General features: G+C 48.0%; 2 protein-coding genes and 1 pseudogene across 2 annotated transcripts; all 3 read right to left on the reverse strand.

Annotated features, from left to right (window-relative positions):
• Positions 1-741: 741 nt before the first annotated feature.
• On the reverse strand, positions 742-923 carry LOC148122138 (Nuclear RNase P; annotated as a pseudogene).
• Positions 924-7,301: 6,378 nt separating this feature from the next.
• Positions 7,302-42,214, reverse strand: Lemd1 (LEM domain containing 1). The gene is made up of 7 exons (XM_048431105.3): positions 40,213-42,214; positions 38,592-38,710; positions 37,864-37,986; positions 33,978-34,042; positions 25,622-25,708; positions 9,055-9,131; positions 7,302-7,740 (listed from the first exon to the last, which is right to left on the reverse strand). The coding sequence occupies exons 2-7, from the start codon at positions 38,671-38,673 to the stop codon at positions 7,533-7,535; spliced, it is 642 nt and encodes a 213-aa protein (XP_048287062.3). The 5' UTR covers positions 38,674-38,710; positions 40,213-42,214; the 3' UTR covers positions 7,302-7,532.
• Positions 42,215-56,328: 14,114 nt separating this feature from the next.
• Positions 56,329-61,434, reverse strand: Blacat1 (BLACAT1 overlapping LEMD1 locus). The gene has a single exon (XM_085688272.2). It carries the CDS (start codon positions 61,402-61,404, stop codon positions 61,303-61,305), a length of 102 nt encoding a protein of 33 aa, XP_085544398.1. The 5' UTR covers positions 61,405-61,434; the 3' UTR covers positions 56,329-61,302.
• Positions 61,435-71,131: the final 9,697 nt, after the last annotated feature.

The following is a 71,131-nucleotide window of genomic DNA, read 5'->3' on the forward strand; positions in this document are numbered from 1 at the left end:
GCATCCAGATGTATGTCAGCATTCCTAGAAAAACATAAACAAAACTCTCCTCCCAAATTAACATTTAAGAGTATTAAAAACTCTCAGTGTAAAAATTCAGCACAATCAGTACTGGAAGTAGGCTGGTTTTGAACTTAGAGATCTGCAGGTCTCTGTATCACAAAGCAAATCTTGTTTGCCTGTACCAGCAAAATTTTGAATTAAAAATTAAGTGTAAAGAATGCAAGAGAAATCCTTTCTCTGGGGGAAGCTGTCACTGGTAGTGTAGTCCCCCTCTATTGTTTAAAAACCAAAGCAGTTGTCACTGGGAATTGAACTCAGGACCTTTGGAAGAGCAGGCAGTGCTCTTAACCTCTGAGCCATCTCTCCAGCTCCCCTATTCAGATGGAAAAAAACCTCTAGGTAACATTGTTTATTTCACCCGTTGCCAGGGGCAATAGGTAATGATAACCAGGTTGACGCGCCTTTATTATGATAATTAGGACCAGTTCTTTGAGGGAGAATGGACGGCGATCATCTGGCTACTTCCTGCTGACAAAGGGGCGATGTTTGGGGGATAAATGTTTTTATCTCACTGAATTTTTGGCGACAAATGTTCCTATCTGACTAAATTCTTGGCGACCTTGGCTGAGGGCGGCAGCAGCGGACGGCGCGGCGGTTGCCCCGCCTCTGAGGCCCATTGTGGTGCGCTCCGCATGGTCCAAAGGCATGGCTCCGCCCCGGGCCGTGCGCGGGCTCGCCGTTTCACCTCAGGCAATGAACTCGCACCGCCGGCTGTGAGTCTTTTTCAAGCTCCAGCGAGGGGGGGGCATCCGCCCACCCGTGGAGGGCCCGGTCTGCCCGCGCGCAGAGCCCCGTTCTCTGGGAACTCACCTCCCCGCTCGCCCATGTTGCTATGGAAACACAGTTTTTTCCGCAGAGCCGATTCAGCTCCTCTTTGCCTTCTATGGCGCCGCTGCTCACCACGCAGCTTCCGCCTCAGTCAGGCGAGTCCGCTCAGGTGCTGAAAAAGTCCTCCAAAAACCATAGCCCCGCCAGAAGGCCTCTGATGTCACACGGACTTTAGCCCGCCCGCGACCTGGCTATTCGCAGGCCTCTGCGGACTCCAGCAAATTTCCCGCCAGCAACTGGTTAGCATGGCCACGCCTCCCGAACGAGCTAGCACTGGAGAGTGCAATTTTGCTTCTCCCTCCTGAGTAGCTGGGATTACAGGTGTGCACCACCGTGCCTGGCCCACTTCCGTGTTTCTAATCAGGCATTACCGCTCAAAGGCGGGCCGGCTGCCGCCAGCACTCTCAGCACGATCAAGCAGCTTGTCTTTCTCAGTCAAAAATTAAAGTTTTTTGTACGTGAGAGCCAGAGACTGAGCTCTCTTAACAAAATTAGGCGAAAATCACCTCCAAAAGCTCTGTGGCTCTTTAAGAATAGGGAAGGCAGTGATCAAGTTTGCCTCCCTACGAGACTGTTGCCTCCAGTCTCTAACAGCGAGTACGCAGGTGGACGGAGAGGGAGCGGAAGCCGCGGTCTCCCGTACCCCATCGTCCTCAAAGTCCCGCCTTAGTTACCTCGCCTTTTTTGCTGCTGTTTACATTCCTCCTGCACTGAACTTAAGGGATTTTTCTTCCCCGTTGCTTTCTGTACCTTCTTTCAGATACCTTAACTTTGATTTTTTTTTTTTTTTCTTTTCTTTTTTTTTTTTTTTTTTCTTTTTTTTTTTTATAATTTTTTTAATTTTTTTTAAAAAGAGCAAGGCAACGCGGGTCTCGAACTGGGGTCCTCGTAATCAGAAAGTGAGGCAACCTATCCACCGAGCCACCGGGCCCGCTCCACGTGTTCAGAGTTCTGAAATTCAAGGCTCTCTGTGCTGGTGTCTGATCTTGGCTTTTTCTCCCGGGCTTTCTCAGGGTCCCCCGGCGTAGTTGTCAGGGTCCCTCAGCGTCCGGAGTTTCGAGCACCAGTTGCGGGGCGCCATCCTGTCCAGCAGGAATGAACCCCACCAAAAACGAGAATTCCTTCTCTGGTCACATCTTTATTTGGAGCATTCCCTTGAGGAAAATTGGGGGAAGGGACGATAGAACAGGGACGAGAGAAAGCTTAGAGAGAGGAAGTAGGGTCCCGAGGCATCTGCTTTTAAACGGTGGAGCAGCTTGAACGCTGTCCTGATTGGTTAATGCCATTCTGCTGGTCTGAGCATGTGCAGGCAAGGGTGCAGGCAGGGTTGCTCAGCCCCACGTGGCTACCTCCAAACTGCAGGACCACCTGTGCCTCCAGGTGGCTCCCAACAGGGAAGGAGGGAGGGAGGGAGGGAGGGAGGGAGGAAGATGAAGAATAGGAGGAGAAAGAGGAAGAGGAAGAAGAAGAAGAAGAAGAAGAGGAGGAGGAGGAGGAGGAGGAGGAGGAGGAGGAGAAGAAGAAGAAGAAGAAGAAGAAGAAGAAGAAGAAGAAGAAGAAGAAGAAGAAGAAGAAGAAGAAGAAGAAGAAGAAGAAGAAGAAGAAGCAAACCACAGGTAGCTGGGCTGTCCTCAGAGCGCTCAGGGTTGCAGCTTTCCTGAGTTGTCTCTCGTGATGGAGTGGACTTTCCAATGGGGCAGCTGCCTTTGTTCCTGTAAATGACCCCAATAAGTCTATTGGCTCACCAAGATGGAGTCTGGTGTGATTGTTACTTTGGTCTGTCATCAGTCCCTACCTAAGTCTCCCACAACACCTGGTACTGTGCATAGATGAAACAGAGACTAATCCCAAGTGGCCTTTCCTTGCCTGCTTTCAGAAGTGCAAGCCACCCTGGACATGAGGAAGCAGCACAGGGGCCGTGAAGATGGCAGCAGTGTGACAATGGTGGCGGCGGTATGACTTTAAGGAGCACCAGATACACTCACCCTTAGACAGGGGCTTGATCCCAGAGGCTTCGCACCAGCCTGATCTTTTGGGTCATAAGCACCACCCATGGCTTAAAGCTGAAGATCCACACCTTACCTGGGCAGCACGGTGGAGCAGACCCTGCTGACAGGGGCAAGGGAGAGCCCATCCTGTCCTGAGAACTTGCACACGGGAGATCTGGCCCTGCCCCTTGTCTACCCTCCCGCATCCCCTGCCCTTCACTGCCTGAGGAAAGTGGGAGAGCTGACCCTGACAGGTCATATAAGAGCAGGAGCGCCTTCCCTGCTCATCACCAGCTGCAACACTGGGGACAGCGGGCCCTGCACCCCATCTGGGCAACACCATAGAGTTGGCCCTGAAAGTGTAGATGGGAGAGACAACCCTGAGGGTGTGAAAGCAAGCAGGAGAACCTGCCCCACCCCTTGCTCATCCGCTGCTGCAGGGGTGAACTAGCTGGGGCAATGCAGGAGAACTCACCCTGGTCACGAGGACAGAAGAAAACTGGTAGGCAACAACCCAGGCCCAGAACTAGGGCTGTGTATTGACTCATCCCAACATCCACCCCATCTATGATCTGCTGGAGCACGTGAAGGGACCGGACCTGCAGACCCAAAGTTGCAGGATCTCTATGACACAGGACAACAACATGACATCCAGGAGGAGTCCCAGTGAGGGCCTAATATTGGGAATGTAACAGAAACCAGAGCCCTCGAACCAGGCCATTGACTCTGCAATGAACTCTGCAAGTAAAGATGTGTGGTCTAAAGGGGTTTACTGTGTGGCTCACTGTGTCACACTGCAGCTTCCGCCAGGAGAATGTTCTCTTTCTTTTTTTCTTTTCTTTTAAATTTTATTTTATCCTGTACAGGGAAGTTGCAAGGGCAGAGGGCAGATACAAAGGGATGGAGAGATGAGGAATGGGATGGAGATGCCTGACATGAAATCCACAAAGAGTCAAAAGCTAAATCAGGAAAAACAGCAGTGTCCACCAGGGGACGCGGACACCGTCATCTGGCACTGCCCCTGAGTCCTAGGCTTCCAGTTACAGCTGCTGAAGAGCTTGACCACATCGCGTGGCCTCAGAGGCAGCCTTAGCGGCTAGCAGCTGTTTCTGATACTGGCCACAAGGCTTGGCAACAACCAGCTTACTTACCACGAGAACCTGGTTCTGGAGCTCCGTGCCCTGGCTTCACAGCCCAAAATGCCCACTTGATTGAGAAAGAGGGGTTGGGGGAGGCCTTGATGGGACTGCTTGACCGCTGAAGCAGTGTTTGTCTGCAGAAGCCTAGGACCCATCAGGTGGTTCTGGTATGGCAATGTGGCAGGTCCACCCACAGAGCCTATCTGCTCAAAGGCATCCCACCTCTGGGGTGTCCAGGTCTTAGTGACCCTAGCTACACTGAGGCCCAGTTGCTGTATGACCCCTGAGGTGTCTGGCTTCCAAATGCTGTCCTAAGGAAGGTGTGTACTGAGTTATCCTTCCCGCTGGCAGCCATGGACAACTGAAGGAGCGGCTGAAAGTCCAGCAGTGACCAAGAAAAGAAAAGGGGACAGAAGATGACAAGAAAGCAGGGAGCTGGGCTGGAGAGATGGCTCAGAGGTTAAGAGCACTCACTGGCTGCTCTTCCAGAGGTCCTGAGTTCAATTCCCAGCAACCACATGGTGGCTCACAACCATCTGTAATGAGATATGGTGCCCTCTTCTGACTTATAGGGATATATGCAGGCAGAATACTGTATACATAATAAATAAATATTAAAAAAAAAAGAAAGCAGGGAGCTGATCAAAGCTATAAGGAGCCCGAGAGAAGAGCCTGCAGGCTCCGGCCACAAGAGTCCCAGAGAGCTGTGAAGTCTTGGGAGCTGAGGGTCTTAGACTGAGCTGTAACACTGGTTGCTGCCCAGGGCCGAGGAGACACAGCTCCTAGAGACTGACCTCGGAAGAGCTTTCCTCCCGTCTACCCGGGGTTTCTCTCCAGGCAGCGCAGAACTCGCTAGCTCACGGATGACAACAGTATTTTCTGCAGCTGATCCGTCTGAGGAAGATCCTACTTACTTGTTTTCAGTACTATTTCATATTTTAAGTTCTAGACTTTTTATGATCTATGTTTTAAGTCTAATAAGACTTAGTAGAGTTTTGTGTTCCTTGCAGTATACACAGTATATACAGTATGTCATTTTTTAAAATTTTGTCACAAACTAGAATCACCTGTGAGGCAGGAACCTTGATTGAAGAACCGCCTCCATCAGATTGGCCCATGGCCTTATCTTTGGGACGTTTCCTTGGTTAACGGTTGATGCATCAGGGCTCAGCACAGTGTGGGCAGTACCACCCCATTCAGAAGGCCCTGGGTTAAATAAGAAAGCAGGCTGAGCAAATGAGTGAGGGGCACTCCTCGGTGGGCTCTGCCTCAGTTCCTGCCTCCAGGTTCCTGCTTGAGTTCCTGCCCTGACTTCCTTCAATAATGGGTTGTGATGGGGAAAGTTAAGCCAGACTGTTTCCTCCCCAGGTTGGCTTTGGTCAGTGTTTTATTTATTTATTTATTTATTTAGTTAGTTAGTTAGTTAGTTATGTATACAACATTCTGCCTCCATGTATGTCGGCATGCCAGAGGAGGGCGCCAGATCTCATTACAGATGGTTGTAAACCACCATGTGGTTGCTGGGAATTGAACTCAGGTCCTCTGGAAGAGCAGCCAGTGCTCTTAACTACTGAGCCATCTCTCCAGCCCTGGTCAGTGTTTTATCATAGCAAGAGAAAGCAAACTAAGACAGGGGACAGCATCTCACTATTTGGCCCAGGCTGTCCTAGACTCCTGGGCTCCTGAGATCGCCTGCCTCAGCTTCCCATGTAGCTGAGACCGTATGCACACTGCACACACCTGGTTAGTATAGCTTTTAAAAATTATGTTTTTCTCATCAGCAAATTAATGCATAGTTTGTAGAAATCTTTAAATTTTGAAAAACGTAAAAATCAGAAAAATTTGGAGTCCCAGTCACCAATGAAGTAGTACATGCTGGTGTGTTTCCCTCTCATGAAGGTAGGAAAATACAGGGACAGAAAATCTGTTCTTTTTGATTACCATGAAAAACAATAAACGTCGCGGGGCTGGAGCCATGGCTTAGGGGTTAAGAGCACTTGTTGCTCTTGCAAAGGGCCCCAGGCTTGGTTCCCAGCAGTCACACAGTGACTCACAGCCATCTGCAACACCAGTTCTAGAGGATCTGACACCCTCACTGGCACTGAGCATCACGTGATACACATACACGCATCGAGCAAACACTGATACATATAAAATAAGTAAGTTTAAAGGAAACTTCAATTAAGTGTCTTCTATGATAATCTGGGTGTTAATGTTTTAGATTATCCCTTCATCTCTAAGAGGCAATATTTCTGTTTATTAAGCTAGTCCCCATCATTGCTCATTTGTAGAGGATTTGGCTTAGCAGCCATAAAAATTGCCACAGTGCCTCTTCCCGTGCTGGCTGGAGTCCAGACCTCACACCTGCCTGGCTTGCTCTGTCTCTCACCTCCAGCCCAGCCATCCTCACCTCTTAATGGCTGGGGTGACCTTTCCATGGCCACTCTACTCCAATGGTGACTAATATGTGACCTGTGGCTTCTGCTCCTTCTCCAGCACCACGTGATGGCTTACCTCTGCAGCTGCCCTGGCCTCATAGATTTTATCATAGGTCAATAAACGGCTGTGTCGCTTCTGCCTCCAGCCTGAAACAGTCCCTCCTGGAGGGATGGGAGGAAAGGCCCATAAAACTACAAGACAATTTTAATAACTCACAGGAAGGCTGGTGAGGCTCCTCTCTGAGCTCAAAGCAAGCAGTAAGCAGTTTGGGAAGAGAGGAGCCTCCTAGGCACAGCTTTCCCGAGCCCTCACCCCTGCTCCGGAAAGGAACCTTCACTCATTCACCTGCAATGACCACAATAAACTCGTAGGGTCATCAAGCTAGACTGGATTCCTACACTCATTTATTTTTCTTCAGTCTGTCCCCTGTGCCCTATCTGGGGCAAGCAGACACTTATTTACATCTTCCCGGGAAAAATCACAGAGCACCAACAGAAACCGGAAACATCCTCCTCTTCCCCAAATGGTTCTGATGAAAGGCAGAGACAAAGTCAGGGGAGAAGAGCCCGTCTGAGGCTGAGGTTGCAGCGGAGGAGGAGCAGACTTGTTCTCTGTCAAGGTCACTGCCTTCGCCATGCCAAACTGGAAATGTCACCACTGTCTGGATAGCTGCACACATTTTAGTAAGAATATAATTTTCTCTTTGTTTCACATTCTGCACTAGCAAGTGGACTGGTATAAGAATGTGAAGCCTCCTTGTTTGGGGGGGAAAGAGGGCAGGAACGAAACAGAGGGAGGAGGGAGGGAGCATGCCCCGGGCAGTTACCTTTACAGAAGAGCGCTCTGATGTGTTAGCACCTTTAATGATGGCTTACTTGACTTACAGACCATCGCACCTAGCATGCCGCCTGGTTCTGCCCTTGCTCCTCCACCTAGATGAACCCAGACACAGCCCGGGGGAGCCAGTATAGGGCATGGCAGGGGGCATGCGAGGCGGGGAGGGGGAGACATTTGGGGCAGTGGGAGGGGGCTGCCTGGCTGTAGCCAAGGCCCTTCTGCTTTGCTTCTAAAGGGTTTAACGTAAGAGCGACTTCTTTTCCACAGTTATGTAGACAAACAACACGATGATGAAAATGCCAAAGATGGCCAGCTTCAAACTCCATGGGAAGCTGTTCTCGGGGTTCTGGCACAGGAAGCTGCTCTCCAGGCTTGGGTCCCCCTGGCAGCAGCCCTCTTCGGTGACACACGCATCCTCCATCCTTGGATTTGGTCTTGCAGCATGCCTGCGGAAACATTTCAGGGGCTCCTAGGATTGAAATCAGCTGCTTCCTGATCTCTTAGGGTAAATGTGTGGGGTCCGGTGACCTATTGGAGCAGCCCTAGACACACTGAAAACCTGCGCTAATGTAAGGTCCCTATCCCGGGTCAGCCTCCTGGAGGGCTCTCAGTGGTGTAAGGCATCCCCTTCTGCTTTTACTGGCCTTTGAAATACTCAGTGTTGGCAAAGCTTGGCTCCAGGAACTTAGGGTCTCTGGGTCCCTCGATGAGAAGTTGCAAACGTGATGGGGAGACATAACAGGTCCTGTTCTGTCTCACACAAACCCAGCACCCCCATCCTGGGTGGACATGGAAGTGCTTTTCCATCTTCCTTAAAATCCACATTTAAAATAACAGGAGGGTTCAGCCCTGGGCACCTGCTGTGCCACCTGTGTGCCTTTTGACACACAGGTGAAGTTCCGGCTACTCTAATCCTGCAAGACCGGCTAATGTTTCCTCAGAAGTTAGAGACTGCTAGTCAGGGAAGGCAGATGGGTCAGAAGTTCAAAGTCATCCTTAGCTAAAGGGTAAATTCAGCGCAGCCTGCTATACATGTGACCATGTCCTAAACACCCCCCAGAAAATAGTTATGAAATATTCTAGAACATTAGGGGGATTATTGTGTGGCTGAGTCATTGATTGGTATTTAGAGACTGAACTCAGGGTGCCATGCTCTCTCACTGAACCACACCTTAGACCCCACTTCAGGGTAATTACCGTTTTTTTGTCTTTGGTTTTGCTTTTTGGAGACAGGGTTTCTCTGTAGCTTTGGAGCCTGTCCTGGAACTAGCTCAGTAGATCTCGGGGCTGGCCTCAAACTCACAGAGATCCGCCTATCTCTGCCTCCCAAGTGCCACCACCCACCCGGCTTATAGTATACCTTTTCTGAGTCATGTCCCTTTTAAAATACTAGCTCTTATCCAGTTTCCAAAACATCTCCCTGGATGACTCCAAATGAGGGCTTGGGTTCTGGTCTGGGTTCCTTGAGGCTTTTGGCATCCTGTCAACCCCCTCCCCAGCACCTGTTTTCCTATCTCCAAATATGGATGAGGAGATACAGATTTTGGCTTTGAAATTATGCGGTATCAAGTCTGTCTTTTCAGCAGGTCCTCTTCAGGTTCAAACCCTTCACAGACATCTGAATGATGAATCCCACCCCCAATAATATCTAGGTCTTTTTATGCTACCAAAGGTCTTACCTGCCGCTGGAAATACAGGTCAGGGTGGAGTTCTTGGCTAGCATGCCCGAGGCCCAAGGACCCGGGACTATCAGGCCTTACCTGACTACCTTTGTGGGCTTCTGGCTCAGGTAGAAGATGTCTAGGATTCTTCTTTTATTACTAGAAGCGTCGCGTCTCTGATACAAAAAGAAAATGCCCACAACAGATTATTTGCAATGTCTTGTAACTTAACTTTTATCCTGGGGGAAAGAATTAATCTGAAAACTGGCCTAAGTTTTAGGCACACCAGGGAGTTTAGTACTTAAAGTCTGTCTTTTCTCTCTGGCCAGCCAAAGCACCCAGTGCCATGAAGAGATATTTTACGTTAGTGACTCACCGGAGGACAAGCAACACCTGAATGGCTCGAGATATGTATTAAAAACGAATTCTGTTACTAAAGCATTAATTCACTTTCTGTTTTTTTTTAATATTAATTTGTGGCTTGGAAATTGTTTTCTTTTTCTTTCTTCCACTTTAAAACAAAACAAAACAAGCGGCTGGGTGGTGGTGGCGCACACCTTTAATCCCAACACTTGGGAGGCAAAGGCAGGCGGATCTCTGTGAGTTTGAGGCCAGCCTGGTCTACAAAGTGAGTTCCAGGACAAGATCCAAAGTTACAGAGAAATTCTGTCTAAAAAAAAAAAGAAAGAAAGAAAGAAAAAGAAAAACAAAAAAAAAACAAAAACAAACAAAAAAAACCACAAAAGCACTTGTCATTTCCATGTAAATCATATAGTTATTGAAATAAATGTCTGTGAACAACTACTAGAAAACAATGTAAGAAATAAACCATTTCTCTTTAAAGAAACGTATTTTCTTTTTTTCAAAGACTTATTTAGGGGGCTGGAGAGATGGCTCAGTGGTTAAGAGTATTGCCTGCTCTTCCAAAGGCCCTGAGTTCAATTCCCAGCAACCACATGGTGGCTCACAACCATCTGTAATGAGGTTTGGCGCCCTCTTCTGGCCTGCAGACATACACACAGGCAGAATATTGTATACATAATAAATATTTTTTTAAAAAAGACTTATTTATTTCTCTTTGGATGTGTGTGTATGCATGTGCCTACATGTCTGTATGTCTGGCATGTGTGTACAGGTTCCCAGGGAGGTCTGAGGAAGGTGATAGATCCTCTGGAGCTGAAGTTATAGGTGGTTGTGAGCTATAGACATAGGGTTCTGGGTATTGAACTCAGGTCCTCTGCAAGAGCAAGATACATTTTTAAATGTTAAGTCATCTTTCCAGCCCCTGTCTTTTCTTTTCTTTTTCTTAATTAGAAAAAATAAAAACAAAAAAATTGGGGGGACTGGAGAGCTGGCTCAGCAGTTAGGAGCATGTACCGCTCCTACAGAGGACCTGGGTTATGATTCTAGCACCTACATGAGGTGCACGTAAACTCACACAAGCATGTGTGTATGCACACACACACACACATAAATAAAAATAAGTAAAAAGTAAATCTTTTTAAAAGTTAAAAATACATCTTTTATAACATTATATATGGGGTGTTTGTGTGGTATAAATTCATGTATTTCTATGTTTGGACACGTGTAGACTTGCACATGCAAACATGTGCCAGAGGTTGATGCTGCAGGGGGCTGTCTTCAGCTGCCTTCCTCAGTAGCCCTCCACCTTGTATATTGAGACGCAGTCTCTCACTTGAACCCACAGCTCACTGATTCAGCTAGTCGGCTAGCCAGCTTACTCCAGGGATCATGGGTCTCTGCTTCTCAAGAGCTGAGGTTTCAGGTCTACACCACCACACCCTCCCAGTGTTTACTATTTACGTGGGTACTGGAGATCTGATGTTTGGGCCTCACTCTTGTGTTGCAAGTGCATTACCCTCCACGTCATCTTTCCAGCCCATATTGTTCAATAAAATGAAAAGCTACAGCTTTGGTTTCTCGTTTGTGAGGCAGAGCTGTCAGGAATGAGGTGCTAACATGCACAGATGACTGAAACACCTCCTGGCATGGGGTAAACATGCAATAAGGATTCATAGTAACACCTGAGGTAATTGTTATTAGTTCTGAAACAAACACACAGAGGTCCTTGAGAGCAACAAACGCAGTCTCATCTCAGGAGTGCATAACTCAGGGACTGAAGTTTCTGGATGTTCGCTAAAGCCTCCACTGAGGCAGGCTCCAGGTCCTTCTAGAAAACTCGAAGAGCGAAATTCAGTGCCACAAAGGGTGAATTTCTAAAACCTTTCATTACAGAGAAAGCTTAAAGACCAGCATGATCCCTTCCTACATCCTAAATCTTATCCTTGTATCTGTAGGCAAGCGTAGCTACCTCCTTTCATCAAAGCTTCTCTCCCAGCAAATGGAGACATCACAGAAAACCACAGCCGGACAGAAGGCAGAGATCACCAGATAGACTGTGGGTGGCCCAGCCTCGACAGATACATCTATACCACAGTTCCTGCATCGCAGCTGAAGGACCATCTCAGAAGAGGGGGTGGGAAGCTAGTGAGAGCTACAGCACCAGGAAGTCTGCTGTGAAACGCTTTCTCATAGAGATGGCTGCGTAGACAAGATCTGAGCATAGCAGCATCAACAGACACGCTAGCACTGAAAGGGAAAATCCCGCAGGGCACACCCCGGACAAGGAGCTACAGACAATAGCTGACTGCCGAGAAAGGAAGACTTAGCCTAGCTCCCGGGTGAGTACCCCAGATGGTTATCCAATACAAATCGAGCCCCCAAACCATATACACACAAACAACAAAAATGGACTTAGCAGGTTGTATTTATATATTTTTGCATACATATATGTATATTTGTAACAATAATAATTAGGGAAAAAGAGGCTATTGATTTGAAAATGGGGGGGGGAGACATGGAAGGGTTGGAAGGAGGACTTGGGAGGGACTAGAAGAAGGGAAGGGAAGGAGAAAAGTGACATAATTATATTTTAATTAAAAAGTAAAAAAAAAATTACTGCAGAAAGAGGAGCTCAAGAAAGGGTGCCAGGAAAGTCAGATTAGCGTCCTATGGGAGGGGCCCCCCAACAGGGCTGCCACTGAGCTGGGTAGGGACTTTCCCTCTGTGCACAGCTTCCTCACCCAACCAGCAAGGGCTCACACAAGCGGCTCACACACTGCTCACGGTCGGAGAGAGGCCGCACTCGGAAGTCCCTGCTCAGTAGGCATTGACCTTGGCTGGCCTGCTAACTGCTAGGCTTGGCCAGCATTGCTGGTCGCTGCCCCTGCAGGTGTTGCTGGTCCCTGCCTTTGCCAGGGTCTGTCAGCCATCAGCTCACCGAGGCGCAGCTGCAGCTCTTCACATCTGGCTCCTTGTCTAAGGGTCTGGGGCAGCCTCTTTCACAAGCTGTTTCACCTATGATTGAGACTCTGTGAGAAGGCAGCAGATCCCTGCGTGTGTTTCTTGTGGGACATCGTGCGTGCTGGTGGCCTATAGACGCGCTCTGGCCTTCCTCCTGCTGGTCACCTAAGTCACCTCACACTCAGCTGCAAGCCCTCTTATCTATCATCCCTAGAGCCCCCAGACTGAGTCTTTAAACCGTGACACCTGTTTTTACAGTGACCATTTCATGGTACTGGTTTTCTTTTTTATTTCCCCCTCCCCGTTGTGGTGCTGGGGATCAAACTCCAGTTTTTCCTCAATTGTCCATTCATATCATCCAACCCTCAAAGGAAGTCCAGGTCTGCTGTTAGCTGCCATCCGATAGGGATGACGATTCCTACAGAAATTAGCTGGAGAAAGCGAGAGGCCAACAGAAGGCTGCTTCAGCGTGTGAGCTCAGGGTGCCCCATTGGTAAGACTGTGTGACTCCAGCCAAGGTTCTTAACCTTTCTGTGTCTCAATCTCCAAAAAAAAAAACGGACCAACAGCCTTACCAGGAGGAAGGGGCGTGGTCAGCCTACTAGATCTCTGTGGGTCAGAGGTGCGTGGGCCTAGAGCTTGTCTCTAGTTCCAGAGGCTCCAACACCACCTTCTGGCCTCCTTGGGCAAGGCACAAACATGGTGTGTATCCACACACTCGGGAGTGTGTATGCACACCTTAAATGAATAAGAAAATAAAGAAATCTTTTTCAAAATACAGCAGATGTTTTCTGAGTAGACAAATAAGAGTTCTGGTTACATACACTATAACATAGGTAAGCCAGGGCCCCGGAACACTGACGGTTATACACCATGTGGTTGCTTGAAACTGAACCCAGGTCCCCTGGAAGGGAAGCAAGTGCTCTTAACCACTGAGCTGTCTCTCCTACCTGATTTTGTTGTGTTTCACTGCCGGGTCAGGAGGGCTTGGACACTATCCAAGCCACAGACAGCTAAGCATGGAAAGACTCTGTGTAAGCGCTCCACTCATTGGATCTTGGTCAGCCGACTCTCACAGCACTGTGTCCTGCGTCTCCTGTCCCTCTGGAATGCTGGGACTTAACAAGAAGAAGCCTTCCTATTGTGCTGGCTGGTGCACAGGGAAAACAACCAATCACTGACTGAAGAGGGAGACTGGCTGCCTCAACAGAACAATAAACCAAGGCCAACCAAGGGGACCTCTGACCATAAGACCAGAGAGGCTGGAACCGGGTGTGTGGTACATGGGACAACAAAGGGAGCCGTGGCATATTGAAGTTTCCAGAGCAAAACTCTGGTCTTTGAGTGCTGTCATGATGCTCATTGGAACACCTAACCTGGTGAGAGGACTGTTACAGACCCACTGGCAGATCCAAAGGCTTCAACAGAGCAAGAAGGTACGATCACGTGATCCCCTAGTCCTGACCACAGTCCTGGGAAGGCTGCTGTTTGTCTGTCTGTCCTTGCCTTCTTTGTCCTTCCTAGAGAGGATCTCTCACCAGGGGCCCAGATGCCCAAACAGGGCCTGCGGCTGTGCCCCTCTCCACCCAAGGGCCTGTTGGTCCCAGTCACCTCCTAGACACAGGTTCTCAGACACAGTTCTCCTCCAAGGTCACCACAGTCACGGATGCTCAGCAAGAGGTATTTTGTGCTCTTCCCAAGGGTACTGGAAGATCTTTTTGTTGCGAAAATTCCATTTTTAAAAGCCTTTGACTTAGAGAAAAATTTAAACATACACAAAAGTAGACAATAGTGTAGCGAGCCTCCGCACGTCTGTCGCACACCACTTTTTTTCTTGAAGATAGAAATAGGAATGTTAAATAATGCACTTAAGATAGAAGTCTCTTACAAAATTACAGGATTTCACGGCTCTTGGGCAATCAAATACTCCCTCCTTTTTCTTCCTGTTCTCAGTAATTCTAGCTTCTTTATTCCTTTCCTTCCATTTTTCTTGAGATGACATCTTGCAATGTTGCCCAGGATGGCTGAATCCCTGGAATCAAGCCATCTTTGTGCCTTCACATCTGACAAGCTGGGGTTACAGGTGTGGAACTGTGGAACATGTACTTGTCTATTCTAGTTTTGTTTTGAGATAGGGTCTCTCTGTAGCCTTGGCTGTCCTGGAACTTACCATGGCCTTGAATTCACAGAGATCCTCCTGTTTCTGCCTCCTAAGTGCTGGTTTATTCAATTTTTAAATAAATTATGTGCGTACATGTGTGTGTGTATGTGTGTGTGTGTGTGTGTGTGTGTGTGTGTGTGTGTGTGTGTGTGTCTTATTCACATATAGAGTTCTGGTGTAGTATGTAAAGGGTGGACTTTTTCCCAATGTAGAGTAATTATGGCTGTGCACTTGAATGTGTAGTATCAGAACCCCTACTAAACTACCAATAATGTTATAAAGACTATCTCAGGAAAGGAGTCACCAATATGTCAACTGGCAGACAGTAGAGAGCTACACAGAAATATTAGCTGTCCATACTGGAACTTTATACAAGTAAATCTAGAAAGAAATAACAAAAACCAACAATTGGTGTCATCTGTAGCTGATTTATATTGCATCATTTTTTCCCCCTAAGACAGGGTTTCTTTGTGTAGCCGTGGCTGTTCTGGATCTCGTTCTGTAGACCAGACTGTCCTGGAACTCAAATATCCACCTGCCTCTGCCTCTGAGTCCTAGAATTAAAGGTGTATGCCATCACCATCCAGCTTCATATTTAATCTTTTTAAAAATTCCTTAATGTTATAATTTGATCTCCATAATAAACACCATTTACAATGGAACAAAAATATACCAGAGTTCATTATAATAATGACTGAACCAGGCTAGAGACCCCAGGGAGATAGAATTTCCTTGCTTCCTTTTCAATTTTTTTTTTTTTTTTGAGATGAGGTCCCATATGTCTCTGCTTCCATTTCCTCGTCTGTGGACCAGCTTACAGGAGCCCCTTCCTCACAGACTAGTTTTGAGATTGAGTTTATTTCTGTAGCTAGTATTACAAAGAGAATGCGTGACTTACTGTATCGGCACATCTCTGACATCTTGTGTTTATCACGACAGCCATGGCCAGCACTGGGCTTCTAGAAGTAAGATCCTGATACACAGAGATGAAGTCCCATATCTAAAATATCTTTGGCTGACCTAGAACGTAGTGTGTAAACCAGGCTGGCTTCAAACTCAGAGAGTGCTGCACTTAAAGGCATGCACCACCATACCTAGAATATCTATGCTTCTTTTTCCCATGTGTCCAGAGCTGGAGTCTATAAAACAATCAGAGCCCAGTGCTGGCCTGGGCACGGTGCTGGCCTGGGCACACACCTGGGATGATAGTACTCAGGAGGCTGGGGCAAGAGGGTCCCTTCAAGTTTAAGACCAGACTGGACTACAGACAGAGAATTTTCTTATTTTTTGTCTCTTTATATAGACCTGGCTGTCCTGGGACTTGCTCTATGAGTTTCAGGCTGGCCTAGAACTCTGTTTCCGAGGTGTAGGCCACCGATCTTGCTGAAGATTTAGTGAAACAAGCAAAAAGGGGTGCAGAGCAGAAGGGATGTGTAAGTCTTTTTTGTTTTTTGAATCTCTTCACTATTCCCCTGAATTCAAGTCAGAGAATCCTAACTCTAGGAGTCCAGGGCTGGCCATGGCTGTCGTGATAAATACGAGACCGTCAGGCTGACACAGTAAGCCACGCATATGCTCTGTAATGCTAGCTATGGAAATAAACTCCATCTTAAAGCCAGCCTGTGAGGAAGGGGCTTCTATTAAGCTTGTCCATAGATGAGGAACAGAAACAGAGCAGGTCAGCAGCTTGCTCTGGCTACAGAGCTAGTGAGGGGATGGGGCCAGGAGGCAACCCCAGCTGTCCAGCCCGGATCTCTCGCTCAGTGTCATTGTAACAGACAGCGTGACGGTGCGGCTCCATTAGGCAACTGGAAACAGTATGTTCTGAACAACTATTATCTTTGGTATTCAGTGTACCTCAATTCCCTTACTCCTTCTAATATCCCAGGAAATAATTATGGACACTATTTTGTAGATGAAGAAATAGAAACTCAAGACATTAATGGTTTGCCCTGACACAATCAATAAAGGACTAGTTAGGGTTTTTTTGGTTTTTTTGGGTTTTTTTTGGTTTTTTGTTTGTTTGCTTGCTTGCTTGCTTGCTTGCTTCTATGGCACTAAGGATAGAAGCCATAGCCTCGACCATGCTGGGAAAAACTTTCTGACTGAACCCAAAACATTTCTTTAGACCTTCCATTAATTAATACATTATCAAATCATTATTTTTCAGTGGAAACAATATTTACAGCCATTAGTTCTGTTTCTAGGTATTTCTGAAATTTCTGAGAAATAGCCTTTTTCTTAAGACTTTTCCAGGTGGACTATTTTGCACTAATTCTGGTCTATGTTATATCATATTGACTCTGACAGGGAAGTGTATATGAGATACTGAATCACCCTGTGTTATATTCTAATTAACTACAAAACACTGGGTTGCTGTGTAGGGCCAGCATTAACGATAATCATTAAATCGTGTTGCCCTGAGTCACATTTGGGGCTGGAGAGATGGCTCAGTGATTATGAGTAGAATCTGTTCTACCAGAGGGTCTGAGTTTGACGCCCAGCACTCATGTCCCAACTATCAGTAATTCTAAAGCCAAAGTCTGTGGCCTCCATGGGTTCCACATGCACAGCCCCCTCACCCCATGCTCATAATTAAAAATAAAAATAACTTAAAAATTTTTATTACAGTTGAGGTTGGACGGCGGTGGCACACGCCTTTAATCCCAGCACTCAGGAAGCAGAGGCAGGCGGATCTCAGTGAGTTCGAGGCCAGCCTGGTCTACAAAGTGAGTTCCAGGACAGCCAAGACTGTTACACAGAGAAACCCTGCCTCAAAAAAACAAAAAAAGAACCGAGAAACTCACAGCTCTCATTTATATTCAATATAAGACCAAAGAGGTCTTAGCGTGTGCAATGCAACAAAGAGAAACAGAAACTCAAGATGCAGAACTAGATTACAAAAGAATCTACAGAAAAAAATTACAATTATGGGGGCCAGAGAGAGGGCTTGGCAGCTAAGGGCACTGGCTCTTTTCCAGGGGACCTGGGTTTGATTCCCAGTGCCTACATGGAGGATCACAATTGCCTGTAAATTCCATTCCAGGGAATCCAATGCCTTTTTCTGGCCTCTGCAGGCATCGAGAACACATATGGTGCAGATATACACAGGCAGGCTGCCTTAATTAGGGTTCTATTACTTTGATAAAACACTAGGATCAAAAACAACTTAAGAAAGAAAAAAAGAAACTTTTTAAGAAAGAAAGGGGGCTGGAGAGATGACTCAGAGGTTAAGAGCACCGACTACTCTTCCAGAGGTCCTGAGTTCAATTCCCAGCAATCACATGGTGGCTCACAACCATCTATAGTGAGATCTGGTGCCCTCTTCTGGCCTGCAGGCACATATGCAGGCAGAACACAGAATACATTAAAAAAATAAATAAAAACCTTTAAAAAAAGAAGGAAGGACGGAAGGATGGATGGAAGGAAGGGTTTATCTCAGTTTGCACTTACAGATAACAGTTCATTGCTGAGGGAATTCAGGACAGGAACCCAAAGAGGCAGAAACCTCCTAAGGAGCTGACACAGAGGCCATGGAGGGGTGCTGCTTACTGGCTTGCTCCTCATGGTTTGCTCAGCTCTTTCTTACCAAGCCCAGGTCCACCAGGCCAGGGATGGCACCACCCACAATGGGCTGGGCACTCCCCCCACCAATCATTAAGAAAATGCCCTACAGCCTTGCCTATAGCCTGATCTTAAGAAGACATTTTCTCAACTGTGATTCTTTTGCTTGTGCTTTAACAAATAAAGCTTTCCTGAAAGATCAGAAAGCAGAGCAGCCAGTCACTAGTTCTTACATCTACATAACTCTCAGACCAAAGGGGTGATCCTGTCCCTACGAATCCTCAAACTGAACGCCCTGAGCTCCAATCTCCTCCCGCTTTCTATTCCTCTCTGCCCAGCCGTACCCCTTCCTGTCTCCACCTCCTTCATGCTGGGATTAAAGGCCTGTGACTCCCAAATACTCGGATTAAAGGTGTGAGCCACCACGGCCTGGTTCTGTTCCTCTTTTAGACTGGATCAATCTCACATAGCCCAGGGTGGCCTTGAACTCCCAGGGATCCACCTGCCTCTGTCTCCCGAGTGCAAGGATTAAAGGTGTGTGCCACCATTGCCTGACCTCTGTGGCTAACTAGTGACTTGGCTCTGCACTCTGATCCTCTGGCAAGCTTTATTTGTTATACACAGACAAAGTAGCACCACGCAAGTGGTTATAGCTTGTGTTAAGTTGACATAAAACTAGTTTGTATGCAGCCAAGCATAAAATAATAAAATTAAAAAAAATTTTAAATTACAACTCAGTTTTCCAAAAGCAATAAACTTCCTGTCTATGTAGCAGCACGGAGCAATTCTCAAACTCTTTTTCAAAACTGTTATTCTCAGCAAGGCCTAGAGACACCAGGCTGTCATTTCATCTGTGCTGAAGTCAGGCCTGAGTCAGGAGCCTAGGAAGGCCAAAGGCTGAGTGGGCAAGACGGCTTGCTGAGCAGAGGTACTTTCTGCCAAGCCTGAGGACACACGTTCAATCTCCAGGACCCTCTGACCTTCACATACGTGCCATGTTACACAGCCAGAAGCTTGCACACACAGAAGGCCAAGATCACGGTGGAGAAATCTACAGAGACAGCTGAGCTAAGCTCATGGACACTCATGAGCTCATGACTGACAGCTGCGGAGCCTCCATGGGACTAAACCAGGCCCCCTATATGTGGGAGACAGTGGTGAAGCTTGGACTGCCTGAGGCCCCTGGCCGTAGGACCAGGATCTATCTCTGGTGCATGAGCTGACTTATTGGAACCCAGTCCCTATGGTGGGATGCCATGCTCAGCCTTACTACAAGGGGGAGGAGCTTGGTCCGGCCCCAACTTAATGTGCCAGACTTTGTTGCCTTCCCATGGGAGCCCTTACCAGCTGGGAGGAGTGGATGGGGGGGTGGGCTGGGGGGAGGGCGAAATGGGAGGAGGGGTGTTGGGAAGAACTGTGGATGAAATTGAAAATGAAATTAAAAAGTAAATTAAAATAAAAAACCATGTATACACATAAATACATGCACACACACATTTTATATATATATATATCAATACATTAATAAATAAGAATAATTAAAGAAAACATGTAACAACCAACCAGTGTGGTGGTACGTGCTTATGATCTTAGCACTTGGGAGGTGGGGCAGGAGGGTCAACAGTTCAAGGCTCGCCTTGTCTTATAGCAGGTTCAAAGTCAGCCTGAGTTGTAAGACCCTATGTCTCAAAAAACAAAAACCCACGTAGCTGGGCTTGAGGGTGCATGCTTACAAACCCAGAGCTCTGCAAGTGGAGGCAGGATTGTAATGATAAGGCCCGTTTAGTCTACATATCCAGACTCCATCTCAAAAACCAAAAACAGCTTTTTAACTTGGACTTCGCACGACGGTCCATGAAAAGGAGGACCAGAAAAAAAAGGGCCGTTCTGCCATCAATGAGACAGTTACCCGAGAATATCCACGGAAGAAACCCAGTAATTTTCCATGAAAGATACAGGGTTTCCAAATGTGTGCATTTCTACAAGGCTCAACAAAGCTGCCTGTAACAAAGAAATAAAGAATGTCTCGTATCATTTATTTGTCCAAAAAACATCATGAGAATGAGGATTCGGTGAATTAGACCTACATTGTGGTAACCTGCTACCACGGGGAAAGTCTGCAATCTGTGGATGAGAACTAACAATGGGTGACAATATAAACCTGTCAAGGCAATCAAACAAAGCTGGAGAGATGGTTCAGAGGTTAAGAGCACTGGCTGCTCTCTCTGAGGTCCTGAGATCAGTTCCCAGCAACCACATAGTGGCTCACACCCATCTATAATAAGAGATGGTGCCTCTTCTGACATGCAGGCATACATTCAGATAGAACACTATATACATAATAAATACATCTTTAGAAAAAGAAACAAACAAACAAGCGTATCTATGGAGAATTGACATGCGACAGGTACAGCTCTATAGATGGAAAGGGATGGACTCTTTCATGGTAGAGTAGATGGATGTCTTGGCCAGGGCCAGGCCACACAGCCAGGTATACATGGAACAGGCATACCAAAGTCTGTGTGGAGAGAAGCTGCTGGAAGGCAGACCTCAGGAGCAGAGCGCTGACGGGTCTGTGGACTTCTTCACCTCACGTACTCAGGACAGTGTGCTGGAGAAGTCGTAACTTTAGAAATGGCAATTTGTGCAGTCTTCCCAAAGAGCCCTCGGAAAAGCCCTGAAGAGACAACCTAGTTAGACAGACAACATTCTGAGAATAATTGCTCCACAGCAGCCGAACAACCCATTAGTCACATGAACAGAGCCTGGAACTGTAGGACCTTCTACACACACGCACACACACACGCATGCACGTGCATGTCCCTAGTGATGAATCTTGACTTTTACCCACATCTGGCAGCCCAGTCACCTCAGAGTCAGAGAGGTCTGTCAAGCAGAAGGTTTATATGATATTGAGAGTCAAGCAGATGAGGTGGTTCAGCAAGAGAATGCGGATGTCCTAGCCTGGACTCCAGAAACCAGTAAACACGGACTAAATAGACACCAGAACCAAGATGGTACAGACACTGCAATTATCTCACCGGGGGTTTAAAGCAGCCTTCACAACGGGCTCCTCTGGACACGTCTGAGACAACAGAAAAGGATTCTCCACAGAGAAACAACGTATGGGGAACAGCCAAGTGTGAATTGTAGAAATATAATGAAAGGAAAGGAAAGGGAAGGGAAGGGAAGGGAAGGGAAGGGAAGGGAAGGGAAGGGAAGGGAAGGGAAGGGAAGGGAAGGGAAGGAAAGAAAAGAAAAGAAAAGAAAAGAAAAGAAAAGAAAAGAAAAGAAAAGAAAGGAAAAGAAAGCCTCACTAGACAAGTCACTGAATTCCAAGACAGAGAAATCACGGAACAACAGAGAGAACAGACCCGGAAACATTAGCTGGGTCTCAGAGTCGTAGGGAGCCTTCAGAAAAGATCTAACACTCATCTTATCAGAATCCCTGAAACAAAAGGATGGAGTGAGCCTGAAAGGAGGATTCAAATAAATAACGGCTGAAAATGCCCCAACTTGATAAAAGACAGCTAGATTTAAGAGGTCACGGGAACCTCAGAGGAGAGACTCCTGGAGAAATCCAGCCGAGAATCGTTATTTCTGAAGACTTCCACATTCACAGTGTGGGATCAATGAAAAGGTGAGATGCCTGACTGTGGGGTGAAAGAGAGGCCTTAAAGTCATAGCCTGACAAAAACACAATATGTAAAGAGTTCTGACATTCCAAAAAGCACAAGAATAAAATCCCCTTTTAAAGATGAGCAAAGGAAGTTGGGTGGTGATGGCACAAGCCTTTAATCCCAACACTTGGAAGGCAGAGGCAACCTGAGTTCAAGGCCAGCTTGCTCTACACAGTAAATTGTGAATCAGTCAGGGCTACACAGAGAAACCCTGTCTCAAAAAACCAAAACCAAACAAACAAAACAAAACAAAAAGGTGTGCAACAAATTTTTGAAAGACTTTATTTCTCCTGAGGAAGGTACTGAAACCGATAATAAACCCATGAAAATACACTCAACATCACTAGTCAAAAGGGAGATTCAAACCAAATGACCTCACCACTAGGATATGCATCTATGGGAAGGAGGGGGTGTAGAGTGCTTACCTAGCATACACTAAATCAGGGTCAAGCCACAACCAGGCACAGTGGACACATCCTTAATCCCAACACTCACGGGTGGAGATAGAAAGATCAGAAGTTCAAGGCCATCCTAAGCTATATAACCAGCAAAAGCTACTTGAGACCATGTCCCAGAAAACAAGACAAACCAAAAACCACAAGACCCCTCAAATGGAAAGAGGGGAGAAGGCAGAAGGAAAGGAGATGGGTAGTATCAACATACAGTGTATCCCAGGAAAGCAAACATTAATATACACCGGCACTTTTGATTACAATATGAACAACAAAAGGGAAAACAGCAAACGGTGGCAAAAGAAGTGGGGTCATCGGTAGCTCACACGTTGCTGGTAGGAATGTGAGCAGCTAGAGAAAGGAGTTTGGGGCCTCCTCTGAGAGTTAAACACCCAACCATCGTGTCACCCAGCAAGTCCTCTGTCAGATCCCAGAGCACTGCAGTCTGGTGCTCAAACTCTTGAGCAAGAGTGTTCATAGCATCACAACTTATAATACCCCAAACACAAAGACACCTAAATGTCCTTAGCAGTGCTGAGTCATAAATTGTGGCTTATACACATAACAGAATATTCCAAGCAGGGAGGTGCTAAGGAAAATGCTTCTAGCAGCATGGATGGACAGAAATCCTGTAGAAGGTTTTTTAGGAAAAGTCACACACACTGGAGAGATCGCTCCGTGGTTAAGAGCACTGGCTGCTCTTCCAGAGGTCCTGAGATCAGTTCCCAGCACCACATGGTGGCTCACAACCATCACCAGTGAGATATGGTGCCCTTCTCTGGTGTGCAGGCATATAAGCAGACAAAGCACTCATATCAAAAAAAAAAAAAAAAGTTACACACTGAAGGGTTCAAGTTCTATGAACTAACTAGAGGTAAAACCGCTGAGACCAAAGGCTGGTGTGCAGCTGCAGCGTGGCCAGGGAGGAGTCTGGAGAGTGCAGGCTCTGCTGCACAAGGGAGCTTTTTGTTTGTTTGTTTGTTTGTTTGTTGTAGACCAAGGTGCTGGCTGCATACTCCAAATGCCCTAACTGTCTATGAACTGCGCACTGTAAGGCACCTGATTTTGTGCTGTTGGGTCTCACCATAATCAAACGTTCCTGTTTGGTGGCTGGGGACATGGATGCTCAGTGGGTGTCTTAGTTGCATTTCTCTTGCTGCGATAAGGCACCAGCACTGTGACCAGAGCAGCTTACTGAAGCATTTATCTGAGGCTCACAGTTTCAGAGGGTTAGACCTTGTGACCATCGTGGTGGGAAGCATGGCAGCAGGCAGGTAGGCCTGGCGCTGGAACAGTTGCTGAGAGCTACATCTTGATCTCTGCACGGGGGGGGGGGGGGGGGGAGAGAGAGAGAGAGAGAGAGAGAGAGAGAGAGAGAGAGAGAGAGAGGGTCTAGGAATGGTATGAGCTTTTGAAACCTCAAAACCTGTTCCCAATGACACGCTTTCCCCCCTCAACAAGCCATACCTCCTGATCCAAACAGTTTTACTAAACTAACTGGGGAACAAGTATTCAAATATATGAACCTATGAGAAGCCTCACTCAAAACACCACACTGGGCAAAGCACTTACCATGCATGAGGTTCTGAGTTCAGCTCCCTAGGACCCATGTAAAAAGTCACGGGCCATCTGTAACCCCAGCACTGTGGGGGCAGAGACACGAGCAGATCCCTGGAGCTTTGTGGCTGCTACAGGAGCCAGCTGGGGAACTCCAGGTTCAGTGAGACCTTGTCTCAGAAAATAAGTCCCAGAACAACTGAGGAAGACACTCAGCATCAACCCCTAGCTGGCCCACACTCACTCACCGCCCTCACTGGCATTTCTCCCTGCCACACACACCACAAATAAACAGACAGACAATGGGTATTTTTATAAATTGGAATTAGTTTTAAAATAAAACTCTTTTTTGTTTGGTTTTGGTTTTGGTTTTTGTAGACAGGGTCTCTCTGTGTAGCCCTGGCTGTCCTGAAACTGTGACTCTCTAGCCTCTAGACCAGGCTGGCCTCAAACTCACAGGGATCTGTCTGCCTCTGCCTCATGCGTGCTGTGATTAAAGACGGGCACCATCACTGCCAGGCACAAAAACATTTTTAAAAGAGTGAAAAGCAAAACCCAAGTGAGTAGAAGGTATGTGTTATATCTGTCACTAAAAAACAACTGGTACCCACAGCATCTAACCCATGTGTTATATCCATCACTAGCAAATGACTGGCACCCATATTATCTAATTAATGCCTATACACCAGTAAGGTGAACAATCTAATAAAAATGGGCAAAGGACATGAACAAGCCTTTCATTAATGGGAAAATACAAATGACCAAACAATCTGAGAAAAGATGCCCAATCTGATCTGTAATTAATAAGAGAAATTCCAGTTATAATCGTGAATAGCACATCCCACCACCACACTGATAGAAGTTAAATCTAGCAGCCAGGTGGTGGTGCACACATCCCTAATCCCAACACTCAGGAGGCAGAGGTACGTGAATCTTTATGAGTTCAAGACCAGCCTTGATCTACAGATTCAGTTCCAGGACAACCAGAGATACAAAGAGAAATCCTGTCTCAAAAACCTAAAAATAAAAGCAGATTAAATCTACCAGTGCTGAATTTTGAAGATTTAGAAGTGTTGTTGATTTGTTTTGAGACAAGGTCTCACTATGTAAACCTGCTGTCCTCAAGCAACCAGGCCTGCTCTGCCTCCTACAAGCTGAGACTGCGGCGTGGATCACCACACCCAGCTTAGCACAACCTAATTCCTGGCTACCAGGAGCACAGATGGAGGGTCCCCTTTCAAATCGTAAGATATTTTATGATCAAATATCAAAAGGTGCTCAGATTCAGCTTTTTTACTCTCTACTTAGGCAAATCCCATCCATCATTTGCATATATTAGCTCTGTGACTTGTGTAAATCCCATCCATTCATTTGCATATATTAACTGTGTCGACCTGTGTGTCAGGGCCTCAGTCCACCAATCAAAAGAATCGGCTGTTGGAAAGTGGCCTTTGCTACCCAGGCAAACGTCTCCTTCAATGCCTAAAAACAGACACCAGGGGGAGCAATTTCATCATGAAGGCCACCTTTCTTCCCTCTTGGTTACTTACTAGAACTGGACAGAAAATCGGAAATAAAAATTCTGTTTCCAGTTTTTCTTTTTCCTCATCTATAAGGAGAGCCAGAAAGCTTTTCATAGAGGAAGTTCCAATATCAATAATTATCTTCCATAAATCACATCTGGGCTCATGAGTGATGATGGATGGTGTCTAGTACCCATGAAGCTGTCCTTATGTGCCCAACGGGAAGGACAGCGGGAGATTCCTTTGGATAAAATGAAGATAGATGTATGTCCTCTGAAAGGAAACGATAGTAAAGCCAGGATGACTCTATTCCTAGAAGGAAAGGACTGGAAAGACACACTAAGTCACGCGCTCCTAAGAGTAGAAGACACTGCTATTCGGTTTTAGGAACATGGATGAGTTTACCTTAATTAACACCTTCCAGTTTTTACAGTCAGAGTTTGGCTCCCCCGGGTCTGCCTGCTGCCGTTTCGTTTCATTGACTGGTTTCTTCTACATAGAAAGAAATCAACAGGTTAGCAGGTAACTCACAGCACACCACAGGTCCCCCTTCCTGGGAGGTCAGTGTTTTAAAGGTAGGGTGTTGAGGTGAAATCACATTCCTTGCCAAGATGGCAGTTAGCTCCCATTAGCATGTGTCAAAGGTAAAGAAGGCTTATTAAGTAGTTATAGAATATGCAATTTACACTTCACTTGAACCCAGCTAGAGTATACAGCTCCTATTGGGAATAAGAATGTTTTTCAGTTAATTAACAAACTATTATAGAGATGTTTAACATCCAGTCTTCTAGAACATGCTACTTGATCCACACACTTAATTGAAGCCATTTAACACACATTCCCTTGTCTCATTGGGCCTTCTGATAGCAGCATTTAACCCTGCACGTGCTAATTGTAGGTCTAGAAGGTACCTTATCAGGCAAAATAGACATTAAGACACAGAGAATTAAATGCTGGTAAAGCATTAGCACTCTAATATTGGGATAACCTAGGAACTGGAAGGCTTTTCTCCCCCTGGGCATCCATGTACACTGTATGTTAAGTGGACAGAGGGAGCAGGAACACAGGTATATGAGCAAAAGATGGGAACAGTAAGGATGCAGGAGGGTTCTGAGTGCCTGGGGGTTGAGAAATTAGAGCGAGGGATCTGGAGGTGGCATGTGCTCTAGAGTCATGAGAGGAGGAGCTCTAGGGATGGCGAGGGGAGGACCACAGGGGGTGCTGGCACATGTGGAGGTCAAGAAGGCAGCAAGGGAGTTATTCAGAGGAGGTAGCCACTGTGACTACATTATTTACATAGGAAAAGAATAGAAAATTGAGCAAAAATATAAATATATCGATGACAATGGGATCCACAATCAGAAGCTAATGGAATCCAGATTAGAGAAGTGACCCACTAGGGGAGCTGCTGGAAAGGACAGACTACTGAAATGTTGACTGCAGTTGGAGACCAATATTAATTTCAGACACACCTATATAGAGACACATGTATAAATGCACATATTATATGCAGAGTAATATACATCTGTGTATTGTGAATAGGCTAGGGAGCGATGCTACCTCAGCCTTGGTTTCTCAGCACCATCCTGGTGGCCTACAGTGCTTAAAGTAAAGGGACTTCTGGGACAGGAAAGAGTAAGGTAAGTCTTAATGTCTTCTGGGCCAGAAACGAAGAACTGATACAGACTTTTAAAAGCAGACCACTCCCATCTTCACAAGGCTTCCTCTGGCCAAATCCAGTATAAGCAAAAATCAAAACAATATTAAGATGACAGAGGCAGGTGGATCTCTGTGAGTTCAAGGCCAGCCTGGTCTATAGAGTGAGTTCTAGGATATCCTGGACTACACAAAGAGACCCTATCTCAGAAAACAAAACAAGAAACTAAGAAGGCTTCAGATATAGCTCAGCGGTGAAGTGTGTGTTGAGCATGCTGGAGAGTCACTCCTCAACAGGGACATGTGTGTATTTGTATATACACACATTAAGTAAACTATTGTCTTAGGGTTTCTATTGCTGTGATGAAACACCATGACCAAAAGCAAATTGAGAAGAACAGGGTTAATTTGGCTTACACTTCTAAGGAAGTCTTAGGGGAGTGAAGCCAACTGAGCCCTCTGGCTTGCTCAGACTGCTTTCTTATAGAACCCAGGACCACCATCCCAAAGACAGCACAACCCACAATGGTCTGGGCCCTCCCCACATTAATCGCTAATTAAGAAAATACTCCCACAGGCTTGCCTACAGCTCAACCTTATAGAGACATTCTCTTATTTGAGGTCCCCTGCCCTCAGATGACATTAGCATGTGTTAAGTTGACACAAAACTACCCAGCACACTATCCCTGAGATCTGTGAGACATTCTCACAAGTTATCAGGCCCAAGCAAGAGGTCATAGAAACCCAGACTTAGAGTTGGTCCACTGAAAGCCTGGGAGAGCCAAGGACTGGGATTGGCACCTTCAGTGAAAGCAATTTGGGAGACTTGAACACTCAACCTGTGGGACCGGATGCTGACTCCAGGTAGCTGTCAAATTGGATTGTCCATTTCCATCTGAAGAACTGGAATATGGGCACACACTCAACAGTCTTACACATACAAACACACTTTCTCTCTCTCTCTCTCTCTCTCTCTCTCTCTCTCTCTCTCTCTCTCTCTCTCTCTCACACACACACACACACACACACACACACACACACACACACACACACGGTGTCAGGAGTAGTCTGCAATTAAAGTAGAGCATGCTAACCCAACAGAATAAAAGCATTGATCTCTAAAACTGGCCAGGGTGTGAATTACAGGGAGAGACTGAAGCGTTGCTGTGCCAGGATGCCAGGATGGAGGACATTGCAGGGACCAGACAATCAGATGTGAGAGGTCTTCCTGGAATGACAGTAGGCCAGAAAGCAAAAGGATGCTGCTGAGACAATAGCGAAAGCTTTCAGGGTGGGGTTGGAGATGGGGTTGGCCCTGGGTGGAACTCTGGAGTGTTACAATGTGGCTTCTTTGAGGTCAGCAGAGTGCCTGCCCAAGGGCTGGAGGCTTCTTGTCTCCAGGTTGTTCAGACACAGTCCCCCTACACAGCAAAAATGATACATAGTAACTACCGAGTCCAGTAAAAGAATACAGAGTCCTTTCTACAACTCTTGTCACTCTGTAGCTGTAAAATTATTGCAAAGTAACTCAATTTTTTAAATGTTCAAAGAGCCAGCCGCTGGTGGTGGTACACACCTTTAATTCCAGCACTTGGGAGGCAGAGGAAGGCAGATCTCTGAGTTCAAGGCCAGCCTGGTCTACAGAACGGGTTCTAGGACAGGCTCCTTCATAGCTATTGAGAAACCCTGTCTCAAAAAAACAAATAAACAAAATATTCAAAGAAATGGAAAAGGACATAGATATACGATTAAGGAGGAGGAGTTCTCAACACCAGGGTGCACGTAAGCTTTTTTGACTGATTTATTGATTGATTGATTGAGTCAGTGTCTCATTACGTAGCTGGTCTTGAACTCTGAGTGCTTCTGATTCCAGCCTCCTGAATTGTAGGTTCACAGGTGTGTGCCACCGTGCCTTGCTTATGCACACTAGACTTTAAAAGTCTGGCCTGCCTCTATTGCCTACAGAAAGCAGTCTCTAATTATGCCTGGGCATTTACTTATATAAATATTTCTCCAGGCTGATAAGTCATATTCTGAGGCATTCTGAGCTCCGTTCTGAGGATCTTATTTCCATTACCTTATTTTTTCACTGTGTTACTGTGTATTGCAGCTAATTAAATAGCGTGCTTTTTATAGAACAATCTTGCTAACAAAAACAATAGCCCTCATTTGTAGCTAAGTATCTTTTATTAGACGGCATAACTACTCTGCTCCAAACTGCATCCCCAGTCTGATTTAATATGCTTGAACTCCACCTCCACAACTCACTACAAGGCAGAAATCATTATTAGCCTACTTACAGGTGGTGAACTCACACACAACAAGGGCAGGGTCTTAGCCAGTGAGGGGCAGAGCTGGGATTGAACCCTGGCAGTCTGTCTCCAGGGTCCATATTTTTTGATCTGTCCTTTTGTATCAAGAGCGCATTTAAAGTTTTTTTTAATAGTTGGGCATGGTGGCATACACCTTTAATCCCTGCACTCAGGAGGCAAAGGCAAGTGGATCACTATGAGTTCAAGGCCAGCCTAATTCACACACGGCTAATTCCAGCCCCACCAGGGCTATATAGTGAGATCCTATCTCAAAAACAGAAAGGTTTCTTTAGAATAGAAAGTACGCCTCTCTCTGCACCCATGTTCTTCTTCAAGCAGATTTAAGACAACATCCTGTGCCCAGAAGTGGCACTCGGCTGATGGGCTGATGGGCTGCCGTCCGCTCTCTATGACCTAAGCCCCATGTCTCAAAGTTGTGATGTCTGACTAAGGGGCAAGACATCAGGCATGGAAAAGGACGAGAGAGAGAGAGAGAGAGAGAGAGAGAGAGAGAGAGAGAGAGAGAGAGAAAATCTACCTCAGTGTAGGACCAAGGTTCCTTTTAAAGAGGCCAATAGGATCAGGAAGTCCTCTTCGTATATCTGGAATTGAACTCAGAGCAAAGATGGAGCTTTCTGCCTGCAACATTACACAACATAGAGAGGAAGCTCTTGGGCGAAGGGTTAAGGAAAGCTGACTGGAAAAGCTGATTCCTAGGCATGGGGTGCATGAGAGAAAACTGGGGTGGAATGTGTAGAAAAGGCGACAAATGAGAGGAAACCACCAGGCTGAATACCAGAGACACTGGGGTTCTGGCCACAAAGAGCAAGTTATATCTCTGGGCAGAAACAAGGAAACCTCTAAGTGGACAACATAGCTCGCTCTCTCTCTCTCTCTCTCTCTCTCTCTCTCTCTCACACACACACACACACACACACACACACACACACATGAGAGGGAGAGAGACAGAGACAGGGAGACAGAGACAGAGAGAGGCAGACAGAGACAGAGACAGAGAAAGACCCCCTATCAGTCCGCCAGCTACCCTCTGACTTGGCTATAGCCTCCCTCTCAAGGGGAGGTGTACACACACAAATACTTCTTTCCAATGCAGTACTGACCCCCGATGACCACATGTTCTTTTCTGACCAAGACAGTCCTGCCTTACTCTTGCTGTTTCAGTCTCCCTGACTGGTAACCCCCATTCCTTCCTCATCCTATTTGGGGTGATAAATCACAGAGGCACCATACTCAAATCCCACTCTATCCAAGCTGCCAGTGGAGGCTGTTAGTTCTGTTACAGTCAGCTGTAAAATCCCTTTGAAGGAGGAGGCAGGGAGCCTGAGTTATACATGCAAACCCAGCTCTCACCCCAACACTAGAAAGACGAGCCATGTCCAGTCCCTAGCTGATGGAAACACTCCCGACGTCTGCACAGGAACCTGCCTAGCTTGTCTTCTTTGCTGAACATGTTCTTTACCACAGAACCGCACCCCAACCCTCATCGGGCTTTCTGAGTGGTCTTAATGACCAAATCCGCAGGCTACGTGAGTGGCTTGACAAGACACACGTTCACTCTGTTAAGTCGGGTGTTGCAACTGTCGTCGTCCAAATCTCAAGATGTCTGTCCTCCACTAGGGACCTACTAAAATGACAGAAGAGAGTTCTGAACAAACGTAAAACCTCCCTTCTTAGGCACCGACAAGATGATCTGGTGCAGACTACAGCTCCAAAGAGCGCATCCAAGGGTCTACATAAACACACTTCCCATCACCTGTGCAAGGAAACCCAATGCTTATTTACATTTGCTTCCAGATAGAAAGTGAAACAGATGTCGTGGGGGCCTTTTGAAGAATCAAAATGGCTTATATAAATCCTTCACATTAAAATACCCTGTGCCATCACCAACTTTCTGTTTCATTCTATTGCCAGCCGAAAATATCGATGGGGCTTTGTCTCGGGTTTATGTAAAGCAAAAGCTGCCGGCTGCTCCTTCCACTCTTAGGTGTTTTAAGTAAGAAGGCTGCTTTTTCTGCTGCAAGCATCTTCGTAAGGTCTAGACAAAGGGTTTTCTGAGGAACTGGGGTTTGGTGAATAGAAAGGATTCCTTTAGTGAGCCATTTAGACGTTTTAAAAATCCTTTCAGAAAATGCCAGGCTTGCTCAGAATCGCTTCATCAAATCTGAACCATTCCTGAATGGGAGGCCTGCCGCTCTAGCTGTGTTTACCTGGGGTTTCTTTTCATTTATTTAAATTCTGCAGATAGTTTAAATACCAGAATCCAACTGCACCTAGCCTGTGTGTTGCTAAAACTGTGTGAAAGGCTTAGTGAGCATCCTTCAGGCTCCTGTCAGGTGCAGGGCCCTGTGATGGCTCAGCTAATGCATGGGGTGAAGTGTCATTTCAAAGGGATTCACAGGAGCGAACGGCCTTTGAAATCTCTCCCCAAACCGCAGGATCTTAACAGGGGAGAGAAAGAGCAGGGCATGAGAAGAATGAAAGGAACGCCAGGCACAAGGACCAGCTGGCAAGAGGCTCAGGAGATGGGGCAGGAGATACACCAGGTGCATCCACTTGGTGACAGGGATAAAAAGCTACAGGGAGTACCCAAGTGTCGGGGGTAGGGTGGGCAGGGCAAGCGAGTGGTACTGACAGAGCCTCCGATGGTTGATGGTAGAGCTACACTGGGACCTGGGAAAGTCAGGAGCAGAAACCACGTCGGGAGATTTCACAATTGTTCAAATAAAACAGTAACAATACAGGTAGAGATGGGCTAGCAATGAGAAGAGGAAGAGGGGTTCCCGCAGGGCGGAGGGCAGGGATGAATCCCAGGGATTGTATATGCTAGTCAGTGTCTCCTTCTGCGTTACATGTGCAGCCCCAGGTTTCTAGGTCAGCTAGCTGGGTGACTGGGTGGCTGGCTGGCTGGGTGGGTGGCTGGCTGGCTGGGTGGCTGGCTGGCTGGGTGGCTGGGTGGTTGGGTGGCTGGCTGGCTGGCTGGGTGGGTGGCTGGGTGGGTGGCTGGCTGGCTGGCTGGGTGGGTGGGTGGCTGGGTGTGTGGCTGGGTGGCTGGGTGGCTGGGTAGCTGAGTGACTGGGTGGCTGGGACTGGCTGGCTGGCTGGCTGGGTGAGTGGCTGGGACTGGCTGGCTGGCTGGGTGGCTGGGACTGGCTGGCTGGCTGGCTGGCTGGCTGGGTGGTTGGGTGGCTGGCTGGCTGGCTGGCTGGGTGGGTGGCTGGGTGGCTGGGTAGCTGGGTGACTGGGTGGCTGGGACTGGCTGGCTGGCTGGGTGGCTGGGAGTGGCTGGCTGGCTGGCTGGGTGGTTGGTTGGGTGGCTGGCAGGTTGGGGCCTTAAGCCTGGAAAGGGATGGCAAGGGTAAGCAGAGGCTTCCTGTGCGGCTGGATGGGAGTGTGACTGTGTTTGCTCCTCACATCTATCCTGTGCAGCAGCAGGGGAATGACCATGTCACAAGGTATGAACACATCCCTCCAACCTGCAAACACTCCTGATTGTGAGGGATCGTTTGTCGAGTGGATGCAGGAAGGAGGGGGTTTAGAGACCTCGGGTAAACCAACCTGACACAGGCCAGAGCCTGAGGAGGGTCTTGGAGAAGCTATCACAGGAGGAGGTGACAAGGGACACCCATAAAGATAGGAGAGGGCTGGAGCTAGAGACATCAAGCAAAAGGACAGTAAGAGAGTAACACATAGTCAGGGGGCTGGAGGGATGGCTCAGAGGTTAAGAGCACTGACTGTTCTTCCAGAGGTCCTGAGTTCAATTCCCAGCAACCACATGGTGGCTCACAATCATCTTTAATGAGATCTGGCACCTTCTTCTGGCATTTACATTTACATGCCAGCAGAACATTGTACACATAATAAATAAATAAATCTTAAAAAAAAAAGACAATAGTCAGGATGAAAAACCTCGGAGTGGCAAAGCTTAGCAGTAAAAAAGCAGAGGTACTACCAAAATAGTAAGAGACAGAGGGCAGCAAAAGAAGCCAGGGCGAGGGTTCCTCAGTGAGTGCCAGTTCCATACTGTGCTAGGCGCTGATGGCGCAGGTCTGCTTTCGCTTGACAGCCACCTGGCAGGCAGAGTCATTGGATACAGCTAACTGGTTCCCCAAAGCATGCCACAAGCAAGCAGTGGGCAGAACACCTAAAACAGTCAGGTCCCACATGCTTGGCCTCAGTCTCACTGTGACAAAGAGACTAGAGATCACATCCATCCTGGGTTCACAGTGGGCCTAGAACCGAGTTCAATACGGGAAGGGTGCAGGTGAAGCACGAGGCTGGCAGAGCCTATGGTGGCTCTTTCACTTTGGGGCAAAAGGAGCATTCATACTCTGGGTTCTTGGCTCACACAAAAACCATTTAGAAAGGCAGAATTTTTTCATTAAAAGATCAGCTTTAGACTAGGACTTAAGGACTCTAACAAAATACAGTGAGCTTCTTTACATATCTGAAAATGCAAATTCTATGTTTAATATATGTGTAGAAGTATTCATGCATTAGAATTGTACACACTTACATATGTGTAGAAGTATTCATACATTAGAGTTGTATATACTTTACATATGTGTAGAAGTATTCATGCATTAGAGTTGTATATACTTTACATATGTGTAGAAGTATTCATGCATTAGAATTACACATACTTTTCATATATGTAGAAGCAGTCATGCATTAGAATTGCACATACTTTACATATGTGTAGAAGCAGTTGTGCATTAGAGCTGCACATACTTCACATATGTGTAGAAGTATTCATGCATTAGAATTGCACATACATTTTTGCATTCCTTGCCTTTGTCTTTCGGGAAATTTCCTCTCAAAACGGTATTTACTGCTGGATCTGGGGAAGCAAAAGAAAAACAGGTTATGAGAACATACAAGATAGCAGAAGAAATAAACACTAAGTGGTTTTTTTTTTCTTTCTCAGCCATGGGGCGCTTTCACCAGTGGAAGAGAATTCACGGTGTCCTTTATGGAGAAAGGAGCTTTCCTCCGGAGCTGCAGGAGCTGAGGGAAACATGCTCAGGCCTCCTGGGGGACACGGCTGGCTGTCATGTTTGCATGCCTCCGAGAGACCTAAGCTAGCAGGCTGCTCTCCGGGCGGCGTTTTCAGTCTAGCATTGTCCCTGCAACCAGCTGTGAGCTGTGCATGCCTGAATGTCAGGATAGGAAGCGCTTTCCACCTCCTGTCCAGAACAGCACCCCGAAGAGGGAAAGTCGGTGGCTTTCTGAGTAGAGGGGACAGTCAGCAGCAGAAGGCCACCCAGAGTGACACTTTGGGATTTAAGGAGGATGCTGTGTTGATGTGCATTCAGCCTCGCTATTCGTAGAGGCATTTTATTTTTCTTCCACTGTTTTGACGCAGGATTTCACTATTTACTCCAGGCTCCACCTCCCAGCCGAGGCCCCCCTGCCTCAGTTTCCCGAGGGATGGGATTACTGACTTGCTCCATCACATCAGGCTAACATGGGCACTTCAGCTGAGATAGCTGAGAAATTTAAGAAGTGGCCAGGTATGATTCCATCACTAGTGAAGCTGAGGCAGGAGGATCACTGCAAGTTCAAGACCATCCTGGTCTATATAGTAAATTCTAGACCTTGGGCTACCTACTAAAAACCCATCTCCCACATGCCCCCTCAAAAAAACAAAAGAAGTTGGACAATTAAAGCTAAGCCCACCCATTGTTCCAACAGTGAACGAAAACGAGAACAATTTAATCACTGGTTGTTTGTGTGACCTAATGAGCTCCCTGTCACTGCTCTCCTCTGCAGTCCACCCCTCACCCCAGCAGGTGCTTTTGCGACCTTCTGGGTTCAGGCTGAGACAGGATAATCCCAGGAAAACTCGGGTTAAACCCTCCATACCAATGGCGCTAGAAGGTTTCTGGTGACAAAAGTGACCTTAAGCCAGGCGGTGGTGGCACATGTCTTTAATCCCAGCACTTACAAGGCAGAGGCAGGTGGATCTCTGTGAGTTCAAGGCCAGCCTGGTCTACAAAGCTACAGAGAAACCCTGTCTCGAAAAACCAAAGGCTGGAGAGGTGGCTCAGAGGTTAAGAGTGTTGCCTGCTCTTCCAAAGGTCCTGAGTTCAATTCCCAGCAACCACATGGTGGCTCACAGCCATCTGTAATGGGGTCTGGTGCCCTCTTCTGGTCTGCAAGCATACACAAGACAGAATATTGTATACATAATAAATAAATAAATATTTTTTAAAAAAGAAAAACCAAAAAAAAAAGTGACCTTAAATAAACAGTTTTAGGCCTCCCATGGAGAACAGTTTTGTGATTGAAGCAAGCACTGGTGGATGATATGACAAGCCAGGGCTTCAAGACAAGTAAGAGTCTCCACCTCCGACCTGGAAGTTGACATTTGGTGGACCCAGCTGAACATAGTCAGGCTCAACACATGTCTATGGATGCTGTGTCCTGGAGCTGCAGGGGCAGAGGGAAGAGGACCCTTGGGTCAAACTCGCTTGAGCTGGCCACAGCTGAGCTCTTTGCTTTAACTTCATGGGCAGCTTCGGTTGGATGGACTAGTTCCCTAAGATCCTTCCAAGGGTAGGAGACAGACAAGACCCCAGCCTGAGATAGCTACTTGTACCACGGTTACTTGTACACTGGCCTACCTACCGTCCGGTGAGGTCTATCCTTAAATCCTGTTACCTTTCCAAATGAACTGGTTGTGACCATTGGGGAAATCTCCGTTTCCATCCAATATCAAGATTGTTTTTCCCCTCAGAGAGCACTTGCACTATTTCATGGAACTGTGAATAAACGTGGGGGATTGTCCTTTTGTATAGGTCACATATGCTCCAAAATACCACATGTTCATCTAGTATAGGCTGAAGTAGAAAGCACAGTTTTAAGAGGCAGTCCTGAGTTCAAGTCTCAGTTCCATCACTATCTGTGAGTGTGTATGCATGTACTGTGTGTGTACGTGTGTGTGTGTGTACATGTGTTTGTGAGCCTGGGTGGTCCTCAGGGCCTTGTCCACGCTAGGCAAGTGCCCTCCATTGAGTTACACCTCCATCACAGCCAGTTCTGCCTTTTTTTTCCTTTTTTTTTATATATACAATATTCTGTGTGTGTGTATGTCTGCAGACCAAAAGAGGGCACCAGACCCCATTACAGATGGTTGTGAGCCACCATGTGGTTGCTGGAAATTGAACTCAGGACCTTTGGAAGAGCAGGCAATGCTCTTAACCTCTGAGCCATCTCTCCAGCCCCCCAGTTCTGCCTTTTTAACCCTCAAACATACATTGAATTCCTGCTATGTGAGGCTAGACAGGGAGAGGTGGTGAAGCTCGGTCTGGCTGTCAGGTCACAGCCCAGTGTATGCTCATTTCTGAGGGACACTCCTCAGTCATGTGGTTGGAGGTTAGTCTCTTGTCTTAGTCAGTGCTCTGTTGCTGTGAAGAGACACCATGACCACGGCAACTCTTATAACGGAAACCATTTAACTGGGACTAGCTTACAGTTCAAAGGCTTAGTTCCTTATCATCATGGTAGAACATGGGGCAGGCAGGTAGACCCGGTGCTGGAGAAGGAGCTGAGAATTCTATGTTCATTCCCAGGCAACAGAAATGAACTGTGTCACTGGGCATAGCTTGAACATAGGAGACTTAAACACCCACTCCCAGGGACACACTTCCTCAAACAAGACCACAACTGTTCCAACAAGGCCACACCTCTAATAGTGTCATTCCCACTGGGAGCCATTTTCTTTTGAACCAATACATCACTCCAGCCTTCTGACTTTGGCTAAGTGTTGTGAGGATTAAAGGGCTTGGTCATCCAGGCCAGAAGACATGGGTGGGTCACATTAGGTGCTGTTTCCCTGGGCTCATAGGGGACTCTTAGGAAATGTTTGTGGGATATACAGCGGGGATCCCCAAGGCCATCCTTTGAGAGCCCTAGGGACAGGAACTACAGTGGTGTCTGATTTACGCTGCTTTACACAGCACACCTGCTGGGACCAAGGCCACTGGAAGACAAGGCAAGGGATTCCAGTGACCACAGCTTCCAACTCACTCACTCTCTCTCTCTGAAACCATTGCCAGCAGTTTGTACGTGAGAAGTTCAGAGACATACAAGAAGATTCATCCTTCTTTCTGGGCGTGAAATCACCTAATCCAAAGAAAATCATAGTGAAGTGTGCCCGTTTAAGACAAAGTGGATCTTAGGACCTCCCAGGAGGCTGGAACCCCGACTATATACATATATATATATATATATATATATATATATATATATATATATATGTGTGTGTGTGTGTGTGTGTGTGTGTGTGTGTGTGTGTGCGACTATATACATATATATATGTATATATATGTATATATATGTATATATATATATATATATACACGCACACACAGTAGCTAATTTTAAGGAATATACATAAGCCGACTCTAGTTAAGTAAAGGATGTATGCGCACACTCGCCAGTCCTTCCTGCAATGTCTTATCCAACCATGTGTTCTGTATGAAAGAGACATTGCTGCTCGGATTCTGCAGCCCGAGGGCTTATTCCCTAAGCTCTGTGCAGAAAGAGGCCACACGGCTATTTCACAGGTCAGCACGCACGGCACTGACAGTGGATAAGCCATGCTGGACAGGGTATTAATAAATGGGAAGCTGCCATCTGGCAGCACAACCACGGTACCTTCGCTGCCATCGCTTTGGTAAGATTCGTGCAGGGTTTTGGATCTCTTCATGACAGGTTGTTCACAGGGAGGCGAGACCAACAATTGCACTAACTTTTTTTCGTATGCTTTTCTGGTGGAGGCTGAGAAACAACATGGAGAATTGAATTGTTCTGTGTTGTATACACAGGGTTCAAAAGTTACTTTCTAACCCAGGCCTTTCTTCTAGGACCTGACATTGGCTAATTATGGCTTTCAACAGTTAGGTGGACCCCACCGCTACTCAAGTCACTGTTCCCATTATACCGACAGGTACTGGATACATCTTATACAGATACATCTTATACTGACACAGATTATCAGTAACCGGGTACTGGAGACATCTGAGAACAGGCAGGACATGGTTGTCCATGAGAACAGAGATAATGAAAATACGGGCTACATCCGAAAACCCAAGGTAACTAATACAATAATTGGATTTTCAGTGTTGAAACAAAATGAAATGACAATAACAACAACAAAACAAAACAAACAAAAATTTCCTCCCTGGCCTTGTAGTTCCCAGTCTGTAAGGACCTGGGGATGTCTGTTCCAGCTCCTCTCCATATGGCTTCCTGTTTTCCTCTTTGTATTTTTAGTGCCTTTTACTGCATATGCTCCTTCTTCTTCTTCTACTTTTCCGATTTAGACTGCGGATGTAGTTTGGAAGCATCTAACGAATGCCCCCCAACATGAACTGTGAACGTACGCAGTATGGGGCCCGCTGAAAACCCGAGCTTCTCCAGCCGCTTGTGCAGTTCACAGTCACTCAGACACTGCACATCCACCATGCTGATCGACGTTGGCCTCCTCTCTGACAGCGGACTCCTGGGAGCAGGGAAATATTACATTCATTAAGACAGTGTTACAAGTAAGTACTACAGCACAGGCGCTAAGGCACACATTGCCACTTCTGCTTGCTGCCTGAGAGTCCTGCTGGGATTGGTAGCCTTCGGGCAAAACTTGAGGTTTCTACTCTGCCTAAGGTTCTTAGGGATCAGTGATTGCTAATGTTTTTACTCAACTAATGTAAGGAAACTTACCTGGGTAAAATGAGCAAAATATTTTCATCCGGGAACTCCGCTCAGGACTCCAGTGCCCCGCCCCGGAAGATAAACCGTTAATTAAATAAGACTGAGGTGCGAGAGATTTGTTTTCAGTGAGTGGGAAAGTTATTTATCAGTGCCCTCCTTTTCCTGAGGCTACCAGGAGCTCAGGGCAGTCAAGGACTGCAAGCTGGCAGCGGTTGGTTTTCTCTCCTGCAGTTTAACACTAAGCACAATGAGACGTAGTTTTTAAAGGATTCACAATTTTCTACTTACATGTATTTTGTGCACAAGTGCAGATGCGCCTGTGTAGATTGGTGGGTACCACAGCTCACGGATGGAGGTCAGAGAACAACTTATGAAATCGATTCTCTCCCTCCATCATGTGGGGCCATAGGCAAGGGTCGTTATGTTGTCAGTCTGGTGGTGTTTTCGGTTTTAATTAGTCACCAGAAAACACTGTGGTTGATGGACTGGCATTTGGAAAAAGCCGACGCCTAATTCTCCACGCAGATTGAGTTGAACAGGTTTGTGAAGTCTTGATCTGTCTAAACCTATTCGACCTCAAGTCAATTGGTTATATCCCCTTTACCTCTCGGTTCCCACTCCCCAAATGGACCCCATCACCCACTGAGTGAAGTGGAGAAGGTGGAGTCGCTCATCTGAGGAGCCTCCTCTCAGGCTTTGCCGTGTGGGACTCGTATATTGGCTCGTTTCTCACAGGTCTCAAGGATTTTAATATTTCCGGGAAAGCAATCTCAGCGCTCAGCACGGAAAGACAGTGTCCCACTTTGCCTTTATTGATGCTCAATCAATGTCCAATTAGGAAGCCCATCGTATACAAGCTAGAAAAAGCCAGGGGATTGTGACCCATGACAGAGTGCTCAGGAACGCTTGCTTGGGTAATTTTGTGATTCAAACTATGCTTCTTTCTGCAAACACAAGCTTGGTTAACATTAGTTTCTGTCTTCTCTGTGCATTTGGGAAGCTGTGTCCAGAAATCAGTCTAATGCTCGAAAGGAAAAGGGCACTGTGGCTCAGCAGCTCAGATTTTTATTTATTTTTTTATTATTTATTTATTTATTTGGTACTGGAGGCACACTTAAGCAGTCCGGTGACATTTGTTCCAGAGAACAGCTGTCTGTTGTTTCCCTGGCTTCCCAAAAATAACCTTCCAAAGAGCTCTCATCAATTTCAAGTGACATTAAACAATTGCCTAGAGGGGACACACATATGGAAGACAAACATGCAAATGCAATCCAACTGGATGATGAATCCACTCACCCCTTCACATGGTTGTGGGAAGGTCTATGCAGTCAGGCAGTGAGTGGGTTACCTAAGCTGTGTGAGTCTCACCCAAGGGTTGCCAGGAACAACTGTTCCTTCCTTGCCTGTTAGATATGAGGGTAATCACAATACTGACAGTGTGACATCAGCGACCTCCCTCCGGCCCAGCAACACTGATGGGGAAATCAGATGACGGACTTACAGCTGAGTTCAAACAGAGGGAGGCACTGGCTAGCTTCAGAGGTGGTGGTGGAAGATCTGAAGAGGCTACAAGTCACTATGGTGCACAGGAGGGAAGGAGCTGCACATGACTAAATGGTGCCAAGAAACGTGGAGGAGAAACGAGAAGCCAAGCAAATGCCAGCATCCGGGCCACCATCAAAAGACTCTCAGGGAAAGCGGAAAGTGGAAGAGACGTTGGTCCACATGAAGGATTTTTATAAAACCCAGGTGTGGTTGTGCACGCCTTTGAGCACTCGGTTCCTGGTTGAGCACTCGGGAGGCAGAGGCAGGCGGACCTCTGTGAATTCGAGGTTAACCTAGTCTACAGAGTGAGTTCCAAAAGAGCCAGGGCGACACAGAGAAACCCTGTCTTGAAAAACAAAACAAACAAAAAATGGGGGCTGGAGAGATGGCACAGCAGTTAAGAGCATTCACTGCTCTTCCAGAGGTCCTGAGTACAATTCCCAGCAACTAGATGGTGCCTCACAACCGTCTATAATGAAATTTGATCTCCCCTTGAGGCATGCAGGTGTACAAGCTGACAGAACACTTATACATAAAAAATGCATAAATAAAATTTAAAAAGAAAAAAAGAATTGGGGCTGGCAAGAAGGCTCAACAGGTAAAGACACTTGCCTCTAAGCCCAATGGCTTGACTTCCATTCCTAGGACACCTAGGATGCCCATCCTCCAACCTCCACACCACACCCACACTGTGGCATGCGACTGTCCAAACATATCACACATACATATGCAATAGATATATATTTTTTTAAATAGAGGAAAGAAAAAAGAATACTGGGGAGGGAGGGTATGTTCTGATCATACCGAAGTCTCATGGTTTAGACCTCTTTAAAACACGTTCATGTCTCATTCCATTTTCTGAATCCCCGCAAGGCTGCTGAGACATATCATTACACTGCAAAACGTAGATCTTATTGTTGCTTTATTTTAGGGAAAAAGCCGTCATACTAGTAGCTGGAGTCTTTCAAGCAAAACTGCTGTGGTTTTCAAAACAATTATGCGAGACAAAATGTAACTGAGAAAGCACAGTGTGCTCCTTAAACTCCAGGGGAAAGGGAGCCATCTGAAAGGGTTTAAAGAAAACAGAGGAACCGGCCTGTCTAGACTCGAACCCCAGCTCCATCCCTCACCATCTGCAGATGACTGAGTTCCCCCTTTATCTGCAGTGGCAATGACAGCTGGAACTTTCCCCCATGAGACCGGCATGAGCCCTTCGTGAATTAAAACACATGAAGTACTTGGCACCCAGTAAATCCTATCTGTTTCCATTATTTTAATTATTTCTGAGCCCTGGCCTCAGAGTTCCCACCTGGAGGATACACCCCCTTTACCCTTCAATTGTAGTCTTATAACTTCAGCCTTTTCTAGGCCCTGGGAAAGAGCAGAGCATCTTAGGGTAGATGGCTAGGAAGGCTGTCTGAGTGCTCCCACACCATGAATGCTCCCAGACCGTGAGTGCTCCCAGGCGGCTGTGACTCCAACGTTCTGAATAGAGCCCCAGCTTCCAAACACACGATGTGATCATTTATCAACATCCAAACACTGACTTCACCAGACAAAGACTTGGAAAATTGACACATTTGTTTCAATGAAAGCAAATAAATGATAGGCTTGACTTATTAAGATGCGGAAGCATTTTGTTTACATGGCCCAGAATTGCTTTCAACAAAAATCAGGCAGCAGGTGGAATCACTTCCGTTTTCAACAGCGAGACCGTTGGAAGGAGACAGACATTTGTGAGACATTTTCGTGGTCAGACCCGCCCCCCCTCCCCCCGCCGGGAATTGGAAACCCATAGGGTTAAACTCAGCTGACTCCAAACACCATCTCTGGCTTGAGCTCCCAGTTTTGTGTGCTTGTCTTCAGACAGACCATCCTCTTGAAGCTCCCCTCATGCATATGCATGGTGCCATTGTCAGCACTGCTCTGTCTGAGAATCCATGTGCCCGGTGAAGTCGTGAAGCAGTTGGTACCAATGTGCCCAGTCTTTCTGTCAGTCTTAGCTGTGTGATTCTGGGCACTGGCTTGTTTTGTTTTCATTCTCTCCATAGCTGTGACGACATTTTAACCCATTTTTGAGGTGAGTTTAATTGCCAATCGACTAGGTATTCAATACGATAAGGAATCTAAATCCTGAGTTTCCTCCTTTTGTTAAAACGTAGATCCAATTTTCTCTTCCCTTAATGCCACATGCTGTTATTAAACCAAAATAATGGAAATAGTAAAAGCCAGATGTCACTTCAGTCTCAGATTTGATGTGGGGCACAATTTCCTCTCCTCAAGCCTAATCTGCCAGTTATTTACTAACCTCCTCCTTGGGAAGAATACACAATTTAAATGTAAATGTAATTTACATAGGGGAGCAGCTAGTAGATTTGCAGTTTCAATTGCCAATACCCATTTGCAAAGGGGAAAATCAGCCGAGGTAGAGAGCAGCAGCTGTCAGTCTCAGGTTGAGTCATTCACCATCTCGGCTCTGTCTCTGAAGCCACCTGCCGCAGAGCCTCAGCCAGGCGAAGGGGTTACAGCAGCCAAGCCCTCAGGTATTCCAAGCTAGGTCCGTCACTCCTTCATGGAGGCTGGGGGAGCTTGGGTTTCAATGAGGAAAGCCCACTGTCATCACCTTTGAAAGCCAGAACTGACGAATTTCTCTCAACAAGTATCGATCCTCTCTGGGAGTAGAGCTGGTGTGATGCTTGGCTTAAGTCAAGGAAGGGGAAAGGAGACAAAAAAATAAATAAATAAATGAAATTCAAGAGTACCATTGAAGAGCTCAGCATCTCTGTTAGGAAGAGAAGAACACAGATGATTAAAAGAAAAGAAGGTAAGTGTCAACAGGAAAGCCCTCAAAGTGTCATTCAGCCTGAGACTTCCAGAAACTGTGCTTTGTCACAAGGAGCTTGAGTGACAGCCAGAAGAACGTGAGTGAGAAGGAAAACCAGCCAGACCATGTGGGGCCCAACTGTAGGGTTCTTGTGGGCTACATTGAGGGGCTTGGCCTTTACCTAGGCACATTCAGAAGTTTCTAAGTGGGATGTGGCTCTGACGTCCCAGGTAGATTAAACAGGATGATAATGAGTGAAGGGTGTGTGGCTGAAAAAGTCTAGAAGCAACCTGAGGGGCTACACAGCAGCCTGGAAAGGACGATCCTGGACAGGACACCCACACGGACTTCTCTTCTGCTCTCTCAGAGAGGCTCTACTTCTTCCTGTCCCTCAGCTCAGAAGGGACTACACCCAGTGCGCTCTGCACAGGCCTACACGTCAAAAGCAAGTCTGCACGAGTCTACACCCTACCTGAAGGCCGCGGTAGGCTGCAGGCTGCAGTGACACAGATAATCCACAGTCTCTCTTGTTTGTCTCTGGGATTAATGGCACCTTTAAAAAATTTGCTTTTCTAATTAATCTTTCTTAGGCTGATATTAAAATTATCTAATAGCCTTGGAGCCCCATTAGCTGGTCAGGGAAGAGGGGCAAAGGAGGGCGGGAGGAGGGGTTGATGCCACAGAACTTCACCTTGGATCATACCAGGAGGCTGCTGGCGACTGTGTGGTGGCAGGAGCCTCTATGGTGACAGACTCCTGCCCACAGGCAGCCTAAGCACCTGGCATTGTGGTGTGGAAGGTGAGATGGGGAGTAAGGTGGGGTCTCTGCTCCCAGGGAGCTACCTGGACCAGGGAAAGGGAATAAAAACATGGTGGACTAGAATGGTGACGGCCAAGAGGGGACGTTTCACTAAGAGATATGGGGAGAGGGGGGAAATCTCAACAAATACATGTGAAACAAGAGAGAAAGTCACTTAAAGGCCACTGCATAAACGCAACAGCAAATGTGCTTTTAAGAAAGCATGTACAGGGGCTGGAGAGATGGCTCAGAGGTTAAGAGCACTGACTGTTCTTCCAGAGGTCCTGAGTGCAATTCCCAGCAACCACGTGGTTGCTCACAACCATCTGTAATAAGATCTGGTGCCCTCTTCCGGCCTGTAGGGACACATGCAAACAGAATTCTGTATACATTACATAGTTAATAAATAAATTTAAAAAAAAAAAAAGTATGTGCAGGACCTACAGAGCTGGCTCTGCGGTTAATAGTACTGGCTGCTCTTAGAGAGGACGGGTGGCAGGGGGAGATGGTGGGTGATCATCAACATGGAGATTCAAAAACATCTGTAAGTCCAGTCCCAGAAGATTTGGTACTCTCTTCTCCCCTCTAAGGGCAAAACTAGGCAAAACGCACAGACGTAAAAATAAACCTTGTTTTAAAGCATCCTTACTGATTTGCTGTGGTGGTGGCTGTGGTGATGATGGCTGCGGTGATGGTGGTGACAGGATTTCTCTGTGTAACCCTGGCTGTCCTGGAACTCAGAGATCCACCTGCCTCTTGGTTCTGCCTTCTGGGTGCTGGGATTACAGGAGTGTACAACAGCACCCGGCTTTTTCCTAGTGCTTTCCACGCGAGGGTTCACAAGGAGTCATCAGAGATGACTGAGCGGCAATGGGAACAGAAGGGCAGCCAGCCAGGAACTCCACTGTCATTGCTTTGCTTGTGGGACTCTACAAAAATTGTGTTCTTCTGAATATATTTTCATTAATTCCTTGTGAACGTCATGTGAGCATACAATAGATTTGATCATATTCTCCCCCAGCTCCTCCTAGATCTACTCCCCACCCCTCCACTCTCCACTCCCCCTCCACTCTCCATTCCTTCCTATCCCCCCCTTTTTTAAACCCACTGGGTCTAAAGTGTGTTATCCATGTAGTCATAAGGTGGGGCCAACCACTAGAGCATGGTTGACCTATCATGGGGCCACACTCTTAGAGAAAACTGACCTTGCTGAGTGGCGGTGGTGCACATGCCTTTAATCCCAGAAGAGGCTGGCGGATCTCTGTGAGTTAGAGGCCAGCCTGGTCTACAGAGTGCGTTCAAGGACAGGCTCCAAGGTTACACACATACAAAAACAAAACAAAACAAACAAAAAGAAGAAGAAGAAGAAAAAGAAAAGGAAAGGAAAGAAAAGAAAGGATAACTGGCCTCTCCTCCAGAAGTCACCCAGTGACAATATAGTTCCTCAGCTGGGAGTGGGACTTGGGAGCCTCTATGTTGGAATATTGATTAATCTTGGCAGCTGCTGTGTTCATGAATACAATGATCCCATTCTGTCTAAAGCACACTGTTTTTTGTTTGCTTGCTTGTTTGTTTTTGCTTTTGTTTTTCTGGTCCTCCCCAGTCTCTCTCTCTCTTAGAATCTTCCTATTCCCTCTTCCACAATGGACCCCGAGCTTTGGGGGAAAGGAGTATGATTTAGATGCCCCACTTGTGACTGAGCACCCCACAGACACTTCCTACACTTCGACCAGCTGTGAGCTTCTGCTAACCACCACCCACTGCACAGAGACTTCTCTGATGATGTCTGAGAGCTGCACTTGATCTACGGGTACAGAGATGGGAATTTGGAAGGCAGCTCAACACTACGCCGTTCAGTAAAATAATTGCAGTGGATTCACCCTGAGCCCAATGTGCTCCCGAGCTATGGCTCCCCAGTCAGATTTACAGTACCAAGTGTGAGCTTCGTCTGGTGGAGTGGCCCTGCAATCCGACCAGGAGGCAGCTGGTCATTCCCGTGACATTTTTGTCACCATTGTACCCCTGGCCGTGCTTTGCCAGGTCTGCTGTTATTGTAACTCACAGGAGGCGCCGTTGCATGAGACCGATGATTACCATCCCCCCAGCAACCTGCATAGCCCCTTCTAGAAGTGCTATGGAAGCTGGCTGAAAGGTCTCCCCAGTCAGCGCCAGCTTCCTAGTCAACACCAGCTTGAGTTCTCCATGTCCTATGACTAACGTGGATGGTGTCTTCAACAATAGGGTCTTTCTGTCAAGCTGGTGGACCACCAGGAGCAATGCCAATAGCCTGTATTACTTGGGGAGTTTATGGGAAACCCTGGAAATAGCGCCCTCTAAGGGAAGATTTCACTGCCGCAGAAAGATGGGAAGCTACCCATCCACTCTGCTTTCCAAGCTGTTCCTTAACACTGACCTGGTTCCGGCCTCCTGGCCTGCCTGTTGCCCATGTTCAGAGATTTGGGGTACAAAGTCACATGCAGGAAGTTTGAGATGAGCTGAGATTTAGAAGGACATCTAGGATGAGCTCTAGACACCAAAGGCATTACACTCTGGATCTTTTTTTTTTTTTTAAGATTTATTTATTATGTATACAGTGTTCTGTCCACATGCCAGAAGAAGGCACTAGATCTCATTACAGATGGTTGTGAGACACCATGTAGCTGCTGAGAATTGAACTCAGAACCTCTGGAAGAGCAGCCAGTGCTCTTAACCTCTGAACCATCTCTCCAGACCTCATTTTTTTTTTAAATTTATTTTATTAGGTGTACAGTGTTCTGTCTGCATGTATGCCTACATGCCAGAAGAGGGCACCAGATCTCATAGATGGTTGTGAGCCACCACGTGGTTGCTGGGAATTGAACTCAGGACCTCTTAAAGAGCAGTCAATGCTCCTAACCTCTGAGCCGTCTCTCGTCTCTCCAGCCCCTTAATTTTTTTTTAAGCTCAAAATAAACTAGGAAAAATGTAAGTAAAAAGTCAAAGTTCGGCTGAGTGGTGGTGGTGCATGTCTTTAATCACAGCATTCAGTACCAAAAGCAAAGACCTGTATTTTGAGACTGTATTTTGTTTACAGCCATCTTAAGTTCACAAGTAAGAAATTCACCTTTGCAGACAAGTTCTGGACCTAGGACATTAGCCTAGTGAGACCTGCAGGCACCAGGCTTTTAGAAAACATTAGCATTTTTCTTTGATAGTCAACAATCACAGACCCTCAGTATTTACCTATCAGCTAGGGACCTCTCCAGGCCTGAATTCCAGCAGACCTGACACATCTCCCCTCCCCCTTGAGCATTTGCTACATAACAGCTTCTGAGGAAATAATAAGCGGTGGTTTGATCAGAAACCCTGTCTTGCTGTCATTTCTCGTGTCTCTTGTACCCTCCATTCCTCTCCCCGAGGTTTATCAGGGACCACCATTCGTATCCCGCTGGACGGGATAATACAGGAGGCAGAGGCAGGCAGATCTCTGTGAGTTCGAGGCCAGCCTAGTCTACAGAGTAAGTTCCATGACAGGCTCCAAAGCTACACAGAGAAGCCCTGTCTTGAAAAAATTCGAGGGTTGGAGGCATAGCTCAGTGGTAAAGCTTCCGCTCTGAGATCCCAACTCCATCCCCAGCACATACTCACACACACTTAGAAGCAGAGTCAAACCAACGCTTGGTTCAGGGTGATTAGGAAAGCTTTCTGAAGGAGGTGGGGCAAGCAGCAGGCAGGGATGAGCGGTCTAGGTAAGCGCACATTATGAACACCAGCTTGGCACTTGAAGTGGGGACAAGACCTGGCTGGCTTTAGAGAAGCCAATTCATAAGGTTGTGATAGCTTGCAGAACACTCAAAGATTTCTGGGGAAGGTGACAGTTCCCAGGCCTCTTCTGTTCCTGCGGTTTGTGAAGGAGCCTGCTGCTGTTGATAGGAAGCTCTTGGAGACATGCAGAGGACACTGGTAGTGACAGACAGCTGAGAAGAGCGTAGCCATACACAGCAGGACAGAACAGACGGTGAGTACAGAGGGACATTTACGGCTCCCTCCCCCTCATCTCTTGTGATTCCATGAACAGAAGTGGAGGAATTGCAGGGCTCTGGACTGCCAGGGTCTCCTTTCCTGGAGGGGGCGCCAGAGGACCCGACCCTAGGACACAGCTTTCGGGAACTCAGGCTTGGGTGGTAGGACTTCATTGACAGCCTGGACCTTTTGTAGCACTGCTTCTGTTTACATCACTCTCCAATCCTGTCACTCAGGGTCAGGCACATTCCACAAGAAGATAGCACATTTCAGGTGCCTGCCACACTAGACAGCAAGTGCTCACAGTGAGAGAAAGGCACCTCACTACACCATGGCACTAGCCACGTGGTGAGAGGGGATGCCACTTTCCTTTCTTCTACCTAGGAAATTCAGAGTTGCTCCTCCTTATTATAAAAGCCAGCCCAGCCAGGAAGTCAGTTTCCCTGAGTGACATCAGAGAGAGAGCTCACTAGAGGAATGGGTTTATACTCCCAGAAGCACTTGGGAAAAACACCTTTGGTAAGAAGCAGACCAAGGTATTGATGCTATTGCAGGATATAGACTCCTGCCTTTTGAACTGCAAGGAGGCAAAGGAAACCAGAAAGGAGCAGCAAGGAACAGAGAACAGACGAGGTCCATGCACCTAGAGTAACTTGAGGGGGATCTTCTGCTGGACACTGTTCTCTGGAAACACACAAGCGCCCTAGTCAGTTCTGTCATCACCAAAGGAAACGGAAGCACCAGGGAGTAATGACTGCCGCTGGAACAGAAAAACATGAATATTTCCTGAGTACCGCCAGGGTGGAAGGTGACTGGAGAGCCAGCAAGGCTAACTGGTGGGTGTCAGTCTGCAAATGGCCTTAGAAGCACACCTAGAAGTTCAACATCTTGTCACCAAAGGACTTTGGACAGAGGAATGACAGGATGGCAGCTGATTTGAGGGCACCTCGCTGTTCTGGAGAGGATGCTAAGGATGTTGCAGAGCCAGGTGCATGGGTGTCATTAGGTTACAGCTGTTCATTCATTCATTCAATAAATATTTTCTGTGTTTTACTACATGCCTGCTGCTGTCCTTGCTGCTATGAATTCAAGTGTAAATAAAGCCTGAGGTTCCTGCCCACTGGAGGTCTTGGCTTAGGAGGAGAAGGCAGACTAGCAAGCAAACAGAGTGCAAAGTCTAGCAAAAGCTAGTGCAAACTAGCTTTCATAGAGCAATATGGAGGCAGGATATTGGAGAGAAAGGGGAGACCCAGGAGGATGATGCTTATGGTCCAGGGTTGATGGGAAAGTCGGGGTGCCTAGAGTAGCGGAGTGAGGAGCAGAGGGGCCTGGAGTGAAAGGTGGGAAAGGGTCCTTGGACTCAGGCAGTAGCCGACAAGAGCGGTCCACATAAAGGGATTTGGAAGTAAGAGTCAATAGGAATTGGTGGTGGACCAAAGGCAAAGAGGGGAGAAACTCAGATGTGTGTTTAAATATCTCAGTAGATAGGGGTACCTTTCCTCATGACAGGAAAGGGAGAATATAGAGGAGATTCAGACTCCCACAGAGCTTCCTTTAGCCCTTCACAGTTACGTCTCAGCAAGGGAGGTCACTCTTACCTCTAACCCCAGTTCCTCAGTCTAGAAACCAGCTGCCATGCATCTGGACAAGCAGTTACCACAGTCAATTCCAGCTGAGCCCCTATGGGCTCAAATAAGTATGAAATAAGTATGCCTCTACCTCCTACCACCTAGAGCAATCGGGATACATTTTTAAAGCAAAGATTTTCTTTAATGAGTTTCTAATAAAAATTGTATATTAAGATTGCTTCATCTCTTATAGACTTCTCCTCCTTCTGAGTCTTCCTTCTCCTCCTTCTTCCTCTCTCTCCCCCTCTGTATATGTCCATATGGATGGAAGCCAGAGGTCAACCTCAGATGTCAGTCCTCAGTCGCTGTGCATCTTGGTTTTTGTCTTTTATGTAGCTCTGACTGTCCTAGGGCTCTCTCTCTGTAGACCAGGCTGACCTCAAACCTATAAAGATCCACCTGCCTCTGCCTCCCAAGTGCTGGGATTACAGGTGTGCGCCACCACACCCGGAGGTTTTTGTTTGAGTTAGGGTCTCTCTCTTTCTCTTGTTTTGTTTGTTTGTTCTTTTGGGACAGGATTTCTCTTCATAGTCTTGGCTATCTTAGACCTCATGCTATAGACCAGGCTGGCCTTGAACTCATAGAGATCCGCCTGCCTCTGCCTCCCAAGTGCAGGGATTAAAAGTGTGCACCACCCCCTGGCCTGAGTCATGGTCTCTTATTAGCCTGAAGCTCACCAGCTATGCTAGGCTGACTGGCCAAGGAACCCCAGAGTCTCTATATCCCCAGCACTGGGATTACAACCACACACATGTATCACCACTACCAGTTTTTAAATGTGGATTCTGGGGATCAAACTCAGTTCTTCATAAACAGTCTTTCCAATCCTCTTCATAGGCAGGGTCTCACACTGTAGCCGAGGCTAACCTGAAAATCACAGTGTAACCCAGCTGCATTCAAGCTCACAATAGTCCTCTGTGTGTGTGTGCTCACACGTGAGAGCAAATATGTTTGTAATATGCATGCATTCATATGGCTGTGTGCACATGTGCGAGCACACATATACATCTGCAAATGTGCATGGCGTTAGAGGTCAGTTGCTGTGAGCAGTCTTCTGGGGAAGAATATCAGACTCTATGTTCTCTTCACATTAGTTTTTTATTTTTTTTAAATATTTATTTATTTGTTTATTATGTATACAGTTTCTGTCTGTAGGCCAGAAGAGGACACCAGGCTTCATTACAGATGGTTGTGAGCCACCATGTGGTTGCTGGGAATTGAACTCAGGACCTTTGGAAAAGCAGGCAATGCTCTTACCCTCTGCGCCATCTCTCCAGCCCCCACATTAGTTTTTTAAGTTTATCTATTTTTATCTTATATGTATGAATGCATGTAAGTACAGTGTATCCTGCATGTGTGCCTTCCCGCAGAGACCAGAAGAGGATGGAAATGGAGTTTGGGATGCTTGTATACTGCCATGAAGTGCTAGGAATCAATCCCAGGTCCTCTGAAAGGGTGTCAAGTACTCTCAACGGCTGAGCCATCCCTCCAGGCCCTTTGTTTTATTTTTTGAGACAGTCTCTCACTGAACCTGGAGTTCACCAATTCAGTCAGACTGCATGGCCAATGGGGGCCAGGTATCTTCCTGCCTGTCTCCCCAGTCCTGGGAAAACAGACACGTGCAGGTTTTACACGGGTTCTGGGGATTCAAACTCATGTTCTTATGCTTGCACAGCCAACTACCAAGCCCTGCTTAATTTTTTAAAATTATTTTTATTGTATATGTATTTGCATGTATTTTATTTTATATGTACGCCAGAAGAGATCATCAGGTCATCTGCAATTGGAGTCACAGTTGAGCTGCCGTGTGGGTTCTGAGATTCGAATCCTGGTCTTTCAAGACCCCTGCTTTGACTTTTTGAGACAGGGTACCACGACATAGCCCAGGCTGGCCTGGACTTCTTTATTATTTTGCTCAGCCTTCTGAGAGCTGTAATTATAGTCAGATGCCATTGTGCTGGCCTTTTCTTTTTTCCTTTCTTCCTTCCTTTCTTTTTTTTAATATTTTTTTATGTGCATTGGTGTTTTGCCTGCATATGTGTCTGTGTGAGGGGAGGATGTTGGAACCCCTGGAACTGGAGTCACAGACAGCTGTGAGCTGCCATGTGTGGGTGCTGGGAATTGAACCAGGGAAGAGCAGCCAACGCTCTTAACCTCTGAGCCATCTCCATCCCCATGATGGCCTTTTCCTGCTGAGATATATATATATATATATATATATATATATATATATATATATATATTTTTTTTTTTAAGAAGAAAGGGGTCCTCTGAGAAGTTATGTCAATGTCTCCTGCCAGTCTGGGGCACTGCTCATGCTGCCGTCCCATTATGTCAGGAGGACAAGAATGCCAAGAATTAAAGGGTACAGGGGTTTGCTGGGAGGTTGGTTACATGTAGGCCTGGACTGGAGAGAAGTCTAGAATCAGATCATATTCTCATCTCAAGCTGTGACTTGCATAGCAGACAGATTTATTAGAAGAGGAAAAAAAAATAAGGCTCGTGACGATAGGGCACGATGGGACAATGAGGCAGAAACCCCACATCACAACCCAAATGGGAGGTCATCAGCAAGGAGGGCACCGGCCCAGGAAATGGCTCTTCTGTTCTCTTTAGCCCGCTTTCCAGCTATGAACTGTCCTTGCTGCCGCACCTTGTTCTTGAAGGACATTTTTCTCAGCTGTCTATTTTGGTGTTTGTTGGGGGAGGGGGCATTTGGGGTCATTGTCTGCAAATGAATCCTGGACAGCGGGAGTCCGCTGCTCTCGCTCCTCGGCCTGTCATCTGTCAGGCAGCCAGAGCAGCCTGCAGCTAGGCCTTGGACTGCCTAATGAAGACAGAGAGGTGGCTCTGGCTGTGCACAGGTGTCGCCTCCCCATTAATGGAGGTGACATTCCGAAGCGCTCCTCATCACCGAGCAGACATTGGACGAGGCTGGGACACATATTGATGGCAGCGGGGCCAGCCAGCATCTGTCTCAAATCCCATTGCCCCTGAGCAGTGCGCAAGAGAGACAGAGCATGGTGAGTGTCAAATCCGTGGGCCCCTCTCTTCGCAGAGAAAAATGAATTCCTGACATGGAGGAGCAATGCCGCTACTGGCTGACCCAAGGGTCCTTGGCTTCAGGCCCACCCCGTTGCTGAGCAGCCCACACAGAATTCAGATAGAGGAGCTTTGCCTGCTAGGAAGGACTAATGGGCCTGAAGTTCTCAACTTCAGACTTTGATACAGAGGCTCTGATGGCTTTCTTGGAGAGGGAAGTGAACCCACGTTGTAGCTCGGAGAGTAAGGTTGCAGAAAACTTACAGGCGGAGAGCTTTCAGGGACCGGGCCATATGGACAAGAACGCAGGATGTGAAAACTGGAAAGACTTTTCTCTTGGCCTTGCAGGCGTGTGTGGTTGGTTCCTTTGGGACAGGAACGACCTGCCCATCATTCTTGGAAACACAGAAACTGAGTGCCCGCAGCCAAGACTAAATAAAGTGGCCATAAGAGGAGCTCCTACATGCTTGCACACACCCCTACAAATCCCAAACCTCGAGCGCACCCGCCCTGGTCCCAGGCTCTGCGCATGCGCATTAGGCCACCCACGCACAGCTTGGTTTTAAACTCATAGCAGACGGAACTCGGCTTAAAAATAACTATTTTGACAGTTGAGATGTAAATATGTGAGTGACGCGTGGGGCTGTTTTCCCTTCGTGCTTTTCCCCATCCCCCGTGCCAATTCTAGCCCCGGCTCCGCAGAGGCCGAGATGGCAAGAGCGACTCCTGCAGGATACTAGGCGCACTGCAGCGGAAGAATTCCCTGTCAACATGTGGTAACATGGCACCAGCTTGCGGTTGGGGGCAAATGTTTTGATACATTGTGTCTTGTCTGTTACCTGACAAAAGAGGTTGTTTAGCTACTCCCTATTTTTTGTTGTTGTTTTGAGATGGATCTTGCTAATTACCAGAGGCGGCCCTTGAATTCACAATCCTTCTGGGTCAACCTTCCTAGTGTTGGGATCAGCAGGCCCTGTACGGCTACCCTCACATCCCCAAGCCTTCTTGTCTTCAGTTCAGTTTGGCCTGTATTTGCTGAGTTTCTCCTTTACACTCACTACCGTGATAGCTGCGGTGGAACACGTGAGAGACACTAACGACACATTGGCCAACCGAGTGTCTCCGTTATTGCATCTCGAACACCTACCTGCCCAGAGTCAGGCTCTAAGCTAGGAAAGCACCTCAGTATGTTACCTGATGGCACTCACAAAAGCTCAAGGGGCTGGTGTTACTGTTTGCATCCTACAGGTGGGCAGCAGAAGTGTAGGACATGAAGTGTAGGAGGTGTGGGACTTGAATAGGCTGCCTCATCCGGTAGAGCACTGAGAAGTGAACCTAAAGCTAGTCCTTACCTAGGTGAGGGTGAAAGGCAGCACCCACCATCTCTAGGGGTAGGAAACAGGATAGACAACACCAAAGTCTGCCTATCTGGCCACCAGTGTTTCATCTAAGCTAAAGCCAAGACCACCAAGGGCACTTTGAGTGTGCCAGCTGTTGCTTTTCTCCATTTCCTATCACCGACAACAGAGGGGAAGAAGGGGAGAGTGTACAGTGTCTTTGAGACACCTCTTTCAGAGAAGGGTGGAAAGAGAGAGGAAGGAGGACTAGAGAGTAAATAAGTGTACGTTCGAGTATTTGTGGCCCAGTCAGGTACAATTCTGACACAGAGTCCAGCCAGCTGGTCTTTGCCTCCTTCCCTGTCCTGTGTTCTAAGCCCTTGGCTAGGTGTCCGCTGATGCTCTCAGGTACGTTATGAGCACCATGTGTCTGAGGAGGCCAGAAGAGGGTACTAGATCCCCTGAAAGTTACAAGTAGTTGTAAGCGGCATCCTGTAGGGGGTGAGAACCGAACCCAGGTACCCTGCAAAAGTGTTGAGTGCTCTTTGTTTCTTTTTCAAGACAGGGTTTCTCCGTCGCTTTGAAGCCTGTCCTGGAACTAGCTTTTGTAGACCACGCTGGCCTCGAACTCACAGAGATCCGCCTGCCTCTGCCTCCCGAGTGCTGGGACTAAAGGTGTGCGCCACCACCCGGCTAAGAGGGGCAAGTGCACTCTGCCATCCCTGCCAAATCTGCTCTCAGGTTCTTTCTCTCCTTCCTAGCAAAACCTGTCCCAGGAGAACTTCTGATGTAGTCACCAATGCTGGGGAATAAATGTCTGTTAGCCACTCAGCATCCAGCTCCCTCCTGGACTCTAACCCCAAGCATTATGTCCAAGCACTAATGAGACGCCAGGAGTCAGACTTTGAGAGAGGAGAGGAACTTGGGAACAATAGGACCCACTTGTGACATAAGAGGTTCCCACAGCATCCGACGGCAAGATCATGGTGGATTTTGCTTGTGTATATGGCCTCCAAGGCTCAGCTCCTCTGAGAGGCTTTTCCTGGCTCTCAAGCCCCGAAGCACTTTGCTTGAACTCTGCCTAGAGGGTCTGGCACTCCTTGAGCCTGGTCATGTTGCTTTCTGTCCTATTGCGAATTCCTAAGGGGGGGGGCTGGCTGACTTCCTGTTTCTCCTGCAGTGGCTCCCAGAGCGCTCTGCTCAGGGTCAGGACTCAATACTGACAATGAATTCAGTGAACAATAGCACACATTTCCTCAGGGTAAAAGCGGGGATGCAGATAGCAGGGGGGCTGGGGCAGTCAAGCAAGATGACTCCTGAACCCAAAACACAAGACGTAGGCCTGTCCCAGCCTGTGAACACTTTTATTACTTTGTGCCAGGCATTAAGGTAGCTGTGCCAGAAAAAAAAAGAGAGTCACTCTGGTCACAAATAGTCAGTGCACTGCTGCCTACAAAGCCACACACGCCCAGATTTCAGGAAGCTCAACCAGGAGGATCAAATGTTTGAGGCTAGTCAAGGTAACAGAGTATGTCCCAGGCCAGCCTGGGCAGTAGAGAAAGATCCTATCTCGAGACACAAGTTAATCTACAGCTGTTCCTTCCTTACAGGAGACTGGCTTTGAGGTTAGGGGCTGATGGCTCAGGTTCTCTGTCCCTCCTTAGGTCCATGTTTCTTCACAGTAAATAGAATCTCTGCCCTGGTCCCCTCAATCCAAGTGGAGTCTCACTCGAAATACTTCTTTTTCAGAGTTCTACTGGTATATAATTCACACCACCTGGCAACCTCTGTTACGAATGTGCCTCCATCTTTCTTCCCTTGCAAGGCTAACAACTGTGCATCCCGTCAATAGTTCTGAGAAGCCCAAGCAAAGATCTTTATTTTATATTGAAGTAGCTGTGAGCCATGAGATCACAGTACATTTCTAAACCACTGCCCCTTTGCGGAACCAGTCAGTTTGACCCACTAGTTCCCGAGGCAGGAGGCTGACTTCCCCTCAGTTTACAGATAGTACAAAAGAGGATCAGAGTACCATATCAGGGCCCCGGGTGGTCCCCAGTGCTCCCCCAGGCCTCATCACCTGCGTATACACATTCCCGACTTTGCTGCCCAGTTCCATTCTCCCTCCTCGCAGATCAGGGGAAACACACTTGACTTCTGCTGCTGTGTATTATAGTGTGAAATCAACACGGATGCCCCACAAGCCTTGACAACATAATTCACTTGCTGCAAAGGGACGTAATAAAGTGTGTTTATTACAGCAATTATTGGAGCAGAATCTGCCAGCATGCTTTTCAGTAGCAACCAGAAAAGTGCTTACTCCAGATGCATTTCAGAAACCGTGCAACTAGGGCCAAAACGAAACCGAGGCTTTGTAAATGGGTCTCAGTCACACGAAGAAAAAGAACCTTTCAGGAGTCAACTCAACCGAAGCAAGAGCTTAACAAGACATAGATTGCTGTCTGCTGGGTTAAGATCTGGATGTGTTTCCAGGGTCAAGTTGCTGGGGACACACACAAAATGTACCCCAAAACCCAGCCAGCCCACACGTCGAGTTCACAACTCACTGACTGACATAAGAGCATATATAGATGGCCATTAGCACCAATGATTCTCAGGGATTCCCTGCCACTGTGGTGGAATTCAGGACACGGGAAGACAATTAAAGGCTGGGCCTCGGAGGAGAGGCAGAAGGAGCAGCTAGGGTCTCTCACTAAATGCGGCCTTCAAGGCATCATTACACCGCAGGCTAAAGATGTAGCTCAGCAGGAGAAGGTTTGTCTAGTAGTTCTGAGGTCTGGGGCTTCATACCCAGCACCCTGCAGGAGCCTGGAGGTGGAACCTCAGGTTCCTGAAGGGAAAGTGGCTAAGCTAGAGGGAGTCTGGTTCCTAGCCTGGAGAGTATATGCCGCCTTACTTCGGGTAGATTAACTAAAACAAAGACACAAACGCATTTGCCCTCACTCTTTGGTAGAGGGACAGAAGGGAAGCAATTTAAATTCCACAGCAACTGCAAGTTACCTGACTGCTGTAACCAGCTAAGCGGAGCTATTGCTTATGCCAACAGGACATTCCTCAGAACACTGGGTGTCCCCAATAGAGGCAGCAGCGCATGTCCTGGCTCACTGAGAAGACATCCTGACAGCGAGCCCCCCCAGTTGATCAACATTCTGACTGCTCAGAAAACACAAAACTGATTCTTTGAGTCAGCAAACCCAAACAGTCCCCTTGGTTACGGGATGGCTTGAGGGTCTCCCCTTTCCCCAGCATTCCTTTCCCTCCTCAGGCCTCTGTGAGGAGGTGCTAGGCTGAGGGATGAGGGCAGAAGGCAGCTGGGCTCTCGGGAACAGAGCGAGTCAGAGCTTTGAGCATCATGAACAACAGGATAAAAATAGCAGCGTTGCCATGGCAAGGGAGGCTGGGAGAGTCCTGAGGATGTGTCTAGGTCCTGCCATCTCCCCCGCTGGCATTCCTCCCGCCCCTCGGATGGAATATAGGAATGAACTGAGGGAGGAGAGGCCACCCCAGCAGGGAAGGAGCGGACCAGAAGCCCACTCAGAAAACCGATGAACTTTAGACCCTGGGTGCTTCTGCCAGGGCCCAGACTGTCCAGGTTACAGGGCCCCTGGCTACTGAAATATCTTCTTTGGTTTAAGGCTGCGCTGAGCAGCTCCTAGCTCGCCCTTCCCGTGGACAGTCTGCTTTCCATGCGAGGTTCTGATCCCACAGGAATCTACAAAAGGGGTCTATTCCATAGCTCTAGCTGGGGGACCAGAGGGTTTTCTCTGATAAGCCAGGCACCCTGGTCCTGGGTGGTTCACCCACATGTGCTTTGAAGCTTCGGAGAAGGTGGTGACAGGTATACGATCATCCTTCCTGTCTGCTGAAGACACAGCAGGTTTATTCCTAGGGAAGACTCAAATTCTTGGGGGGCTGTTAGCCCAATCACTCGCCAGGCACAGCAGCAACCTTCAGGATGAATGGTGACTTCCTAGAGCAACAGCTAGGAGAGCGCTGAACGCAGCTGCCCAGATTCCTCTTCCGGTGAAGGCCTGTCTTTGAGGTTGGGGACCAAGGGTCCGTCTCTAAGTTTCAGCCACGTCTGGCTACATCCAATACAAAGTGCTCTTCATGTTGGGTAGGGAAGGCAGGTGTGGGACTCATCCATGGGAGAGCGGAAGCAGTTTCTGTGGTCAGGAGGAACCCTAGGGGAAAAACTGCAGCTACCCACACAGAATCAGTGTCTCTCGCCCACTGCTGTACAGATCCTACCTGAGGGACGGGGGAGGGCGGCTGCATCATCTTAGAAATGGACAATGGGAAGCTACACGAAGTGAACCAAAGCAGAGACTAAGCCCATCGGTGCCATAGGAACACCAAGATGGCAGCAGTCACAGCCTAGACAGCGCCTGGAGTCAGCGCAGGCCACAGACTGACTCGTTTTAGTCTAGCTGTATGGGGGAAGAGAGAGGTGTACCAGCCCTCACTGGAGGAACATTCTAGAAGAAGCTGTGGTCTAGGGCTTTCCCTCACACTCCACCACTTCTCAGATCTGCCTGTCTCTTCACCATGCTGTCCTCAGAACACATCCTCTGAGGCACAGGACACCTGACACCCCACAAAGCCCTGAACTCAGAGGACATCAGTGCAATCCCTTTTATCGCGGAAGAAACCTGTCCCAGAAATAAGGCCTGACTCATCCAAGGTCACAGTGCTCAAGCAAAGCTAGAACACAGATCTGCTCTTGGCTCAGGGCTCCTTGTATCTCATATGTCTACGCCAGTTAAATTACTGCTTTTTACTTTCTTCTTTGAATTTTTCTATCTCTATGGGTCCATATACTGCTTCCTGTAGGAGCGAAGAAAGGAAAGAACATTCTAATTAACTATTTTGAACTTAAGACAAGGAGTCCTTGGGTGTCCTAGGTCAGGGTCTTAAGAGGACATTCAAGTACCAAGAACCCCAACAGTCATTTATAATTAGTTCCATAGTCCACGAGGCAGAATCTGCGTTAAAGTGGGGGACGCAGAGCCCACCCACCAGGGAAGAGGAGTGCCATGCTGAAAGAACCAAAGGTGTGCATACCCGCCTCGCCCTAAGAGCAGAGAGGGCCACCTTAGTAGAGTCTGAAAACCCGTGGGCCGGCCTTCCCTCAGGCAGAGTGAAGGGGACTTTAAGCAGAATATATCAAATTGACAGAACCCAGGCAGAAGCTAAACTGGGAACAGGTCTGGTTGCTTCTCCCTTCCCAGATACTGAGGGGTAGACTCCCCATTTCCCTGAGAAGAGTCAAAATAATAAGTGTGTGTTTGCTAGAAGCTACTACTGCCTCCTACTCCTGCCATGCATACTGCGGCATGACTCCACCTAACCTGGGAAGAAGGGAGGAAGGGCAGCTGTCTGCAAAGGGGTAGCATGGCATCCATTCAAAGAACCTTGAGCCACCCAGGATCCTATGGGAAGGGCTTGAGATATCCAGTGTCCCTCCTACACCAAGGACACCCTCATGGGGTAAGCAGCTCTCTGCCAGCATGTGGGGCTGCCTCCCTGCCAAGGGCTGTGAAATGAGTACAGGCGAGCTGCCCCCTTGTTCCCCTTTCCAGACCCAAGCTCTCCATTCTCTGACCTGTCCTCTGGGTGAGCCTGTGTGGTTGGGACATAACACCCAATGCCTCTTAGTATTGGGGATATGATTTCATCCTCCGGTTCCAGAGAGACTTCTCTGATTGCAGCCGGGAAGGCAGGCCGCAACTAGCGACACTCGGGGCGGGATCTCTGGCTTCAGTAGCAACGTACACCCCAGAAACGTTTCCGCCAATCTCTGCCTCACCCAAGGACTCCACTGTCTAAGAGGAAGCTGGAAGTTTGCTTTGTTCCTTGTGACCCCACTGGCCTTTGCTGCAGACGCTTGCTGTTTCCCAGAGGGAAGGGTTTGTTTAGGAGTCTTTGAATAGAAAAGAAAATAGCAGACTTTAGGTGGCTCAGGCGGGAAAACGTGAAAAGCCAGTGGAGAATAGGGAGAAGACTCTTGGCTGCACTCAGACTCTACCAAGACGACCTGAAACACTCTTACCAGGAGCACCCTATTTGCTGAGAGGCCCTCACTGAGTTCAGGCCTTCCTTCATCTTGGATCCTGACCCTCCTGCCAGGCCTTTGTTTATCTGTTCTGACCCCCAACGGTGGCAGGAACATGACTCCTTTCATCGGCAGGCTAGCAGACCGGAAGCTGCCGAAACGTGCTTCTATTGCTAGAGTTCATTCCTAATTCCCAGCTCTCCATCTAGCACCTGAGAGATCCGGGCACAATGACAATGCCAGGGGAGGAGGGGGAAGGGACGAGGGAGATGCTGCTTCTGCTTCTGAACTCCTAGAAATGAATGTGAGGGCACAAGACCCTGACGCAGGAGGTCGACAGCAGGCTAGGAAGATGAAGGGAAAAAGCCAAGGACAGTCCTAGGGTTCCCCGACCCAAGAGTCCTCTGAAGGTGTTGCATGCCAGTATAATACCCTCTCCAGCTTCCCAAGGAGAGGAGATGAAGAGGGGATGAAGGAACAAAATGGGGGTAGTGGTTTGACCTAGATCTGGGGGCAGTCCCTGAGGAGCTTAGTGCCTGGGGAAAGGCCTCCCCATACTGTGATCACTACAGCAAGCTGGAGGGCCAGGGCCAGAACTGAGAGAAGACTGACCTATGACACAGTCACCCACTGCCTGGTCCCTCAAGTGTCTAACTCTGGCCTCCAACCTCAGTCCTGGCCCACCTGGCCCAAGAGAATACAGGGAGGGGACTGAGACCCTGGAGCCCCAGCAGAAACCCCATCTTGTGCATGGAGGTGGTGTCCCTACATTGAGCCCTCCAAAGTTTGCAAGAACAGCTACTTTCCTCTCCCAAGGCCACATTAGCTTCATGGGAGGAGTAACCCTGAGAAGAACTTGGGAGCCTCATCTCTTGGTTGCAGGCTGCCCAGTCTGCTAACGAAGGCAAGAGGCAGGTCCCGGAAATCCCCTTGTGTGGCTGAGGCCTCTCTGCAGGGGCACAGAAGATCGGAAGCGAATAGGGATGGCCATAAGAAGGCTCAGGAGGTTGATGCCCTCACGTTAGTCAGAAGCAAGTTCAATGAAGGTGGAAGACACACACACTGAACTCCACAGCAGTGAGCAGCCTCGGGCCTGGATCCACTGGGAGCTGACAAGGGGGCCCTGGCTCTGCTCACACCACTGTTTCCCGCTCTCTTTGAACATCTTCCTTCTTCCTCTTCATCTTGCAGAAGCCGTGAAGACCACAGAAACAGGCGAAAGTGAACTGGGGCATGCCCTGGGCTGGGCAGGGAATGCTCACCAGATATCTGTAGGGAAAGGCAGGGTAGAAGAGTGGGAAGCAAGGAGAGAGAGAAGCAAACTGGGGTTATCATTCCCAGAACCCTTGGGGCTCCCTGAGGCTATTGCCTGTCCTATCAAGTAAAGGAGTTCTACCACTAAATCACAGCTTCTCATTTCCTGCCATGTGTGGGAATGGCATCACCTTAAAAGAAAGCCCAGTTGCTACCTGTGCTGCCCCCAGCCTTCTGCCTCACCTCATCTCCACACAGCTGCAGTTGGGACCAGGAAGCGAGCAGGCTTAAAACAGTCTCTGGACATGACATTTCATGAAGGTTCCAGCATCTCATGTGTGGGTGGGACTAGGTTGTCCACTTGATTCTTAAGGTCACACATCCAACACTCGGGACACAAGAGGTTACAAAGTGAAGAAGCCTCCAGCTAGATATCTAGAATGAAGTCTTAGATTCTGTCCTTCCCTAACAATCCCATGTTGTCTGAAACTCTTAGAGAATTCTGTAAGGGTCACAAGGCAGCACACAATCCCTCTATCGCTGTCCTGGTCATGCAGAAAACAGACAGCGAAGGGAGGGTCTTCAACCAACAGGCATTTATTTGGCTCCTGCCCTACATAAAAGACCAGAAGGGTGGTACATGGTCCATTTCTTCTTCCCCAGGTAAAAGGTCAGCCTGAGGTGGAGCACAGAGTCTGGCTGGGATTATGGGCTCAGGTTGGGGAAGCACACCCTTCATCCACTCATTTCCATTTTCCTTGCATTACTCATCTGACTGGTCGCTCCTCCCTCCTCTTCACATCTCTGCTTATCCTGTCCCTAAACAATCCTGCTGTAAGAGTGAAGGAGTTACCTTCCAGTCAGCTTAGCAGGGCAGCTTAGTACAGAAAGGCAGGCACCCTACCCAGATCAGGCCAACGCACCGGACCTGGTGGGAATGGCTTCTCTCTCTAGGAAGAACATTGGGAGAAAGGAAGGATATGTGTAGCAACAGGCTACTTGTTGGTTCCCAGCCGCTTAGTGAAATAATCTCACAGAAACTGTATTATTTAAATCACTGTTTGGCCAATTAGCTCTAGCTTCTTATTGGCTAACTCTTACATATTAATTTAGCCTATTGATATTAATCTGTGTATGGCTATGTAACAGTGGTTTATTGGCAGTTTCAGTATGTTGCCGTCAGGATTACATAGTGTCTCTCTGACTCTGTCCTTCTTTTTCTCAGCATTCAGTTTAGTTTTCCCTGTCTAGCTAAGTTCTGCCTTACTATAGGTCCAAAGCAGTTTCTTTATTCATTAATGGCACTCACAACTTAGAGGAAAATCCCACATCACCTCCCCGTTTTTGTTTAAATAGAAAAGGGGAAATAGTGTGGGAGGTCCTTCTGTCTATGTGTTGCTGTTATTGGTTAATAAATAAAGGAACTGCTTTGGGCCTATAGCAGAGCTATAGGGGAACAAAGCTAGGTGGGGAAAAGTAAGCTGACTTCCGAGAGAAAAGAGGTAGAGTCAGGAGACGCCATGTAGCCCTGCCAGAAACAGATGCCGGAACTTTAGCCAGTATGCCACAGCCACATGGCCATACACAGGTTGATAGAAATGGATTAAATTAATATGTAAGAGTTAGCCAATAAGAAGCTAGAGCTAATGGGCCAAGCAGTGATTTAATTAATATAGTTTCTGTGTGATTATTTCAGGTCTTAGCTAGCCGGGCAGCTAGGAACCAACAAGTGGCCTTCTCCATACTACAGAGGTGCAGGTTAGGGCAAAGGATTTGGAACAATGAAGCTCAAGGCACCCACCCTATCTCCAGCAAAGATGGCAGTTGGTGCCATGCTCCACTCAAGGAACACCTGTGAAATGGCTTTCCTGCTTCTTGAGGAACCTGACATGACCCATGTGGTGACTGTCTGGACAGTTTCTGTGGAACTCCTTCAGGGTAAACTTTCACCATGCTTGTCCTGCACTGCTGAATGCCTACTATGGAGCTGTCCTGTCAGGATCCACCCCTAGTCCCTGGTAATACATCCAACCACTGTAATTAATAGGGATACTGCATTTCCAGTGACCAGCTGGATGGGCAGAAGGCCCAGCTTGAGTCAGCATGGGTAGGAAGGCAGGCTGCTGCTATTTAATAACCTGCTTTCCAGCACCACTTCCACACCCACTCTAGTGGTATATATAGTAGTACATATAGTGAGCAGAGCAATCTCCAGGATATATATAGATAGATCCAAGACACAACTACTATGTTTCTAGATCTACCGCAGCACTTTCTAGATTCCCTCATGAAGCCAGGGGGTGGGGAGGGGTGTTCACGCTAGGTCCTATTCTTGACTGAGGTGGCTATACTGCCATCTTGGGAAGTAGCTATATATCTCTGGGCCTTCAGTCCCTTTTCTCTGTATACCAGGAGGCTAGTTAAGGCTTGACATTTAAAGTCCAAACCTAAGGGAATATGTGGGCATTGGGAACTGCAGCTAGATCTGGTAGGGAGGGAGAGCCAGTGGGGGTCCCTTCATCAGTAACTGTAATGCACACACTCCATACTGGGGTGCATGTGAAGGGTTTTATCCAGAAAGCACTCTCAAGTCATCGGAAGAAAAATAGCAGTGGACACACACAACAAAGGACGCCACAAGGCTGCCCAGGGAAGAAACCTGCTCTTGAAACAACTTCTGTCATCCCAGCAGGTCTAGCGTGTCTCAGGCTCTTAGTCACAGGACACCAAGATCCTCTTTTTCACCTTCCTTCCCCTTTGATGCCGGCTCCTACCCAAAGTCCTTAGTGAATGACGACCCCCGCCCTGGTGATAGTTGGGCAGGTGTAGGAGGAGCAAGGATAGTTTATGAGGCACAGGAAAATGCAGCTTTGGAAGAAGCCCCTTGGGAGCTGGGCTGCTAGCAGGCTGCTCAGTGGGATTCCTGGGTTCTTTGGTCCCAAAAGTTGCAAGAACAAGGCATAGAGCCAGGTTATTCTGCCCAAATATTAGCCCTCAAGTCCTCTGGTCACCCTGCTAGGACTCTCATACAGGGGTGTAACTTTAAGCCTCAGAAGCCTGGGCACAAAGGTCACTGGACCTCGTCCCTGAAGTGGGCAAGGCTTGGGATAGGGAATTCCACATCAGTGTTGTAGCTTCATTTCTTCTTTCCTGAGGCCCCGGCAGCAGGGCACCTGAGAGCTCCACTGCCAAATCTCTGCCCCAGCGTTCTGCCCTCACAGGCCCGCACTTTCTTTCCCTGCCTACATCCTCCACAGTTGGCGGCAAACTTTACCTCCAACATGGGCGGGAGGCCTCCTGGAGAAGTTAGATCTCATGAAGCCCCTCTCCCCACTGGATCATATAGACCCTGGAATACTCCCCTTCATCTGTGCTCCAGTGGGAACACCCAACTCTCTTCTCTCCCAAGCTACCACTGTTCAAGAGTAGATAAGAAATAGACACTGGGAATACTCCTGTTACCACCCACCCCCACCTGGCTCTTTTCAGCTCAGGTCAGGATGGTCTGGGGTCTAATAACCAAGATTGTTCCTCTGCCAAGCTTGTTTTGTGGGAGTCGAACAGAAAAGATGCCAAGTCGCAAATCACCCACCCTCCCAAGTCACCTATAGGTCCCCAGCCTCACTACTCACCCCCGCCTGCCTGACCCTCACCTCACTTTCTCTCTTAGCCACACCCTCCTCTGACCCTTCCCCCTCAAGGGAAAGTGGAGGAAACCGGACAATTAGAACACATAGAGGAACCAAGAGGCAAGAAAACATTTCTAAATGAGGAGGAAGCCGGGGTTTCATGCAGCCAGACCTAAAATTCTTCAGTGTCTCTAGAATTTTGGCAATGTCCTCTATCAAAGTGGGCGATAAGGGATATATGATACTTGAGTGTTGGGACAAGTCAAGAATCTCTGACAATTGTTTCCCCCACCCCAATCCCCTCACCTTCTCAGGCAGGAGCAGAGGCACTTCCAGCAAGACCCACCCCAGGTAACTGGCAGAAGTGACTCAGGAGGGGTGCCCAAAAGCCCAGGGAAACAATGCACCACCCTGCCCCCCCTCCCCTGTGCCCTCCGCACCCGAGCCTCCGTAATTAAAATATGAATTCACCTTCCCTCCCTGAGCCATTCATCCCTGCAAAGGGAAGCAGCTGCAGCTTAGGAGACCGGATTTGGGGATTAGCAGGGGCAGTGCAGCAGCCACACCAGGAGAAAGAATTCAAAAGGAAGGGGGTGAACTGGGTTTTTTCCCACCTCCTCCCTCTCCTTTCCCCAGCCCTCTCCGTGCCTCACACCCACCCCTTCCCCCAAAGCCTGGCCTCCAGATTTCTGGGAACTGTAGTCTGCTAGGCAGTGTTAATAAACAGGCAGACCTGGGGTAGGTGGTGTCATAAACTACAGATCCCAGGACCTCTTCCCAGGGCTGCCATCCGCCAAGCTGGGCACAGGGCACAGGGCACTGGTCTGGAGAAGACTGTGTTCTCCTTGGAAGTTAACCCCTACTTAGACTATTTAAAAAGCTCCATGAAACAGGAAACCACGGCCTCTGTCTACCCTGGCCTGTAGAGGCTGCAGTCTGCAGGGACAGTCCTTCTTCTTCCTAAATTTCTTGCTTGTCTACCTTTAGAAAAAGAATAAAAGCCCCCTCCTCAAGACTACAAGGACAGCCAAGGATTTAACAGTGGTTCTGAGGGACTTAGAGGGCACAGACTCTGGGAATAAGGGCCAGGGTAACAACACTCCTCAGTAATACTGTCTTTACAGCCTGTATAAGGGGCTCAGTAGCTTACCACTGACTCCAGGCAAGGGAGGAGGAGCCAGGAACCTGACGCAGACTACTCCCACTAGAAGGTGTTGTCCCCTAGAAAGAGGGAACCAGTGGTCTTCCCAGTCTTCATTGCCTTTAGAAGCGAAGCTTGGCAATCAAACTCAGCTTCCACTAGAAACGGACAAATACCACCAGGGAAATGTGCCTGGCTCTCGTAGTTAAACACAGACCTGTCTCCCTCGGGACGCCTCATGCTGGGTCGAGCAGATGCCTGTAGGAGACTTAGATTGCTCAGTTATGATATTTTTGGTTTCGGCTGTCTGCAGGCAGGGACAGGACAGACGCAGGGCTGCACTGTGAATCCTCGGGGAAAGAGGGCACGAGGCCAGCTCGCCTATTCAGAGGATCTCAACAATTACGGGAGATACGCCATTGCGGATCTTCTCCAGACCAGCCCCACCCATAATGGCCAGGCACAAAGGCTGCACGCAAAGGAGGCCCAAGGTTGTCATGCCAGAATAGCACCCGACCCCCAGGCCCAGGCTACAGAGGGAGCTAATTCTTACCTTCTCCCCTAGCCCACCGTTTCTTCCATTAATAGTTATTGTGCAGTCCTACTACGTGCCTTGCTAGAGCTTCTTCACAAAAGAGAGAGAAGCCATTCACTTGTCCCCTTGGTGTCTGGGGCCTTCCCGGGCAAACCGTAAGAGGGGATTCATGAGACAGACCCAGAGTCAGAGGGCAGGGAGGAAGTGACTCCTCTGCTCAGACTTTTCCGTCAGGAAACTGGGAAGAGAGAGAAGTTACCAAAGAGATTCCTAGAGCTGAACAACAACAACAACAACAACAAAAAAAAGCCAGGCAAACTCAGGAGTCTAGTCAGTGACTCCGAGAGGGGACTGGTTCAGGGGCTAGCCACCCCTGAGTCCTTCCCCTAAGCCTAGCCAAGAGAGCAAGTAACCTGACTCAGCCACAGCAAAACTGCAGCTGGTTTGGGCTTCCGCTTTGCTTCCGTTCTGATCTACCCCTCTGCCTATGCTGAATAAAGAAAATCGGTAATAACTAAAGAATAATGGAACTGAGTAAAATTTAAGGCTGTGCACCCCCCTCGAGACCTCCAGGGAAGAAGTGCTAGTGTGCTTGATGCCACCCAGACTCAGGGTCTTATTCTCAACACACAAGTTTGATTCCCCCAAAGCTCCAGGAGCAGGTAAGGTCATGGTTCTGGCACCCGCCAGTTTGGGTTCAATTCCCATCTCTGTTCCATACTAGCTATATGCCCTGGACCCGTTTGTCAGCCCCATTATGCTTTAGGTTTCCCATAAATAAAATGAGCTATTAATAAATAAGGATGTCTTGGAAACCAAACAGGTTAATACAGGTAAATTGGCCAGAATGGTGGTAACCAGGCGCTTGGTGAATGCTGACTGCAGAATGAAAGGCTCTAAATAAGACAAGGTAAGTGACCTGCCTTCTGACTGTGAGTGCACTTCAGCGGCCTGTGTTAGACTGGAATGGGGAACCCAGGGTAGGAGGTGGGGTGATTCCCTTGATATTCCAGCCAGACTGCCTGCTTCATTTCCATCTGTGCGCTTCCCAGGGATGGCAGGGATGAAGTTTTCAGAGTGGGAATAGAACCAGGTTGGTGGAGGAAGCAGGGAAGACGGCATTGCCCTCCAGGAACCCAGCAGAGGGGCACGGCCAAGACCAGAAGCTATGGACTCCGGTTTCCAGCATGGTACCCTGGAGAGCTATGGCCTGCTTTAGTTTTATTATGGACATGCTGCCACCACCAGCAGCAGCATAGTGGGTGTGAATGCTCCCATGTCAGTCTCTAAGAGTCTTAAGGGTCCGGACAGAGTAGCTGGGGATTCCGAGCTGGGCAGAGGAGGAGGAGGAATAAAAGACCAAGACTAAGAAGCACAGTGTGGCAGACAGAGGAAAAAGCATAGGTGCTTAGCCTGAAACCAGCCCCACATCTCCATTAACCAAGGCCTAAGTAGCTTGGTAAGAGGGAACGAATTCATCAGTAAGACCTTAGCGCAAGCTGCCACCTTCTTTCTGGCAGCCTAACCCTTCAGAAGGAAGGGACCAAATCCAGAGGAAGGAAGTGACGTGGCCAAAATCATACCGCCTAGCCCCAAATCCAGTTACTAGATGTGCCAGCCCCTTCCTCTGGTGCTCTCTGTGGCTGGTCCTCAGTGAGTATGGTTGTGCAGGAGCTTGCCCCTCACTGTAGCCCATGGCTTTTAGCCCTACATGAGTTCGGAACAGCAATCACATAGGAATGAAAAGCCATAGGCCACAGCAGAGCTGAGGGGTCCAGTGGCAGGAATCTCAAAAGGCAGGAAGCTGGGGAATCTCACACCTCCCTCTTCCCCACCTTGCCTCCCTGGGAGCCCAAGTCCCCCACCCATTGCCTTCTCTCACCACCCCCCACCACCTGGTGGGCCCCAAGAATACTAAAGCTAAGGCAGTAATGAGTTTCCAGTCTAGCCCTTCAAAGGCCCCACACAATGGCCCTCGTGGTGGGTACGGGGAGGTGCGGCTTCCTGGCCATAAAGGACCTCCTCAGATTCCTCTAATTAGCATCCAGCCCCCCTCCCAGGTCCCTAACTACCCTCTCCCCTTGCAAATAAGGGCAATCTTTTCAAAAACACCCAGGCCCCATAAAGGGCTCCTTTTTTTGTGGGGGGGAGGTAGGCTTAATTAACCCTTTCCAGTACAGCAGTGTTGAATTCCCTCCAGTTTTAGGAGGCTCATGCTTCCCAAACTGGTGCAGGGAGTTTCACCATTCCCTAAGCCGGGGGTTCTCAACCTTCCTAATGCTGTGACCAATTAATACAGTTCCTCATATGGCAGTTGACCCCCAGGCCATAAAATTATTTCGTGTCTACTTTATAACTGTAATTTTGCTACTGTTATGAATCATAATATAAATATCTGACACGCGACCCCCAGAGGGGTCGAGACCCACAGGTTGAGAACTGTAGCTCTAGACTTAGCGATGAGAAAGGGCCTGGGATGAAACCAGCCAAGGGCAGTTCATCTGGTGAGTTGGAGGGAGGGGCACCATCAAGGTCTCGGGACCCTGGAAAAAATATGTCCTAAATACAAGTTAATTTTCTTTCCTCTCTCCCACTGTGGGTCAATTGTGGGCATCTGCCATGAAAGAGTGGGCCCCCAAAGGCACCTTCTCATCTAAAACCAGGAAAACCTCAGGGGACACAGACCTGAAGATTGAGCCTGGACCTCTCCAAGGGACCCCCAGTGGGGGGCGTGTGTGGTCCGGGTCAGAACCTGTCTGTTTCAAGAAGTATCTTGTACCCTATTTTAGCCTACCCCCAACTGTGCCAGGGGCAGCTCTCTCCAGGAGACCTGGTGAAGCAATCTTAACTGAACTCACAGTGTGCACCACCAACACACACACACCAACCACACACACACACACACACACACACACACACACACATCAACCAGACTCACCCTACCTTAATGAAGCATCACCCAGCTTCACACTTGAAGTCCCCAGTCCTCAGGTCGGCAGCCTCTCTCGTCTGTCCTTTCCACTGACACCCAGAATCCCAGCCCTAAGACACACAGAAAACTGTGTGCTTCAGGCCAGACATCCCCAGTCCTCTCCAAGGAACAGCGGCCAGGGGCTGGAATGGCAGGTTCACCAGGTGGCCCCCGCAGTTCCCTTTATAATTCCAGAAGAGCCACTTCCTGCCTCCCAGGCAGCCACGGCTAACTCCTAGCTCCACGCCTGACCCAGGCCTCCTCCCTCCTCCACCCACTCTTGGCCAGGCCTAGCTGTGCCCAACTTGCCTTGACTCTCTGGTGACCTGCCTCTCCCCCTAGCAGACTGGTGGGGGCGGGCGGTCAGTGGGCGGGTAGTCAGGTATTCCTTCGATTCTGACTTGGGCCTGGGTTAACAAAGGTCTCATTGAGCCTCTGGCTGTCTGGTCGGTGAAGCACAAACCTCTTGTATCTACTTGCTTTTGATCTCACTCCCTCTGAACCAGCCGGGAGTATTACTCACATCCCCTGCCGGGCTATTGGTGTGGAGGGGCTGTTTGGACCCCTCCCTCCTCTGCCATCTCCTTTTTCTCCTTCCTTCCCCTGCTGCTCCCCTCCAACTTTTTAAAAATGGTTTAATTTTTGGCAGGAGACCTGAGGCAGCTCCCTGCGGGCCCCCCTCCTCACCACACACCCTTCCCACTATTCCCCTGCCTCAGAAAACCAAGGTCAGCGCTGGTCAACCCTGTCCCTTCTTCAGACAGCTCAAGTGTGGCCTCCAACTCCTGGCCAGAGTACTATGTCTCGACTGCCACACTCGTACTTCTCACTTCACACACGTGAGAAGCCCCAAGAAAGCTCTGGAATGGGGTGCTCCCTGTAGCTATTTCTAGGACCAAAAGCTTGGTGGGGCTGGAGGTAGTGACAGACATTTGGCCTCAGACCTGGCTGAACCTTCCTTGAAACATAGAGGAAGGGGAGGCAGGTCAAGTGGGCCTCACCTCCACTTGCCAGGAAAACCCTGCTTCCTCAGGTCTGCTTTCTCTGGCCCCAAGGCAGTACAAGGACTCAGTTCCGTGAGAACCCAAGGACTCAGTCTTTCACAGAGGTGCCATTTCCCCTGTCCCTACCCTCTGAGTCCACCCTTAGGTGGCCACATGTACGCTCTTTGTACAAAGGGGCCTCTCTGTACAGGGCCACTGCAGCTTCTCCCAGTCCCTGCCCCTGCCCCATCACATCCTCAGGTCCATCTCTCCAAAAGTCTATGAATTTCAGGGGAAATGAGTCAAGAGCCCAAACCAGGCCCGAGAGAAGGCTCAGTAGTTAAAGCTGTCCGTCGCCAAGTCTGATGTGCAGAGTTTGGTCTCTAGGTTGCCCTCTGACCTCCACATGTATGCTATGGATCACATGATCACACACATACACGCTCACA

The sequence above is a fragment of the Myodes glareolus genome, chromosome 5 (genome assembly GCF_982192425.1).
Source record: "Myodes glareolus chromosome 5, mMyoGla1.1, whole genome shotgun sequence".
Taxonomy (NCBI): Eukaryota; Metazoa; Chordata; class Mammalia; order Rodentia; family Cricetidae; genus Myodes; species Myodes glareolus.

Bases quoted from the DNA above. Each gene is read 5' to 3' on its own strand.
- Lemd1 (XM_048431105.3), bottom strand. From the start codon at position 38,673: ATGGTGGATGTGCAGTGTCTGAGTGACTGTGAACTGCACAAGCGGCTG. The intron at 37,987-38,591 runs GTACGTTCACAG...GTTGTTTCTCAG, and splicing joins TTCAGCGGGCCCCATACTGC to CCTCCACCAGAAAAGCATAC. The intron at 25,709-33,977 runs GTATGTGCAATT...CTTTCTATGTAG, and splicing joins AAGGCAAGGAATGCAAAAAT to AAGAAACCAGTCAATGAAAC.
- Blacat1 (XM_085688272.2), bottom strand. From the start codon at position 61,404: ATGCCCCAGTTCACTTTCGCCTGTTTCTGTGGTCTTCACGGCTTCTGC.